Source organism: Lissotriton vulgaris, chromosome 1_1 (genome assembly GCF_964263255.1).
Source record: "Lissotriton vulgaris chromosome 1_1, aLisVul1.2, whole genome shotgun sequence".
NCBI classification, from domain to species: Eukaryota; Metazoa; Chordata; class Amphibia; order Caudata; family Salamandridae; genus Lissotriton; species Lissotriton vulgaris.
Window position 1 is genome coordinate 507,112,455 of NC_141685.1, and position 72,089 is coordinate 507,184,543.

Consider the following 72,089-nt stretch of genomic DNA (forward strand, 5'->3'; position numbering starts at 1 on the left):
GAATTTGGTGGGCGGCAGGTTACTGGCCGTAACTTTCCATGAAAGGACAAGCTTCCATATTAGCGAAAGTGTTAGGCAGTGAGTCAGTCAGTCTGTAGGCGGCAGCTAGCCGTTAGCATCAATGCCACTAATTATTTCCAGGAAGACAGTCGCCATCTTGAAGTCCGAGAAAGATCATGAAGCTGATACTCTCTGAGAAAGATTGAAGGAGAAGGAGAAGTAGGGCAGAGCGATTGGAGACAGAGAGAGACAGCAGCTAATAAAGAGGAAGGTTCCAGTGACTTGGAGGAAAGTAGAGACGACAGAGCATAGCGGTGCAGACGTGTATCGTGACTGCTGAGGTGTGATTCCGAGACGAGCCAAGGCACAGATGAGAAGGGAACCTAGATGACTGTTGAACCCCGACTTCGTGCTCACAAGGTGATCTCTGCCCTATAATGTGCACATTCTAACCTTTCACTTTTCTTTGCAGGATATATGTTATAGTATAGTGCTGTGTTTGTAATCATTGTAATAAAATACCCCAGTTCTTAGTGAACCGACATGTGCCTTGTATTCTTGTTCAATCAGGGTAACCTGGTCTTCTAGTCAGACATCGTTTGCATGAACGGATGTAAATCCCGGTCAGGTAAGAGGTGACTGAATAATGAGGGAGAGAGGGACCATTTGATGCTGAGAGCAGAAGGTACATGATTCAATTTGGCAAGTTGTGCTAATTCCTGTTATTGTAGTATCATCCCAAGTAGCCAATGAGAGATTCCTTCCAAAGGTATTCATAGGAGAGTGATCGTCGTTGGTAAGCGGCGTTAATGAGAGCACCAGGGGGGACACTGGTGTGTAGATCCACCGGATTGCGGATCGGGTTGTAAGTAAGAGAGCACTGGGAGGGATACCAGTGTCTAGGTCCGCCGGATTGTGGACCGGATTAGGAGAAAGAGAGCACTGGGGCTGCAGCTCAGTGTGTAAGGCACGCCGGATTGCGTGTCGAGTGAGCACTGATGCTGATCAGTGTGTAATGGTACATAATCAGAACTGCCCCAGGGTAGATTAGTCTGGGCCTAAGTGGCCGTGAGACTAGCTGGTATGAATGGGATATTGTAGAAAACCTATGCATGTGTATTGCTATTTTCCCCATCCTTAGGTACGAGATGTACATACATATATATATACCTATTGTAAATATGTTCTAAGGAGGGAGGTGATTACGTTCCGACTGGGTTGGAGGTGCTCTCAGGAGCTGATCCCATCTGGTTCGAGAATCCGGTCGTTACACATGTGGGATAGGTTTACTATTTGGGGATCTGATTTTGCCGAATTGTTAAAATCAGATTATGGCTTAGAGGTTCAACTTTAGAATATGTTTGAAACCTGAAGAGATCCGAACCAAGGCCTGTAAAGCATAGTTAAACTTGAGTATAACATTCTTGCGTGACACCTGAGCCTGTATTGAGATCTGTGTAACTGGAGACTTTGTCTCTCTGATTAAAGCTAGAATGTATACGATCTGCTTTAGCTGAGCAAAGCTCTGTTTCTTTAATTCTGACTCGGTGACATTTGTGTTGATCTCAACTTACTATATCTCACAAAGGTGCAGAGTGGGTGTTTAAGAAACGTGTACAGTAAGTGTACAATGTTCCTGAAAATACTGCAATACACCCCATATCTGTCTTAAACAAATGACATTATTAAAATTAAAATCCTTAATGCCTCACTTACTTTTAAGCTCATTGATTTTTATAATTGTAGTTCTTGTAAGTCCATGAGTTTAGCAAATTGTAGTCCTTCTTGCTTGACTAGGAATCTGTATGGGTTATTGCATCTTGAAAATTTGCAATTTATACCCCTTATTAGGTATATTGTTTAAAGGGGGTATCCAAAGTAACTTTTTTGCCAAGGGACCCAAATAATTCTTCACATAGCACTACCTGTTATCTGTCCTGAAAGGGAGCGACTGAGCTGAAACGGATGATAAATTTTAATTTGTTCTGAGGAACGGTCCCCAAAATACATACGGCCCAGGCCCCCCAAAATCCTTGGGATGTCCTTGATCGCTTGAAGTTTCATGAAATGTAACTTGTGTAACTGGTTAACTTTAAAAAAAAGGGGGACATTATTTTCGCTTTTATTTGTGGTTATGTCTCCATTAGCACTACAAATTCATCAGAGACGCTATTAGGGTTGAGAATTTAACGCAATGCGAAATTGCAAAGTTCTCTTTTACAACAAAATTAAGTTCCTCATATGAAGATTTTTTCGCTTTGCTCTTTAAACTCTGTAAAAGGCGATCTTCAGAGTAAAAGTCTCAAAAAGTGTTCCCTCTTGCCTAAGATTGGTTGGAATGAAAATAAACTCGCAACATGGTGAAAAGGTTCTTGTAATGCAGCGAAAAACTGTGTACTTGTTACAGAGCAGTTAAGATTCTCATTCATAATTTTGGGGCAGTCCTAGCTAAGGCAAACTGTCTCTCTGTCCATCTTGGCAAGATAACTCATTGTTGTAAACCTGCACTGCTACATTTTGGGTGTCTAAAATTCGTCAATAATTCATAAAATTAAAAAAAAAAAACTCAGTGAGGAGATTGAGAGGTAGGCACAGCGCCAATAAAAACAAACATTGAAAGTGTTGAAGCAGTTATTTCTACTTCACACATTGTCAAAAGAAGCACAATGTCACTACAGGTACGTGCAAAAAATCAGGTTATTGGTTAAGAGGGTGAAAACTTTACTCAGGAAACAACCTCAATCCTTGTCAGGGTTAAACACAAAAGTCAGTAAATTAAACTGTGCTTAACCCTCTGGTAGTTTGGCGCAAATGCAGTCAGGCTTAACTTAGAGGAAATGTGTAAAGTATTTATGCAGCACACACAGTAATAAAGTGAAAATACAACACAGGAAAAATCCCAAACCAATTTATAAATTTGAATACCTAAAAGGATACCAGGATAATACCAGAATTAAAAAAATCAAGTCAGTAGAACTCGAGATACTGAATTTTAAAGTTGTATATAGAAATAGCGTCTAAAAGCACCACTCACTGTCTTATTTATTACAAAAAAATACTACAAATGCAATAAATGAGTTTCATAATATCACATTAAAAAAAGCACACGGAAAACATACCTAAAACTATGTGTACCTCTTCTCCCTTAAAAGACTAATATTCTAAGCAGGCCCTGGTTCTCATCAGTGATTTCAAATACCCTACCATAAAAATTATATAGTCAGATTTCATTAATTGCAAATACAAAAGTGCTGAGCAAACCTGATTAAAATTCAGCCTTTTTAGAAGGGGGAGTAAAAAATGGGTCCAAGGTACTTCATAGAATTTGCAGAGGAACATAAAGTGAAGCAAATCCTGTGGAGACAAGTTGTCGAAGCCACAGGGAGCTAACACCTGACCTCTGCTACACCCTACTGGCACCGCAATTAAAATATGAAAGAAATCAAGATGAAACCTTGTCAACAGAAATCGCTCATAAGTAGTCAATGTTCCCAAAAGATATGGCTCTGTTAGTGGGTGGGTTTTTAGGGTCAGAAATTTACCAACACTTGGTTTGCATAATTCCTGGTCATCTCTTTCCAACTTCCTTCTAGAGATAAATGCTTCTTTGACCAATTCAACATCCTTTTTTGTTATGGTTGAGGGTTTTAAGGGCAACCCAGCTCTGTGAAGCTACCTTTGACATACTTTGGCCAGGGAATTCTAGACATATGATCCTGGGACATACAGTCCATCAGAATCTGCTGAGTTAGTTTTAATTCTTTGTTATGCCAACACTTAAACCAGAACACTAAAGGGCGCAAAGCAAAAATATCACATAGAAAAGGGATCAGCAGTTCTTTATGGGCTAATAAATTTGATAAGCCAATTGGCATTCTCAGCAGGCACTTTAAAAAGTTATTCTCTACCACCTGCAGCGAATCTTCTGTGGTATACCCCCACACTTCACTACCATAACATGCAGTTGACACACCCTTCGCCTGATAAATTTTCAGCATAGCTGCAATCGGGCGCTTGCCCATCTTAGCAGCAAAGCTGAAAATTGTAGCAACTATTCATGTGAGCTCCCCTTCTTCCTTTGAATAAGGGCCCCCCAGTTCAGGCGCTCATCCAATACTACCCCCAGGTATGAAAAGACATGAGTTGTGGGAACCTTCTCGGAACGTACTGAGAAGGAATACTTTTTCGTTGGCCGAGACCCTACCTGCATAATATAGGATTTAGCGTTATTAATCATTAGATCTCTAGACCCCATAAGATTAAAAAAAGCATCTAGTAAACATTGCAGTCCTCTGGCAGTTCTTGCTATCAGGACAGCATTGTCCGCATATAAGAGGACAGGGAGAACCCGACAACCCACACCCGGAAAGTCAGCCCCTGTCGATACCAGGGCTCCCTCGCGGTCATTGATATATAAATTAAACAGGAAGGGGGCCAAAATACAGCCCTGCCTCACCCCTCTTTCAATGTCAAATTCCCTAGAAACCCGGAGATCCTTTGCGTATATAATATTTGCTTTAATGTCCCTGTTCAGATCTATCAGAAAGTCCATGATAGAGGCCACTACCCCCATTGCCCCATATGGACTGCCCAGTTTGACCCAATTGACACTGTCAAACGTGGGCGATAAGCCCATGAAGGCCATGTAGATCATACCCAGGCGGGCCATCGTGTACTTGCCAAGGATCAAATACAAATTTAAACATTGGGCCACCGTTGACCTTCCCGTACAAAACCCGTATTGGGTATCGGCGATAATGTTGCGTTCGTCTGCCCACGAAGATAATCTTTGCAATAAAACCCCTCCCACCACCTTAGCTACAGAATCAATGAGAGAGATAGGCGAGTAACAATGTCTACTATTTCGGTCCCCCTTTTTAAACACTGGCACAATGGTAGAAATTGCCCATGTGGCAGGGCTGCCGTCCCAGGCTGCTGCATTCAATACTGCCGTTAGGATCGGGGCCCAAAATGAGGGGTCCAATTTAAAAAGATACAGCGGAATTCCGTCCTGGCCCGGGGCCTTGTTGTTCGATAAGCCCGCAATTCCCAACTCTCTCTGTCATCTCGAAGACCATATGGTCAGTATTTGTTGACTGGGATGGTTGGCGATAATTGCCCGTAGGGCCCTTGAACATAAGTTGAAAATGTGCCACCCATTCCTCTTCTGTGATGTGGGAGCCAAGGGTGTTACTTGAATCTTCCGAGAACAGGGGTCTGTTAACAATGCCCCAAAACCCTGTACCATTCCTCAGGGTACTAGACTCCAACAGCTCCCTCGATGTCTCCTCCTTCAATGCTCTCTTACATATGGCTAGGGACTGCTTATATCCTGTTCGACAAGCCCGAATATATATCAGGTTCCTCTGCACATCTTTCAGGGCCTCCTTTAGCTTATGTGCTGCCTGCGAGCAAGAGGATTCAAACCATCCGTCCCCAGCTAGTAGGGTTAGAGACCCTACTAGCTGGGGACCTCAAAAGTTCCCCTACTTTGCATGTGATGGAGCTAAAAGCACTGAGAACATTTCTTGGCAGACTCTCTGGGTAAACACAGAAGGCAAGTTCAGTACACATGTGTCCGTCACCTACCTATAAAAAGCATCTGGTTCTATGTGGGACCATTTGAGACAGCGCCCACCATCTGTAGGTCTCATGTTTCCCTTTCCCCTAACCCTAGGCTTGCTAGATAAAAGCACGCCACAAAAATGTACACAAAGGGGATTGTGGTCGCTGTAACCTATTTCTTTAATAGCGAACCTCTGGAAAAGGGACTGAGAGGGTGAGGAGACTAGAATACGGTCTATAAAAGACCTGGTGTCTCTCCCTTTAAAAGTGAGAATCAATATTTTACTATTTGGGGCAAAGAGGGACATTAGTGACAGCAAATCAAATTTGTTGACTAAGTTGTTTAATTTGTCCACCTGTGAAGAGTGTTCATAGTGAAACCACCTCATTCTGTAACATCCCATATCTCCCATGTTCGTAATCTTGGGGTCGCCACAGGGATGGATATTAAAATCTCCCAGCACCATCCAGGGGTGTAAGCTTAGGTTACATAGCTTCCTTAAATAGTGACTCAGCTGTATAATGTTACCTTCCTTTCTACTGTTTGGTGGGTTGTACAAGTTGATCAAGGTCATTGTGTTGTTCCCCTTCTTGAAAGTGATGGCCTTTATACCCTGTGCAATAGAGGGGCAGATTTTTACCAGGCAATCAGTAGCCAGGGAGATATAGATGATCAAACCTCCTTTGGCTCTACCACTGGTTGAAGGTGTAGCAGGAACAAAGTGACCTTTGAAGCCCTCCAGAAACAAATTACAGTCCACTGACCAGGTCTCTCGCTGGCAAATTACTGAAAATTGCATAATGAACTGATGCCACAAAGGGTCCTGGAACTTGTCTGCCAAACATGCTATATTCCAGGATATGACATTACCGTCCACCTCAGGGGGTATCAACTCAATTTGACAAATGGGGGGGGGGGGAATCGGTTGCAATGTCTTTAGCTCGGTCATCGGGATCAAGTTGCCTTCTGTTGGTACTTTGGCTCTACTATAGACACCTCTGAAGTATCCAGTCAATCACATTCCTCCAACCCCGATAACATGGAAAATCTATTGGCTAATATTAGGGGAGGAGGCGCAGCAAAGTTAGAGTGAGAACCCCATGGATGACTTGTACTGTATAGTGGTTGTGAATACCCATAGTTATTACCTGCAGGGGTTATATATGGACATCTAATTTGTAAGGGTTCCCTATCTATATTCCCCATGTTGTACCCCAAGGGTTCCACTCTATAAAAGACACCCAGGGGGAGAGCCTGTGTTAGGGACCCTTAGATTGACCTGCCTACTTGAGCAACACCTGATAAAACATTTTCAGCTACAGCTGCTCTATTAAAATTGACTATAACACAATCACCACCACCTACCTTTTTAGAACTGCCAACCCATGCCACTCAACGTACCATGATAATGCTGCATTCTACACTGGGACCCACAGAGGTATTAGCTGCTAGCTAATGAAGTACCTTATTCTTCAAATTATTATAGTCTTCATTCGTGCCTGGAAGGAGAGGAGAGACATTACCCAAGACCACTACATATGGAGTAGATTCTGGTGGGAGATGAATAGTGGTAAGGCTCTGACAAACCTCCACTGTTGGCACCACAGTGACATCCGACTGACCTACAGTACTTTGAGAAACCCGCTTGTACAAAGGGACTGCCTTAGATCTACTAGGGGTTTGGGCACCCCTTTGACCGTTTATCTCCTCGTTGACCAGCTGTACCGATTGTCGATGTGCAGGCAATGGGTCTGCATGGGTTTTAGTAGAATTTTTAGACGTATCAAGACCCAGATTGGCTGCTGGGTCTTGTTCATTTATAACCCTAGGATTTATACAAATGTCGGTTTGTGCCCCCCCCCCCCCCCCTGCAAGACTTCTCTCGATCGCTGTCATTCTCTCCAGAATAGGACTCAATTTAGTGTCAAGCAGAGTGGTCATTATGTTGTGAAAGGCCTTGGTTGTGTTGTGGTTACTTTCCCTTTAATAGAACCTTACCAGCTTTGCTTTCCCTGACATCATTATCAGAATGTTATGTTTTCTCCAGATGAGTCAGGTGCTGTAATCTCCTGTTGATGGTTGTACCATTAAAGCTCCTTCTACATCTCAATCTGTTTCTGAGCTTTTATCACTGGCGACGAGGGTCAAGGCTTGATTGGGGACAAGCACCTACAACCATCAACTCCCCTACATTTTGGAATTTTCTTTGGACTTGGATTTTTTCCCAAATTTTCGTTTTCCTTCTTATTGGATTATATTGGACTCATTGAACAACTCTCATCTATATTGGATTTGATACCTATCCTCTGGATCACCTTTCTACCAACTTATTTTATTGCTTTCATTTCATTGGACTACATTTTTTCTTGGACTCTATACTTCAGTTTGGCTGACATCGTTTTTACTTGGATTGCTATGGGAACTATGGAAACTACACTACTTGGGGAAGCTTTGTTGTACTATTGAATTATCTCAACGAGGACTATACATTATTTCGAAAACCAGATACTTTTGACTTGTTGCCTTAGCTCACCGTTGCCCCTTGTTGCTGTTTGAATTTGCACCGCGTTCCTGAGCTGCGCGAGTGCCGCCACCTTCTCGTTCTTTTTTATCGCCTTGGCAGCCTGAGACAAGCGTCTGCCACTGCACGAGCACCATCTTCTGCCAAGCGTGTGCCACAGCGCGAGTCACCATCCTCTCGCTCCCACTGCCTGGCCGGTGCTCTGACTTCCGACGCTTCACGTCTGACGTCCTACGTGTAACGTCATTACGCGGCGGCCATTTTGAAATTCCCTAGCAACCACGCCGATGCGCACGGCAGCGCACATTATTTACCTTAACCACGGACTTCATGCCCTAGCAACCACGCCGATGGGCACGGCATTGCACATTATTTATCTCAACTACAGGTTTCATTACGCCGATGCGCACGGCTGCGCATCTTCATCATTATATTTCTGACTACCACGCTGATGCGCACAGCAGAGCCTTACACCAAAACAAAACTTCGTTTTTCCACGCTGATGCGCACAGCAGCGCTACACATCATAACAACTTTTCATTTTGTTTCTTTTCATGTTGATGTGCACTACAGCACATTCTTTTCTTATAAATAGTAACTTTTGAATATAGGTACCCATACAACTGTGCTGTTCTTTTTGGTTTGGACTGCTTATTCTCTTCATAGGTATTGTATTCATTTTCTTTTCATACATTTTCACTGTTATTGCATAAAATTTTCCTGCATTTTGCTCTAATATTTTTTTTATTATGGCTACTACTTCTAGCATGTCGCAGCCACCTCCATTTCTTTCAGAGGAAGGTGAACCTATTCTTCTTTGGAAGAGATGGAGGAATTTGTTTGATTCTTACTTGGTAGCCATTGGAGGGGAAAAGTTTTCGGCTTTCAGAAAACAAGCCATTTTGTTGCACAATTTGGGAGTTGAGGGTAGACATACGTATGATAGTATGGACACTATACCTATGGGTGGAGCAGATGGTGAACCTGCGGATGTTTTTGAGATGTCTATGACTATGTTAGAACAATATTTTGCTGATGATGTCACTTTCCAGTTGCTTAAAGGTGTTGTCAGGGGAGGATGGCCGCATTATGATAGTCTTGAGAACTTGTTGAAGCCTTTTTGGACAGTAAAGGATGATTTAACTTTCGTTCAGGATAACTTGATGAGAGGTGACAGGGTTTTACCTCCGGCTGATTTGAGGGAGAGGGTTGTTAACCTAGCTCATGAAGGGCACTTGGGCAGAAACCTCACCAAAGCCCGCATTAGAGAGAGGTATTGGTGGCCCGGTATGGATCGCATGGTTGAGACTGTTGTCAAAGATTGTCATTTGTGTGCTGTCAATGATAAATCACGCACCACTAGCCAATCCCCGGTGTCTCCTGTTGAGGTTCCTGCTGCTGTGTGGACTAAATTGGGCCTGGACATTGCTGGTCCGTTTGAGCTCATGCCCTCGCATGAAAGATTTGTTGTATTACTTGTTGACTATACTTCTAAATGGGTTGTTTCCAAATGTATGAGTGTAGTTAATTCTAAAACGGTGATTGATTTTTTGAAAGAAGTATTTGTATCTGAGGGTGTTCCAAAGTTCCTGCTCACTGACAATGGGGTGCAATTCACCTCCAGAGAGATGGATGATTTTCTAAAAGATCTGGGGATTATTCATCAGAAAACAGCTCTTTATTCTCCACAAGCGAATGGTCTCACGGAGAGGATGAATAGAGTTGTAAAAAGTTGTGCGCAGAGGGCCCTGGAATCCAAAGTCTCTTTCAGCAGTGTCTTGAGAGAGACGTGGTGGGCACACCGCACGACTCCCAATGCTGTCATGCAGAGATCTCCTTTCGAGGCTTTGAGGGGTAGATTAGCTTGTTCTAAACTCAATCCTGTGTGGCTTCCTGAGAAAAGTCGTAATGACAGTGTGGAGAGAGAAGTGAGGAGGAGGGAAGTGTTGACAAATTATCAGCAGAAATACAAACAACGTTATGATGCTAAGATGGTTGTCAAACATAGGAAGTGGAATGTGGGTGACAATGTTCTGGTGAAAAAACCCAAGTGTGGCCATAAAGGGGTTTCTAACTTCACCGGTCCTTTCACCATTGTTTCTATCAAAAAGAATGTTGTCACTTTAGATAATGGTTGCACTTGGAATATGTCTAGATTAGCCAAGTGTGATGGCGTTAAATATTATTCCAATACCGGTTCCAGTTCCTCCTGCAATCCCGCTCCTACTCCTCCTCCTTGTTTTCAGAGTGTTGTTCCTAGGAGGTCTATACATCTTCCTCGGAAGTTCAATGATTATGTTATGTCTTAAGTATTTCTTATTTTCTGTTCTTGATCTTATGAAATGTTTTCATGTACTTTTCTTTCTTTCTTTTTATTGGTAAGGGGATGTGTTGTGGTTACTTTCCCTTTAATAGAACCTTACCAGCTTTGCTTTCCCTGACATCATTATCAGAATGTTATGTTTTCTCCAGATGAGTCAGTTGCTGTAATCTCCTGCTGATGGTTGTACCATTAAAGCTCCTTCTACATCTCAATCTGTTTCTGAGCTTTTATCACTTGCCTTCGTATCTAAATTTGGGGCTACCGTTTTGGGCACCAAAGGTTTATTTTGAGGCTTAGGGGCCGGGGTCATTTTTGATCTTTTAGTTTTACTCCCAATGGTTCGAAATTTACGCTTTGTACTCCTCTGGGCAGTGATTTGACTGGGCTGGAAGAGCGGAAGAGTTGTTATTGGGCTCAATAGGTTGGTACTATCCTTCCCTTGAGGTAAAGCAATGCTTCCTCTTCTATCAATTATAATTACTGGGGAGAGAGATCTGTGTGGGGTCTGAGGGAGCACTGAGGAGGGGACTTCATTTACAGGCGATAAGCCTTCAGTAACAGCAGAGGCTATGGGCGATCCCTAGCAGCTGTCAGAACAGAGAGATGACAATTCAACCTGGGGCACACTCGATCTAAGTAAAGATGGACACAGACAGTTGGTGGGTGATCTGGAGAGACACCTATTTACAAGATCGATCTCTTTATCAATGACAGCATATGTTCTCTGCAAAAAAGAATCCATTGTGGTAACAGTAGAGGCAGTGGAAGAAGAGCTAGCCAAAGATTTGGCCCAAATGGTCCCCGTCTGAACCTTTCTCCTCCCCACGTTTTTAGGTAACTTTAGTAGTACCACAGCAGAGGCAAGCTCAAATGTATAAATAAGAGGAAAGATAAAAATTAAGCAGTATACATATACAAGAGGAGTACTTCTTGTTTTAATTACAGTCTTAATATGTATCCAACACTTAGTTCAGAATGAGCTTTCCTCACGAGCAGAAGATTTTAATGCCAATGCAGGCATCCCTTGCAGTGTCCAACAGAGTCTGAATGATAGGTGTTAATTCAAGTTCAAGCCTACGTCCGTTTGCAGGTACAAGGTCTCAATGCCCAGCTGTCTGCACTTCGTTTACAAGTCAGCCAACATCTTGAGAGATGGACCAAGAGCGGTGGCCCAAGCCAGCCTCTATCGGTTTCGGACAGGCTCAGACGGGCCCGCCCTTGGCCCGGGCAGTGCCCGCGTGCGTTCCTCAGAGCGGGAGCCGCAGCAGCCTGTTAGCGCCTCCCGGCGCGGGAGAAAGACGGCACCTCCTGGCACGAAGGTGAGAGTGGCAGCCTGGGATCTGTTGTCCCCTGGTGTGTGCAGTTCAAGCGGTTCCCGCGGAGCGGGAGCCGCAACAGCCTTTTAGCGCCTCCGGGCGCAGGGGAATGACGGCGCCTCCTGGTGCGCAGGTGAGAGTGGCAGCCGGGAATCTGTAGTCCCCTGGTGTGTGCAGTTCAAGCGGTTCCCCATGTAGTACCAGATACTAGGGACTTATAAGTAAATTAAATGTGCCCCATGGATGACTTGTTCTGTTTAGTGGTTGTTAATACCCATAGTTATAACCTGCAGGGGTTATATATGGACATCTAACTTGTAAGGGTTCCCTAACTATATTCCCCATTTTTTACCCATGGGGTTCCACTCTATAAAAGAAACCCAGGGGGAGAGCCTGTATTAGGGACCCATAAATTGACTCGCCTACTTGAGCAACACCTAATAAAACATTTTCAGCTACAGCTGCTCTATTAAAATTGACTCTAACACAATCACCACCACCCACCTTTTTAGAACTGCTAACCCATGCCACTCGACGTACCATGATAATGCTGCGTTCTACACTGGGACCCACAGAGGTATTCGTTGTTTGCCAATGAAGTACCTTATTCTTCAAATTATTATAGTCTTCATTTGTGCCTGGGCGGAGAGGAGGGACATTACCCAAGACCACTACATATGGAGTAGATTCTGGTGGGAGATGAATAGTGGTAAGGCTCTGACAAACCTCCACTGTTGGCACCACAGTGCCATCCGACTGGCCTACAGTACTTTGAGAAACCCGCTTAAACAAAGGGACTGCCTGAGATCTACTAGGGGTTTGGGCACCCCTTTGACCGTTTGTCTCCTCGTTGACCAGCTGCACCACTTGTCGCTGTGCAGGCAACGGGTCTGCATGGGTTTTAGTAGAATTTTTAGACGTACCAAGACCCAGATTGGCTGCTGGGTCTTGTTCATTTATAACCCTAGGATTTATACAAATGTCGGTTTGTGCCCCCCCTGCAAGACTTCTCTCGATCGCTGTCAACCTCTCCAGAATAGGACACAATTTAGTGTCCAGCAGAGTGGTCATTATGTTATGAAGGCTACCAAGGCCTTTTACATCTAAATTTGGGGCTACCTTTTTGGGCACCAAAAGGTTTATTTGGAGGCTTAGGGGCCGGGGTCATTTTTTGATCTTTTAGCTTTACTCCCAATGGTTTGAAATTTACGCTTTGTATTCCTCTGGGCAGTGAGTTGACTGGGCTAGAAGAGCGGATGAGTTGTTGTAGGGCTCAATAGGTTGGTACTATCCTTCCCTTGAGGTAAAGCAATGCTTCCTCTTATATCAATTATAATAACTGGGGAGAGAGATCTGTGTGGGGTCTGAGGAAGCACTGAGGAGGGGACTTCGTTTACAGGCGATAAGCCTTCAGTAACAACAGAGGCTATGCGCGATCCTTGGCAGCTGTCAGAACAGATAGATGACAATTTAACCTGGGGCACACTGGATCTAAGTAAAGATGGACACAAACAGTTGGTGGGTGATCTTGAGAGACGCCTATTCACAAGCTCGATCTCTTTATCAATGACAGCGGCTGCTCTCTGCAAAAAAGAATCCATTGTGGTAACAGTAGAGGCAGTGGAAGAAGAGCTAGCCAAAGATTTGGCCCCAATTGTCCCCGTCTGAACCTTTCTCCTCCCCATGTTTTTAAGTAACTTTAGTAGTACCATAGCAGAGCCAAGCTCAAATGTATAAATAAGAGGAAATATAAAAATTAAGCAGTATACATATACAAGAGGGGTACTTCTTGCTTCAATTACAGTCTTAATATGTATCCATCACTTAGTTCAGAATGAGCTTTCCTCGCGAGCAGAAGATCTTAATGCCAATGCCAAATGTAGGCGTCCCTTGCAGTTTCCAACAGAGTCTGAACGATAGGTGTTAATTCAAGTTCAAGCCTACGTCCGTTCGCAGGTACAAGGTCTTACTGCCCAGCTGTCCGCACTTCGTTTACAAGTGAGCCAACATCTTGAGAGATGGACCAAGAGCGGTGGCCCAGTCCAGCCTCTACCGGTCTCGGACGGGCTCAGACGGGCCCACCCTTGGCCCGGGCCGCGCCCGCGCGCGTTTTGCGGAGCAGGAGCCGCAGAAGCCTGTTAGCGCCTCTGGGCGCGGAAGAATAGTGGTGCGTCCTGGAGCGAAGTTGAGAGTGGCAGCCTGGGATCTGCTGTCCCCTGATGTGTGCAGGTCAAGCGGTTCCCATGGAGCGGGAGCCACAACAGCCTTTTAGCGCCTCCAGGCATGGGAGAATGACGGCGCCTCCTGGCGCGAAGGTGAGAGTGGCAGTCTGGGATCTGTAGTCCCCTGGTGTGTGCAGTGCAAGCTGTTCCCGTGGAGCGGGAGCCGCAGCAGCCTTTTAGCGCCTCCGGGCATGGGAGAATGACGGCGCCTCCTGGCGTGAAGGGGAGAGTGGCAGCCTGGGATCTGTAGTTCCCTGGTGTGTGCAGTTCAAGCGGTTCCCCATGTAGTACCAGATACTAGGGACTAATAAGTAAATTACATGTGCCAATCAGGCATAGGCCTATTTTTTTATTTTTTAGAGAGAGAGAGCACAAGCACTCTATCCTGGTTAGCAGTGGTAAAGTACACAGTATCGTAATGGCCACAAAAACAAATTCAGAAAAGGGTACCATTTAAGGAAATTATATTCAATCCCTCAATTAAAGTAAATTAGGTTTAATAGGTGAATATCAAGCTCTGCGAGGTCCAAGATTAAAGGGATAATCTTCCTCAGTCGAGGGAGATATGGCACGAATAATGTATTAAGCCTCATACAAACCCTTGGGAAAGTTCGGTTAGTTCTAAGTGACCAAATTTGTCAGGCCACTCTGTCCCATTGGCCGCCTTCCTTAGGATGAGATGATGTAGTAGGTAAAAAGTATACAGATCTGAAGAATTAAGTAATCCATTACTCATAATTTCTTTGGAATCATTGTAGTTTAGTCATACGATCATTGTAGCATTCTGAAAATAGACGACTTTATGCTATCATCCTTTGTCAGTTCTCAAGCATTTGCTCTAGCATGTAGCACTTTTGTTGCAAGTCTAATCAAGCATGCTGCAAATATCAAAGAAGGCAATTGAAAGTTAGAACACAAGTGCTTAACTTTATGAAAGGTTCCCATCGGCTTCAGACTACTCAGTTCCTAATTTCATATTAGGAAAAGAAGCAAAGTTGAGGCCTTCATGAAATACAGCTCATTCATTGTGCAATTGTGCTATAATATGAATCTCCCAATACATAGAATAATGCATTGATCTTTCAATTAAATGTATTAATTTCATATCAATAAGATTGCAACTAATTCATGTAAGTTAAGGGTACTCCTAAAAAAAAGTATATATTACTATCATTCACATATATTTTATAAGTTTTCTTTTGCACATTATGCTATTAAAGCATACATATTTAAAGGCACGCCAAAGACAAAATTTATGAAATTAAATTTTTTAACTAAACTCGTGTAGCACTTACTTTTCATATGTCATTGTCAGCGCCCATGTTACACATTCCAATATACTAATCATCCTTATGACATTATCTAATCACATGATCACATGTCATTAAAGTAAAAATGTTACATCTACTTACTGAATATTAAATGTAACACAAAACGACTTCTAAAATTCTGCATGCTTTTACGATGCAGCATATAAATCAGAACTACATTTTGTCATTTCTTGAAACATGGAGCCTAACACACATTGTGTCATTTCCATGTAAAGTAGTGTGACAAATCATTTCTGTGTTAATTGCCGTAAATTAATGAGAGGAAATACCTCTGCTCTATCAGTCTGGAGAAGCACAAACCCTGGATTCAAAGCATAGCACAGGGGTTGGGGTTGGCGTTACTAATAAGAATTTATTTCTACCCAAAGTAACCCTTTTTAACAACATTAGAATAATGGAAGACAGGGAAAAACATAAGGTTCCAACCGTATGCCTTGCAGTTTGCATGCAGCTCTTTGAAGACAGTTAATAGGTCACTGTGCTCTATTAGGATTGCAACTGATGAATTGCAAGTGAAAAAAGGATCTAAGTGACAAAAGCAGTAACCCCCTGAGATAACTACATAAAATACAATTCTGTTTTCTGCATGATACATGTTCTTTACAGTGGGCATATTAACCCTCTGCGCGACTTTATGATGAGTCAAAACTGCCACTGGACAAAAATCAATTTCTCTCCAGCAGGAACATTAACCAGCAGAGTTAAGTGTGGAAGCACAAATAACTCTGTGCTTTAATACCCATAAGTTATTTCTAAACACAACACCCTCCTCCCCGAGGTCAGCGAGAGGTGCAGCTGCACCGGTGGCACTCATTACAGGTGCCAAGTGGGAACACAACAGGTTTTTGCCCAAAGTAAATGAGTAGTGAAAATAAGGAACGAAAGTTCAGAAAAGGGTACGTATAAAAAAATAACACCAAGTATAATTTCTCATTAGAATTGCTAAAAGTGATAAAAATACATTATATCTTGCAGGTTTTGCAAACCGCAGTTTTCATCTGAATTCATGTAGAAGGAACTGCTTGATATGAGTACACATATCATCTGGTTGTATTATAAAGTTAAAAACAAAGATAACAATCATATATTTAAAGGACGTAAATACCTTGTGATTCCTGTGTTTTCCTTTTGTGTTTTTCTTGCTTTGTTGGATCTAGAAAGGGTTTCATCTTGCATGCGACTTTGTAATCGCCACCAACCACACGGAAGTGCAAATTACTCTGATGAAATGTGCTAAAAGGAAAAAAGATGGTATCATCGAAGGAAGAGGAAATCACATTCATAACAGTGCCTTGACCCGGAAGTGATGCCCACAACATCTAGTGCACTGGAAGCACACACTTCCTTTTATTTCAAGATTCCGATCCAAATGCCAATTTGGTAGCATATTTAGAAAAGTTAATGGATCCCAGAGAGAAAGGTGTTGAGAAATATGTTCCTCATAAAATGCATTGATGAAAGGGATATTTTAGGGCTCAGCCGAAATCTTACAATACGCCATAAACAATAGAACCACGGTGACAGTTATGTCAAATATGCTTGGGCCTTTAATCTTCTCATAGAACATTATTCATAGGCAGGCTTCATGCCACATGTGGGCCCGGTTTTACAATTGAGCCATTGTTTTGTATTTATTTAAGCTTTAAAAAAAAAGTTTTATTTGTCATGATGTATAGGTTTCCCAGTATTCAATAAGTGTTCCCAAAAAGTGGCGTTTGGTGGACTTTTTGTAAGATTAAAAAAATAAAACATACTGAAAAAGGATAGTTGTACATGGGACAGAACAAAACACTTAGGGCCAGATGTACAAAGCATTTTTGCATGCCCAAATGGGTTTTAGACCCTTTTGCACCCGCTAAAAAACCTGTTGCCCATGTACTAATCCTGTTTTGCGAGTCGCAAATCAATTTATGGCTCGCAAAATAGGATTGGCAACTCTCTGTTAGGAAGGGACGTTCCAAGGGCGTCCCTTCCTAATAGCGACTCCTTAACCCTTTCTACGTTCATGGTGGAGTGGTTCTGTCATGGCACCCACACATAGGGGAAGTGCTGGCGCTCCCCCCATGGGCAGCCCACCTTGCCCCCACAAAGGGGGGTGGCAGTGGAAGAGTTGCTGCTGCCACCCCTGACCTCCCCCCCCCGGGCAAACCCATGATGTCAGCGTGCACACTGACATCATCAGGAAGCTATGGACGCGCTGGAAGCCATTTTTTTCCAGGCATCCACAGGAGTAGGTAGGTGTTCCTGCTCCGGGGTGGGGGGTCTGTGGTCATTGAGGCATCAGGGGAGAGGAAAGAGTTTTTCCTCTCTCCTGATGTCTCTTTAAAGGGCATTTGTGCTGCACAATTGCGCAGAGTGTCACGATTGTGCAGCAGAAATGCTGACACTCAGCACCAAGGAAGTCTGGGGGCAGAAACCCCACTAGGCCCCAGGGACTTTGTATGAAGTTGTGTGGACATGACCCCTTGGGCAAGGGTTGCCTCAAAAAGGGGTAATAAATATTTGATGTTTTTCCTGCGTGGGGCAGACTGGCCCATTTTTTTGGCCTCTCTGCCCCCGGGGGGCAGAAAACCCCACTAGGCTCCATGGATTTTGTTTTTTGAGGTATGAAGAAGACCCCTTGGGCAAGGGTCGCATCGTAGGGCGTCAAATTAACTGGATGATTATTCTGCACGTCCTCCTCGGGCAGATCAATCCTTTTTTTGGCCTTTCTGCCCCCAAGGTGGGCAGAATACCACATTAGGCACCATAGATGTATTTATTGCAGATGGAAGCGACCCCTTGGCCAAGGGTTGCTTCCAAGGGGCTTAGGTTATGTTTATGTATTTTCTGCCCCACCATGGGGACATATCTGCCCGTTTTTTTGGCCTTTTTGCCCCAGGCAGGAGTGGGGCAGAAAATCCTTATAGGCACCAGGGATCTATTTCTTTTGTAAGGGGGCAAATTTCTGCCTGCTGTTTTCTCTCCACCTCGGGACAAATCGGCCTGGCAGAAAACTTCACCAGAGCCCTTGGGCAAGATCACCCCCCATTTTCCTCAACCCTATTTGAAGGCCCATCTGGCAGATTGACCATTTAAGTAGTGACATAGCGTGTTATCATGTTAAATGTTTTATTTCTTCTGAACTACAATTGTAAAAATGTTTTTTCCTTTTTATCCTAGTTCAAGGTTTTTGCTCTTTAGACTGATGTTCCAGGTTGCGGTTTCATTACTGGGGGTTCTTTAGTTTGTGTAGTTGAATGTGTTTGGTAAGAGACTTTTTTTGGTACTATTTATTCTAAATGAGTTTAATTTCCCTGCATGAATGTGTTTTTCGCAAATGGTGTAATAATAGCAGTATGTTTGGCTTCTGTTTTTTGAGTGTCAAAATCTTCTTGTATTTGTGCTGTATGTGTATTTTGTTGTGTTGTGAGTAGTTGGTTTTGTTTCTTCTTTCTAGTGTGATATCATTGGTTTTTGCCGTGTCTCTGCAGAGTAGGTACAGGTGAGTGTAGCTATCTTTGGCAATTGAGTCATATTGTTTTTGAGTATATTGATCTTTATGCTAAAGCCACCCTTTGCTTATTACTTATCTGGCACAGTGTTGTAGTTGAAATGTTTGTGAAGTCTCCTTTCTTATTAAGGATTATGGCTAGCCGCAGGATTACTGCTCAGCAGGTTGATGGTATGCTTTTTAAGTCTTCCTCTGACTCTGGTTCAGAGACTGATTGTGCATCTGAGGCATAGGAGAGAGTGGAAGATTCAGACAGGGAGATTTCTGTCCACGAGGAATCATCACATGATGAAGCTACTCTCAGTGCAGATGAAGCTACTCTTAGTGCGGATAAAGTGCCTGTATTAGAGGAGGACATTGATGTGCCAATAGTGCAGCAAGAGGCCTCTGGGCTTCAGCCTGGGGTTGCCAGGCTTCCAGTTGGAAGTGCTGACCTCTGGGTTGGCCCAGGCATTGTGCAGCCAGCATTGCCAGACTTTACTGGTGTTCCAGGGTGTAGAGTGGATACTGACTTTTTTTGCAAATACATTTTTTCAGTTGTTCATGGACAATGTATTTTTGGCTGAGATTGTTGAGCAGACTAATTTGTATGCTGAACAATATTTGAGAGAATGCAGTGCCAGCCTTAGGCCCCACTCTAGAACTACCCGGTGGACTCCCACAAATCTGGATAAGCTGAAGAAGTTCTTGGGGTTAACTTTTTTAATGGGCTTGCTAAGGAAGCCTTCAATGTCTTCATATTGGTCTACTAGTCCCTTGACGGCAAAAGCCGTCGCCCCAATAAACTTGTGCCGGCTCTGGCGGACTGCCCAACCGCCCCGCCCTTGCTACGCCACTGCTTGTCCTCAGCCTCTGGCCTCCACTGAGCTAACCCATTAACTCTGTCCTGCACATCTTAGTTTGTTTCTAATCTCACCCCATTCCTGTCTCATTTTTAAGTACCTGATTTTTTCCCTTCTCACCAGTCTGTTTCCTCCATCAGGTTTATCTCCCCTTCATTTTTTATACACTTGTCTCTGGGTCACCTAGCTCCCACTTTTTAACTCAACTGCCTCTTTCTCAGTGGGCACGTCTTTTCATCACGTCTATCTCACCTTTCCAGGATCCAGCTGCAGTTCTTTTACTGTCTTTCTTGCATCTTTCTCACCAGCCACCTCTTTAACACTATCTGTTGTTTCTCTCTTTAAGGTGTCTGTTTCTCAACTGTTTTGTTATCATTTCATTCTCTCAGCTGTCTCTTTCTCGCTCACCTGTGTCCTTCTCAGCTATCTGTGTGTAGCCTCTCTCACCAACCTGCTTGGCTCTCTCATTTGTATCTTTTTCACATGCCTGTCTAAGTAGCACCTTTTCTCTCTCAGCTCTTTTTCTTACTTGTCTCTGTCATCTTTCTGTTATGTTATGTGTACGTGAGGATCGCACAACTCATCCTTAAATGCTTGCAACAGATGTAATTTGTAACTGATGTATCTACGTAACAATGTGGAACCTCATGTAAAGCACCTCCGGGTCTAGCCAGAGCTATATAAAACTCAAATAAATAAAAAAATAAAAAAGCTATATTTCCGGCAGTCATGAGTCGAGATAGGTATTTACTTCTGCTTCGGATGCTGCATTTAGTCGATAATGGTTTAGCGTTGCCACTAGATCACCCTGATTGTGACCGCCTTTTTAAGATTCGGCCTGTCATTGATCACTTTGTAGATCGATTTTCTGAGATCTATGCTCCACGGAAAGAAATAGCAGTGCATGAGTCTTTGGTCTTGTTCAAGGGCCGCTTGGTTTTTAGGCAATATATTCCTAGCAAGAGGGTATGCTATAGAATTAAGATGCATATGCTGTGTGATAGTAGGACAGGATATGTCTCTAACGGATGTATGACGTTACAACGCATAATTTTACAACACATACCTTTACAACGCATTTTTAAAAACTACCTTTACAACGCATTCCATTACAACGCATACTACCTTTACAATGCATACCATTACAACGCATACCATTACATTGCATGTATGGTAAGTATTGATTAGTGTAGGGGTAAAAAATACTATTCTAACTCCAGGGGGTGCAACAGTAAGGTAAGTGTTGGATAGTGTAGGGGTAAAAATTACTATTCGAACTCCAGGGGGTGCAACAGTAGGATAAGTGTTGGATAGTGACCTGTGACCTGACCTGGTCAGAGCCGGTCGCTCCATCCGCCGTGTGGCCCATCCCTGGCGTGCCCGGTCTCCGCCGCTGCCCGTTGTGCCTCTGCTGTGCCCTGATCTCGCCTGCCTACAGTATAGTATCTGCCCTGTTGTCGTTTTTCATTTTGTGCCAGTAATCTGTTTTTCTCCCCGCATTGTTTCTGCCCAGTTGTGCTCTGATCTCGTTTTGCCCATTTCTGTTTCTGTGCCAGTAATTAATTTTGTGTCCTCGCCATCTTGTTGCCCTCCACCCCGCTCCCTGCCGCTGCTCCCCCGCATCCCCACCCCCTTTCCCTCCAGCATCAGCTCTTCGCTCCCCTCCCCACTCGCCACCCCGCTCCCGCCTCCCAGCTGCTCCTCCCTCGCTCCGCCCCTCCCACGACGCCATTTATGGCGGAGTCCACGCGTACGCGCAGCGTTCACGTGCAGCGGGTCCGCCAATGGTGCGCCGAAAGCGCGCCAAAGGCAAGCCCGTATACGCCCGTCCGCGCCTGGACCGCGCCCAGCGCCATACCCCCTGGCCCCTGCCGATGCCATCCCACCCGCCGGACGTACGACGCAGCCACCCTCAGCGCACTCAACACTGCCCGCCTCCCCGGCTGCCACCGAGCCACTCCAGGACGCACCCACGGACCCTTCACCTGCCAAACCTGCAAGTTCTCCTGCATCCGGACCTGCAACTCACCTGCACCCGCCAAGCCGAGCGCCAACAGCAACCACCTGAAGTGCATCCTGCTCAACACCCGCTTCGTCCACAGGCACGCCGTGGAACTATGGAACCTGCTCGACACTACTTCTCCGGACAGCGCCTTCCTCACGGAGACCTGGATGAACGCCTCCTCAGCACCCGACATCGCCATAGCCATCCCGGATGGCTACAAGATCATCTGGAGGGACCGCGTCAACCAGACTGGAAGAGGCATGGCCATCGTCCACAAGAACACCATCCGCAGCAAGACCAACTCCGACGACACCCTCACAACGGCCGAACACCTTCACTTCCAGATACACACCGACCCCAAAACCACACTCAGAGGCACCCTCGTCTACAGACCCCCAGGACCCCGCACAGAATTCAGCGAAGACATCGAAGACTTCATCAGCCCACACGCCCTCCCCTCCGCTGACTACATCCTCCTAGGGGACCTCAACTTCCACCTGGAGAACAACAACAACAACAACACCACCAACCTGCTGGACAACCTCGTCAACCTCGGACTCAAGCAACTGGTGAACACCCCCACCCACTACGCCAGACACACGCTTGACCCAATCTTCTCCTCCAGCAAGCACATCTCCTTCAGCCACTCCACCGGACTCCACTGGACAGACCACAGCTGCATCCACTTCAGCTTCAGAAAGACCACGACTCACCACCTCCCACAACAGGTTCCCCGCAGGAACTGGAACAAGATCACCACCGACCAGCTTACCACATCACTAAACCAGAACCCTCCCACCAGATCAACGAACCCCAACCAAGCAGCCCTCAACCTCGCACAGTGGATCACCAACTGCGCCGACGACCTCGCACCCCTGAAAATCCATCCCAGCAGGACCGGAAGCAAAAATGCCCCATGGTTCAACGACGAACTCAAGAACTCCAAGGAGAACTGCCGCACCCTCGAGAAAGCCTGGCGAAAGAACCCAACCGCAGACAAAATGACCGCCCTCAAGCACGCCACCCGCAAACACCACCAGCTGATCCACACCAACAAGAAGTCAGCATTCAAGGAACGACTAGACAACAGCGCACACAACAGCAAGGAGCTCTTCAGCATCGTCAAAGAGCTCTCCAACCCCAGCGCCGGAAACAACAACATCACTCCCACACAAGACCTCTGCGACTCACTCGCCTCGTTCTTCCACAGCAAGATCGCAGACATACACAACAGCTTCGGCGAACAGTCCACGCACCCAACCATACAACCAACGCCCCCCACCACCACCCTCTGCCACTTGACCCCAGTCAGCACAGAAGACACTATCCACACGATAAACACCATCCACTCCAGATCGCCAACCGACCCATGCCCCCACCACGTCTTCAACAAGGCTGACTCCATCATCGACCCCCAGCTCCGGGACATCATCAACTGCTCCTTCAACACCGCCACCTTCCCAGTGAGCTTGAAGCATGCCGAGCTCAGCGCCCTCCTAAAGAAACCATCGGCAGACCCCACCGACCTCAAGAATTACCGCCACACCTCGCTCCTCCCCTTTCCAGCCAAAGTCATCGAGAAGACCGTCAACAGACAGTTTGCCGCATTCCTCGAGACGAACGGATCCCTTGACCACTCGCAGTCCGGCTTCCGAGCCAACCACAGCACCGAAACCGCCCTCATCGCAGCCACTGACGACATCCGAACCCTGCTCGACAATGGGGAAACAGCAGCCCTCATCCTCCTGGACCTCTCCGCAGCGTTCGATACTGTCTGCCACCGCACCCTAGTACAACGCCTCAGCAACGTCGGAATCCAAGAGAAGGCACTGGAGTGGATCATCTCGTTCCTCGCCGGAAGAAACCAGAGAGTCCGTCTCCCCCCGTTCAGATCCGAGGCCACCGAAGTCATCTGCGGCGTACCACAAGGATCATCACTCAGCCCCACCCTCTTCAACGTGTACATGAGACCCCTAGCAGCCATCGGACGCCATTACAGCCTCAACATCATCTCCTACGCCGATGACACCCAGATGATCCTCTCCCTCACCAACGACCCCGACACCACCAGAACCAACCTACACGAAGGGATGAAAGAAGTAGCCGAGTGGATGAAGAACAGCCGCTTGAAACTGAACTCAGACAAGACGGAAGTACTCATCCTTGGATCATAACCGTCCGCCTGGGACGACTCCTGGTGGCCCCCGGCCCTAGGCAGCGCACCCAAACCAACGGACCACGCTCGCAACCTGGGCTTCATCCTGGACTCCTCCCTATCGATGACCAGACAAGTCAACGCCGTCTAGTCATCGTGTTTCAACATCCTACGCATGCTCCGTAAGATCTTCCGATGGATCCCCACCGAAACCAGGAAGACGGTCACCCAGGCACTTGTCACCAGCAGACTGGATTACGGAAACACCCTCTACACCGGAACCACAGCCAAACTGCAGAAAATACTCCAACATATCCAGAACGCCTCCGCATGACTCATACCGGACATCCCCCGTCACCACCACTTCTCCGGACACCTTAAAGACCTGCACTGGCTCCCCATCGGCAAAAGAATCACGTTCCGCCTCCTCACCCACGCACACAAAGCCCTCCACGACCTAGGCCCTAGGTACCTCAACAGCCGCCTGACCTTCTACACTCCCACCCGCCATCTACGATCGACCAGCCACGCCCTCGCCGCCGTTCCACGCATTCGAAGAGCCACCATGGGAGGAAGATCCTTCTCTTACCTGGCAGCCAAGACCTGGAATTCCCTCCCCATCCACCTCCTTCTTACCCAAGACCACCTCTCCTTCAGGAAGTAACTCAAGACCTCAAGACCTGGCTGTTCGAGCAGTAGCGGACCCCCCCCTCAAAGCGCCTCGAGACCCTCCGGGTGAGTAGCGCGCTATACAAATGTTTTGATTGATTGATTGATTGATAGAGTAAGGGTACTATGCGTTGTGATGGTATTCGTTGTAATGGTATGCGTTATAATGACTGCGTTGTAATGACATGCGTTGTAGTGGTATGCGTTGTAGTGTCATGCCTTGTAATGGTTGCGTTGTAATGGCATGCGTTGTAATGGTAGTGCGTTGTAAAAGTTGCGTTGTAAAGGTTGTTTCCCGTCTCTAATTTCAGGGTGTACACTGGTAGGGATTCCAGGATTGCCCCCCTGGTTGTCCGTCCACTTTTGGATTGACTGAGAAAATTGTGTGAGATCTTGGTAGAGGACTTTTTAACAAAGGTCACCATTTATATGTAGATAATTTCAACACCGGTGTGCAGTTGTTCAGGGAATTGGCCAAAGTGGATACTTTTGCTTGTGGCACAATCCGCTCTAACGGTAAAGGTTTCCCAAAAGAACTAGTTTGTCAAAATCTTGTGCGGGGACAGTGCAGTGTAGTGCGTTGAGTAGCGAGGAACTTCTAGCTGTGAAGTTTTCAGACAGGAGAGATGTCTACATACTGACTACCAGCCATGATGAAAGCACTTCACCTGTAACTGTTTGAGGTCAGGTTGCTGATGTGCGCAAACTTGTGTGCATTTTAGAATATAATAGGCCCATGGGTGATTTTGACAGAGTAGATCAGAGGTTGGAACCTTACACTGCTTCTCGCATGGCTTACATTTGATATAAGAAGTTCGCTTTCCATCTTTTCCACTTGGCAACCTTTAATGCTATTGTTGTATTCAATGGTTGTTGTCCTGAGTCAAAGATGACTTTTGCTAAGTTTCAGGAGTCTGTAATAGATAGCCTTGTTGTAGTGGAACAGGCAAGTGTTCCTAGAGTTGGAGTGGTGGAGGATGTGACTAGATTGAAAGATATATATATCAACAAGAGAGTAAGGATCATTATAGGTCACTCCTATATCCCTGATAAGTATACAACAACAACTGAAGAGTGACTCTAGGGTGCTGTAATCATATTACTCCACCACGCGAAACTTAACCCAAAAGTGAAAAGACGTTTGCCAAGGAACCTAAAAGGTGCTACACACACAACGAAAAAATATACTTTACTGATAAGAAGAACCCTCACTCACCCTAATGGTGACATGCTTCATCATTGGGTTCCCACTGGAGGAACCGAATGTTCCTCCAGTGTGCTACGATGCCTGAATTACAGCGGAGCTGGTTGTTGTTAGTGGGGGTTTTTTGGTGTGTGTTTAGTGTATAGTGAATAGTGAATTTAAAAAATACTAACTGTACCCAAAACAGTTTTATTCATAGGTCAGGTAGTATTGATAAAAAGGTGTATTGGATATCTTAGGGGCTATGTCAATGACCTCTTGTATCTCAAAAAGTAAAGATCGACATGTTTCAGCTGTCTAATCAATTTTATGCAGCTTTCTTCAGGACCAAAAAGTGAATATTCCCGGTGGTCCACATATGAAAGGTGTATGAATGGCCTCAAAAAAGGTTGGTGCTTTGTCGTGGCTTTACAGCTCACGAGCTATGAGTCAATGGTTTAGTTTCTCATCCTTTCAACTATTAACAGTGCATTTCAATTTTGTGAAATCTCTTCTTAATGCAGTTGTATATACTGACCCTCGTGCCAAATCCAACCAATATGTATGTGTGCTTGAGGAATAGATGGTTGTGCAGTAATATTTGTATTTTTGTCTTTCTCACGCATGGTGTCCCTTGTTAATTTTGTTAATGTTGCAATGTAATGGTTCCGTGCCTGGTCATGTGAATGGTCTTATGTGTATCACGTATGAAAGGTGTGTGAATGGCCTGTAAAGCTGTTGGGGCCTTGACGCAGCTTTACGGCTCAGGAGCTGGGAGTTACTGGTACAGTTTTTTGTCCTTTCAATAATTGACAGTGCATTCCATTTTTGTGAAATCTCTTGTTAATAAAATTTTATATACTGAACCATCACTCGCCCTCATGCCAAATCCAACCAGTATGTGTGTGTGTTTTAGAAATAGATGGTTGTGCAGTAATATTTGTCACGTTTGTCTCTCTGCCAAGGTGTACATTCCATCTAAGAAAAACCTACCAACTCTAGATATTCTCATAAACTAAACACCTATGGGAGCTCATGGTGATGTCTCTCTTGTGGATCCCAAGTTATCTTACCCACAATGTCCTGCAAACCTCAAAATGGGACTGTCACATTTTCCTGCATTACTATGCCAAACATTTCACGCTTCAGAAAGAAACAACACATTTCCTACCACCCAGCATTTCCCCAAGTCTCCCAATACAAATGGTACCTCACTTGTGTGGGTAGGCCAAGTATCTGCCGCAGGGAAGGGCCCAAACCGTATTGTGGGGACATCAAAATTACCTATTTTGAAAGGACCTGGTTTTGCAAGGGGGGGTCACCCGAGTTTTTGGTCCGGGCTCAGCGGCTATCTTGGGAAACCTATCAAACCCACACATTTTTCTGAAAATTAGACAAGTGGGGGAGTCCAGCGAGGTATGGCTTGTGTGGACCCGCCAACATTTTCCTGCGCAAAATTCCCTGCAAACCTAAAATGTAGCTGAACAAATCACTTTTTAAATCACATTTCTGTGTTGGAAAGCTGTGTGATCACTAGGCTGACACAAATTTCTTCCCACCCAGCGTTCCCCCAGGTATTCCGATAAAAATGGTACTGCCCTCGAATGGGTGGGTCAAGTATCCGCAACAGGCAGTACTATCTACACAAATGACCCCTTGCAGAATTTAGAATTTTGTTTACTTTGCAGAAATGTAAAGCTTTTCAGGATCCAATTTTTCCATTAACTGGAAGAAGGTTGAAAGCAATGCAAAAACTGTGTAAACATTTTTGGTTTTCTGACAAAAGTCTGCTTGACCCTGAAAGCTGGGAAGATGGTGATTTTAGCACCACAAACCCTTTGTTGATACAATTTGCAGGGAAAAGACCAAACACTTTCATCTCTAGCCCATTTTCCCAATTTTTCCCAACCAAAAAAAGAATTTAGCTGTATTTTGGCTAATATCTGGGTCCCCTCCAGGAGAGTCAACGAACCCTGGGTACCTTTAAAATCCACATGCCATTGGGAGAAAAGGACACAAATCTGGTGTTGATACCTTATATGGTCAAAATGTTACAGGGGCCTAATCGCGAACTATCCAAAATAGCCCAAAAAGGGCTTAACTCGGGGGGGGGGGGAGGCCTAGAAGCGAATGGGTTAAGCTATGTAAGAATGTTTTGCGACCACACTCGCAGTTACCACTCTTCTCAGAAGGTTGGTAAAGCACTCACAACAGGGACCACTACCTGCTCTTAAAAAATGAAACTGAACATTTAAATTTTTATATTTTTAAATGCATACCGTTTTCCTTTAAGGAAAACGGGTTGCATTTAAACAAAACCTGCCGGACATGGAGGTCTGCTGACCCCAGCAGGCCAGCATCCCTGATAGTGCCAGCCATTCCCAATGGGGTCGCAAAGTGCGACAGCCTATTAATATTCATGAGGCGTGCAATTTGCGACCCCATTGGGAATCGCAAACAGTGTCTCAAAAACTGTTGTGCATCCCAATTAGCGGGTCACAAATGCGACGCAATTTGCAATACGCTGATTGGCGGGTCAAACATCTGACCCTAAATGCAATCCACCAGTGGCAAGAGATACATCCCTCAGGGTCCTGGGTATGTTGGGTGGCGGACCGGCCCTATTTGAGTATCTAAATTACAATAATTTGCATCCATACTTTTGCAGGCCAAATATCTTTTTAATTTTGAGGCGTACATATTATAGTTTAAGTAAACTTTGCTCAACTGAATCCTTTTTTTGTTTGGATCTGCCACCCCTGGTAGAAATTCCAGTTGTCACTGGATACTGTTCCTGGCATTGGATATTTGAACAGATGCTGAAATTACATGGATAAAATTACCTCTTATTCTAGTGGATCTTGAATCAAGTTATTTGGTGTTCAATGGTGTCTACTCTTTCCAATTGTTGTATTTTACCATGGAAATTCCCTTGTTGGTTTTCTTCTGCATTTGTAGTACAGTATCCTAAACCACACATGATAATTATTGATAAATGTATTGCTCACAACTTGTTAATATTAACCCATAGGGGCAAAATAGAATTGTCAGCCATACAGTGTTGCATTTATTCAATTGCCGAATGTTATAATTGGGCACACATGAATGGAATCGAAGATTGGAATTTTCAACATGGACTTGGTGACGGTACTCAATTCGTAATCATGGAATAGATGCTATTAATATATACATGATGAACCCCAACGGGAAAATAGTAGTGAAACATGTTTATATTTAGGGGATTTATAGAGCTCAACAGCTACTCATAGAGTGTCCTGGTGGTATAGTAGGCACAGATCCTTGAACTAGTGGAGTTAAAATACAGAACTAAGGGGCATAAGTATCAAGCTATTTTGAGGTTGCATACCCTGCGATTCGCAAAGAAACAGTGTTTGCGATCGCGAAATAGCTATTTCCTTCGTATAACAGAAATTCGCAATGCAAAATAGGTATTCTCAAAAATAGCGAACTCTTATTTTGCGACTAGAGAAATCTGCGAAAAGAGTTGTGAATTTGCTATTATGGACACGCAATTTGCGATTATCGCAAATTGCGGTCTCGCAAATTGCAAATACCCAAAATATATGTAAGAAAAAATCGCAAATTGCAAATTACTGGAATTTGCAATTTTGCACATGCAGTTTACCACCAACTCAAAGCAGGTGGTAACCAGGTGCAAAGTATTTAAACAGGCCCAGAATTCAACATGAGTTTTCATAATGGCAGGGCTGTATGTGATAGCCAGGAGGATGCAAATTCAAGCTGCAGCACGGAGAAGGAAGTGACAGGAATGTATATTCAGAGTGTGAATCACTCTGTTCCCGCAGACTGAGGAGGAGATCCATGAGAAGTATAGGCTGGACTCAGCCACCAATATGGATTTGATTGCTGAGCTCAAACCCATGCTTCAACACCCAACCCACAGGACGCAGATCATTCCAACCCATGTGCAGGTCTTGCTGGCATCAGGGAGTTTCCAGAGGGTAATAGCAGCAGGAGGAGGGGTGTCCCAGAGTTGCCTGCAGCTCTTCTTCCATGCATTTTTGGATGCAATGGTACAGAGGCTATCACATCATATCCAATTCCCCACCACACCACAGGCATTACAGCAAACAAAACTGGATTTCTATCAGATTGCACAATTCCCACATGTCATTGGCTGTATAGATTGAATCCATGTAGCCCTCTCACCCCATCAAACAATGAGTATGTATTCAGGAACCGCAAATCTTATCATCCCCTCAACAAACAGGTCATCTGCAATGCCAAATATACAATCAACAACATTGTTGCAAAATACCTTGACAGTACACATAACTCCTTTATATTTAAACACAGTGAAATATACAGACGACTCACTGGTGGCGAATGTGGCGAGGGCTACCTTCTCGGTAAGTGAAAGTCTAACACTCTAACATACAGTTAAGGTCTGAAGTGAGAGGACAGTGATTAACCTTATGTCTTTCATCCTGTAGGAGACAGTGCATATGCTGTGTGGGACTTCATCTTAACATCTTACCTCAATCCAGCCAATCCAAGGGAGCAGAGATATAATCACGCACACAAAGCTACGCGCTGTGTAATAGAGCGGACATTTGGGATACTAAAGAGCGGTTCCAAACCCAGAGACATGCTGCAAGATGTTGGCTACATGTGCCATGCTCCACAACATAGCAACTAAAAAAGGCACTTAAGTTGAACTGACTGATACTGATTCATCTGATGATGAGGGCCCAGGTCCTCGTTGCTGACCAACAGGTGGTGTTGGGGCAGCTGCGTGCCGACGCAGATGTGATGAGATAACACAAAACTATTTTAGGTGAGTAATGATGACACAATGCAAAAGATAATTTGTGCATGACTGTGTTTTATTTATCCTTTAGCTGCCGTAAATATCAAGCACACAGCCTAAAATAATAACTTTATGGCTGGCACAATCTGTTGCACATGTTATGGCCACAGTGCATGTATGAGGGTAAAGAAAAGTCAACATGACCTGGGTTATTTCATCCATTGCCATTATGATGTTGGGACAGTTTATTTTTTTCTGGCACGTCCTGCTGTCACACGCTCATGGTGCTGACTGCTCTTCCTTGAGGCATCGGTGTTGTTCCCTGGCTTACACTGCGTCGTCTGTGTTCGGCAATTGGTGGGGTGATGCTGCTTCTGCTTGAGAGCTCCTCACTATCCCCTGAGCCAAGGAGTCCTGTGCCACCTATGGTAGCAGTCTACCGCTGTTCTACAGCATTAGTCCCCTGCACCAGTCCTTTGGCCACATCCTGGCTGCAGTGTGTTATTTCAACCTGCGTGCTTACTGAGCGGTGTGAGAGCAGGGATGTTGCATTACACAGGTGGTACACCACCTTGCTATATGTGTCCAGATGGCTGTAGAGACATTGTCTCCCCCTGCGTCAGTCTGCCTGGTCTGTTTTCATGATGGAACAAAGTTCTTTAATTGCGTCTGTCATTTCTCTCATGCCCTCCTTCATGTCACAAAGGTTATTGTTAACAGACACCAGCTGCCGGTGTAATGACTGCATTGATTTTGTTTGCAGGCGCTGGACCTTTACCATGGTGCCTTCCAGTCCCGCAAAGACTGTGTGATCCTCAACAGCAGCTGAACTGGTGGTTGCCCTTGGCCTGCGTCTCCTGCAAGATTTTTCCCTACGGTGCACAGGGGGCTGTTCTTGGACCTGTTCTGCACGCTGTCCCTGGTCTGTCTGGGTCTCATCCACTATGGATTCTGGTTCTCCCTCTAACAGCGGACGTTGAGGCACAATATCACACTGTCTCCGTGGGACAGGTGTTGTCAGTGTGGTTTGCTCAGTGTCCTCTTGCCCTGCCTGGTCCTCTGTACGTGCAGCCTCCCCAGCTCCTGAACTGTCATCATGTGTTTCAGGTAGAACTGTAAATGAAAAGGTACATTTTAATTGTGTGTTCTGCTTCACATTGTTCACTTAATAAGGTTTTCTGATTTTGAGTTAGCTAAGTACTGTCTAGCGCAGAGGTATTCAAACTTTTGTAGGTTGAGCCCCCCCAGCTCAATTTTTTTAGCTGTTGCCCCTCCCCCCCCCCAACACCTGAAAGGAATTTGTGGAATCTGGTACACTACATAATTGACCGCAGCGCGCATATCATGGGCCATATCCAGCATATAATGTTCAACATAATAAGAGTGTTTAGTTAGGTGCAGGTTTGTGAGTGGGTGTGCTGAAATGACAGATTATTACATAGCTCAAACCACTATTTTCCTAGATAAATTGTGCGCAAATTGGTTTTACTTGGATGGTTTGTTTTACACATGACATTGATTGATAACACCACCAACATAAATGTGACGGGTGTGCCTGGTTTTTGCCACAGACGGTCAATCTGTGGATGGATTTTTGTTACTGCCATCCTCAGGGTGTGCTCTGATCCAGGGGCAGATTTACAAGGAAGTGCCGCGGTGTGGCACTGCAAGCCCTTTGGCTGCGCCACGCTGCAGAACTTCGGAAGCACAGGGATGCGACATATTTACAAGAATATGACGCATTTCTTGCTTCCCCCTGCCCTGGCGCACAAACTGCAGCCATGCACTGGCGTAGGCATCCTTGCACCATGGTGCAAGGATGCCTGCGTCGTGGGGAGATTGTTTTTGTGCAGCAAGGGACCAAACTTCGGGTGGGGGCTCACACTCCCAGCCAGGGCTGGTCCAAGCACTTGTTGCACACAGTGCAACAGTCTTTTTTTGGTACCCCATTCCACATTTCCTCCTTCTTCATGAATTCCCTCACTACCACTCACCAACGGTGCACCTCATCTCTTTGTTACTGTTTACTCACACTCAGTTCTGTGATCTGCATGGTACACATTCTGTGGAGCAGGCACATTAACCCTCTGTGCTGTGTGGGTGGCTGGAGTGCTCATGTGAGTGCACAGTGAGCCACGCTGTTAAAACTTAGGCTGCAGCGTCAACATTATCGGCGCCATCTTGCCCCCTTTTCGAGCCCGTTCGTGCGCGTAAGCGGCAGCCATTTTGAGTACCATGGCCTCTCTGCCCATCGCTGATAGCCAGCGCGTCTCTCTCTCTCTCTCCTGACCTCGCAAGCATCCCCCACACGCTGACAGCCCCCGCTCTCACATGCCTTGGGTCATAAACCCCTCTTCAGCGCAGCTCTGCCTCGGAACCCCATCCTGTTCCCAGCGCGACACCTCCCTTCATTCCTTTCATGGTCCCGGGTCCTTTGATAAAACCCCCTTTTCCTGTGTGCCCGTTTGTCTTACTCGTTCCCAGGCCACCACCTGGCCCTGCGGATACTATTTATTAGCCCCCCCTGTACAGTAGGAAGCTTCCCCCATCAAAGGATCCTTGAGTTGATCAAAGCCCCCCACCCTATGAGATCCGATCAACCTCATACATTCCGTGAATCGGCGGAATGTCCAGCTGTGCGACAATCATCACCTGTTGTGACCGGGGTGGGGACTTCAACTGTAAATGTGTGTGGGAACGGGCCTGAAGCTGGGATTCCGAGGATGTCCTTTCATACTTCAAAGCATTACAAGAATGTGTGACATGCAATAAAGATCGTAAACCTGTGTATAAGAGGCCAGGCCTCAGAGATGCGGTTAGAGCACTTCGAGAAGATACCCTGTTGTCTGATTTGATGTGTTCTGCTCCGTCGGAATAAAACTTCCGTTTCCTGCCTTCCAGTCTCCAGCGCCTGCCTCTTTGTTTGGTAACTTGAGTGGGTATAGAGGCGGTTAACGCCGGGCAACTCTGAAAAAGGTCATACGGCCCTACCTTTTTCCACAATTGGCGTCCCAAACGTGGGGCCCATCAGCGACTCGTGGATCCAGTGGGAGAGGTCCCGACGACAGAGTGAACGACTGCAACGATCGGGAGAGCTCCTGTCCGAAAGACCCTCGTCTGACAGCCGATCATCCGAACTTCACTGATTCCGAACAGACCTCTCTCGAGTGATCTACGGTCCTGACTGGGAACCATCAGGAGTGCCGCGAAGATCACGAAGAATAGAGGACGATCGGGCGCTGGATTCGGAAGACAAGAAACTGTCCATGCGGTCCGGGTAAGGTCGTGTAAACACGACGAATTGCGAAATGATTGTTTGATTGTTTGAAAAATACTAGTATTACTCTTTTGTTGATTTGTTTGGAGATTCGCTGTCTGCAAACGGAGAAACAACAGGCTCTCTCTTTGCAAGCAGTGAAGGATAGGTAACGCAGACTTTTGTCCCCGTTGTAATCCGTCGTGCCTATCTTCCTCCCCCACTGATTGATTGTTTGGCCCGAACTATTGTTCGTGGATTGTTTTCTGGAGATTCTCTGTCTGCAAACAGGGAAGAACAGGTTCTCTCTTTGCAGGTAGTGAAAGGGTAGGTAACGCAGACTTTTGTCCCCGTTGTAACCCGTCGTGCCTACTTATTCTCCCCATTGATTGTTTGATTGACCGAACATTGACTGTTCGATATTGGTTCTTTTGAGGTATTCACCGCCTGCAAACAACGAAGAATAGAAATATTCTGTCTAGTCTTTGCACGCAGTGATAAGATAGGTAGTGCAGACCTTTGTCCCCGTTGTAATCCGTCATGCCTGTCTTCTCCCCACTGATTGGTAGCCTGTTTAGCCCGGGCCGCTTATTAGAGATGAACCATCCGGCTCCACTGGAAGGCACCCCTAATAAGGACATGTTCATGAAGCATGGATTAATCGCTATAGCTTATAGCAAGCTGTGGCATAAATATACGAAAAAGGATCGAGAAAGTCAGTGGCCACTGATAGGATCCTTCGATGAGGATAAAATAAGCGCGCTAGAAACAGCCCTTGGTAAACACAAGACAACGCCCACTATGCTTGATAGTCTCGGCATGTGGCGCAAAGAAACCGAACAGCGTAAAAAGAGAAATGAGAGTAGGTTGGGAAAAGAGCTGCGAAAGGCAGCCCACCTAGCTGCTAAGAAACTAGAAGAAGAGATTAAGGAAAGAGAGGAAGCCAAACAGAAACTAGAGGTAGAAACATCAAGCCAGTGTCCAGTTAGAACGCCCTCTACGCTCTATCCTGAATTGCCCTTGAAACAGCGAGCCAACGATGATCTTTTGTTAGGTCCTCCGATCATCTACATGCCCCCTCCATATGCCCCTTCCCAACCTTTAGCACAGCACCCACCACCCCCAAGCACAGACGAGAGTAGTACCTGAGCTTCGGCCCCCGTGGCCTCTGTGCCGGCCGAACCCCTTGTATTAGATACAGCACAAGCGGCAGCGCGAGATGACCCTGAGACCCGAAAGGCTGATTCCGCAAGAACGAACAGATTAAGCAAGGATGAGCGAGCAGGGATTGATAAGGTAGTGAGGACATTGGTAGAAAGAAAGGAAAGTGAAGAGCATGTCACGGACATGTTCAACACGTATACAGGGAGCCACAGACGACATTTTGCCGTACGACTGTGTTACCATGTCTTGAATGCGTACGAGGACCGATATCGAGACAAAGGTCCCGAGAGCCTAACGACTCTGTATAGGAAGGTCGATATCGGGGACGAGGGCGAGTGTGACGTGACGGACCTCCTTACGCGTACGCTTGAGTTTTTCCGCCACCTCACTGAACAGGAATCGGAAGCTAAACCCACGACACCTGTAGCAACCGAACCACAAACTGAGCGAGCTAGCACCATGATGCCAATAAGAGAGGCTGCCCCTTACTGGGTTCCTCCACGAGGTCTAGGAACTCACGATGACGTCAACCACCAAGATGCAAGAGGGAGGGTTGTGTACAACTGGGTTTACCAGCCATGGGATCGGCAAGATATTCTGACATTTCGGAAATCTCTGCCTGATTTACGTAAAAACCCCACTGCCTTCTATACTGAATTAGGTACAGCCCTAGGTTCAACGATTATGACCCTGGCTGACATCGACTTGTTTTTCGGGTTATGTCTGCCAGCTGATGTGTGGAAGCAAATCCGGAAAGTCGACCACCTTGAGCTGTTCGGACATAACTGGTCACAACTCGATGACATAGATAAACAACGAGAACCTGGACAGAAGCCTTTGAAATCCATTTTAGACCTCCCAGATAAAATCGTACAGAAACTGAAAACCCTGATTCCAGAAAAGAAAGTGGACTGGTCGATAGTAACGGCTTGCCGTCAGAAACCCCAGGAGGACGTATCGGACTACTTCTCCCGGTTTGAAACGGTGTTCTCCGATTACAGCGGCCAGGACATGACCACTGCGACCGGACACCATCTGTTTGTCCAGAATTATGTTAAGGGTTTGTCGCCGGAGGTCTCCCAGAAACTACAGGCCAGCGAGAGTAGTTGGGCGGCCTCCAAACCTGCGGCTATCCTTCAGATGGCCCAATATTACGAACACCAGAAAAATGAAAATGACAGGGCAACAGAGAAAAAGAAGAAAGACTTAAAAGAAAGGGTGATGATTGCACAATTGCAAGGGGTGACTTTAGGGCGAGAGCAATACAAAGGAAACTACCAGACGAATGTCCCTAAGAACGCACCTCCTAAAGACCGCACCTCGACACCCCACATTGGACGTACAGACATTAGAGAGGACCAGTGCGCCTTCTGTAAAGGATTCGGCCATTGGAAATCCCAGTGCCCGGTTCTTTTGGAGATGAACAGAAATAGGGACCCCAAGGACGTAGCGGGTGGACCGAGAAATAGAGGACAGCAACGGGGGCCCACAAATGACACGACTAACGATAGATCAAACAGACCAAATACATTTGACCGACCCAAACAGAACCAATACCAGCAGTCTGACTGCGACGATGCCCACAACTTCGCATAGGACTGCCAAGGGCAAGGGAGGGATCCAGTCGAGCTCTATGTTGACCAGCAAGGTCCTTATGTCACTGCTAAGGTCCTCGGTACAAAGTCTCCATTTCTGGTAGACACTGGCGCAACACGTAGTGCGTTATCTAAACGACTGATTCCAAGAGCACCCTTGTCTGGCTCACTTGTGACATCGATAGGTTTCGATGGAACGCCCTCCACTAACCCTTTGTCCACTCCGATCCCCTTCGACTTAGAGAACAATACCACTGACACAACGTTTTTGCTTTCTGCCAATACTCCTGACGCCATTATGGGACTTGACTTACTGAAGCATTTCCGAGCGACTATTAGATGTTCCCAAGACGGAGTTCGAGTTTTCCTGTACGACAACCCCATTCTGCTTAGACATTGCCCTTCCCGACGCATGTTTTCTATCAATGACGCTGACACGTCCCTGCTTGACACTCTGCCTCCGTATCTGTGGGCCAAGACAGATTCGGACGTAGGGCGCATGATGATTGACCCAGTGCACATTACTGTCCGACCGGATGCAATACTCCCAAAACTTCCACAATATCGGATATCGCCCGAGGGCGAGAAGGCATTGGTAAAGATTATTCAGTCACTGATAGACGCAGGAGTGGTAGAGGAAGTGGTTAGCAACGTTTGCAACAGTCCTATCTTGCCCATCATCAAGAAACAAGGAGAGGGGGATGAGAAAGCATACCGCTTCATCATTGACCTTCGAGAAATCAACAAAGTGGTTGTACCCCAGTACCCCGTGGTCTCAGACATCACCACTATCCTGACTTTGATTCCTTCTACTGCCACCACCTTCACTGTCATTGACCTCAAAAACGCATTTTTCTCTATCCCCATCCACCCAGACAGCCGATATCTCTTCGGCTTCACTCTAAAGGCCCGCTCATATAGGTTCTGCCGAGCACCCCAAGGCTACACAGAAAGCCCCAGTATCTACAGTCAGGCCCTCAAGAGACAGCTGGATCAGGTCCAGTTACCCGATGGAGTGGTGTTAGTACAATACGTCGATGACATCCTTTTGGCGGCCGACACCACTCCACTAGCAGTCACAGCCACCATTCAACTCCTGCACTTCCTTGCGGAAAATGGCCACAAGGTCTCCAAAAAGAAGTTGCAATTCTGCCAACCCCAGGTCACTTACTTAGGCCACCTCCTGTCCAAAGACGGAAGGAAACTTACTCCCGACCGGATCCAAACCATTCTTGACACCCCTGTCCCTAAGACTCAGAAACAGGTCCGCTCCCTACTAGGCCTCACCTCCTTCTGCCGACAGTGGTTACCAAACTTCAGCCTCATTGTGAAGCCACTGCTTTCTCTGCTAGCTAAAGATGTCCCCTTCCCACTCCCTTGGACCACTGAATGCCAATCCTCCTTCATAGAGCTACGAGATGCCCTCTGTTCGGCCCCTGTCCTAGGCACCCCCGACTACACAAAGCCCTTCTCTCTCTACACTCACGAAAGGGAGGGGTGTGCTTTATCTGTCCTGACCCAGTCCATTGGCCCAAAGCAACGACCATGTGCTTACTTCTCTGCCACTCTTGACCCCGTAGCCAGAGCCTTGCCTGCCTGCCTTCGAGCTGTAGCTGCCGCTGCTATCTCTATCCGACAGAGTGAGGGGATCGTGCTCTCGAATTCCCTCACGGTACTAGTACCCCATGCAGTTGACACCCTCCTGAACCAAACCAAGACGCAACACCTGACGAGTGCCCGACTGACTGGATACGAACTGACTCTGCTCGCACCCCATATCACCCTGAAAAGATGCACCACACTGAACCCGGCAACTTTGTTACCCCTACCAGAGAACGATCCCAATGTGCCCCCTGTACACGACTGTGTGACCCACACGGACGAACAGACTAGAAGTAGGGTTGACCTCAGAGACAGGGCTTTTCCTGACCCTGACGGAGAGCTATGGGTGGACGGCTCTTGCATCAAACTCCCCGATGGCACCACTTCAGCTGCCTATGCAGTCACCACGGCCCGAACTGTAGTAGAGACAGCCCGCATTACACAACGATCTGCACAGGCAGCGGAACTGATTGCCCTGACACGAGCATGCATCCTAGCAGCAGGAACCACAGCGAACATATACACCGATAGCCAGTATGCCTTCGGGGTGGTTCACCATTTTGGGCTCCTTTGGAAGGAAAGAGGATTCTTGACCTCACACGGCACTCCCATCTTACATGGAGATTTAGTCTCCGCCCTGATTGAAGCTGTCCTTCTCCCCAAAAGACTTGCTGTTATCAAATGCCAGGCACACAAGAAAGTGACAGACATTATTGGACAGGGAAATGCACTAGCCGACATCACTGCTCGAACCACAGCTGAAAATAGGACGACGACACGCATGTACGTGACCAGGTCACAAGCAGAAAAATGGACCGACGCTAGGGACACTATTAGGGACATTCAAATGGCTAGCACACAACACGAATTGACTGAATGGGCACGGTGGGATTAAAAGACGATGAAGGCTGCTGGCGGACAAAAGACACGAACAAATGGTTGCTACCTGACTCATACCTGATTCCCATACTGACTATGGCACACTCCCCTGCTCACATAGGATCAGCCCCCATGATTGAACTTGTCTCCAGAGTTTGGCACAATGACAAAATCACAGACTCCGCCAAACGTCTGGTTCAACAATGCTTGATATGCCTGCAACATAACCCTGGGAAAGGAACTGTGGCCCCCCGGGGAGGGTTTGGGGTTCCCAATCACCCATTTGAGGTCCTACAGATGGACTACATCCAACTAGACAGATGCCAAGGCCTGAAATATGTGCTTGTAGTGGTGTGTGCATTTAGCAAGTGGGTGGAAGCATACCCAACCCATGATAACACTGCTCTGGCCACTGCAAAAGTACTGTTAAAAGAATTCTTCCCTCGCTACGGCCTTTGTCGAATTTTATGGAGCGACAATGGCCCCCACTTCATAGCCGAAGTCATCCAGCTCATCTTAAAGGGGCTGGGTATCAAGCAAAAGTTCCACGCAGTCTTCCACCCGCAGTCTGCTGGACTTGTCGAGCGACACAATGCCACACTAAAGCTAAAACTTGCCAAGGTAGTGGCTACCACAGGACTGAAATGGCCAGACGCTCTCCCACTGGCATTGCTATCGATGCGTTCCACCCCCACCAAATACCACTCGACACCTTACGAGGTCGTTTTCGGCCGACCCATGAGCGTCTGGTCTGCACCAAAACCGACCTCCATTCATGACGTCCCGGACGTCTTAATGTCTGATTATTTGTATAAGTTGACTGAAACTCTGTCTGTCATTCATCAGCAGGTGCAGCAGGCCATCCCCGATGCTTCCAGGGGTCCGGGCCACGACATCCAACCGGGGGACTATGTGTTAGTCCGGAATTTTCAACGGGCGAAGAGTTTGGAACCCCGGTGGACGGGCCCCTGGCAAGTACTGATCACCACCCGGACGGCGCTTCGAGTGGAGGGGAAACGGCACTGGCTGCACGTGCACCACTGCAAGAAGGTCTCCTCGACCATGGCCACAACAGAAAACATCAACAACCAGGAAGAGCTCCTGAACAAGGATCGACCATCACTGAACTGCTATCCTGATACCGAGGCACTTGAACTTGCAAAATTCTCTGATCCCACTGTGCCATCCAGAGAAGGGTATTTCCTGCGTCGAAAGGAGGGAGCTTCGGCTAAGTAGACCACGGACTAAGTTAAATCTCAGAACGGTGACCTAAAGCCCACCAAGGGTTACCCGGAGAGAAGCTAAACAAAGTCTGTGGTTCTGCCCGCTACCGAGCACCTTGAAGATGATGGAAGCGCCAGATAAGAAGATGATGGAAGCGCCAAATAAGAAGATGATGGAAGCAACTGGAAATACCCACTACAGGAACCCAAAGACTGACAATATGCACAAATCAAAGGCAATCGCCTTCTTTATTGTCTTCCTCTTTTGCCTCCTCCTCATGACTTCCTTCTGGATCTTGGAGGAAAGCACACCTGCTCATCAGATATTGCTAACCACTGCGCAGCCTACTACCATGAAGGAACATTATTTGATCTCGCTCTCTCCTCAACTCAGAGAAAGGCGAAAGGAGTTCTGGAACAACTCCTTTGTGCAGCTACTGCACCAGCACAATCTCGCCACCAATGCCACCAACTGCTGGATCTGTGGGTTGCTACCCCACGCCACTGGACATTCGATACCTTTCATCCCTTCACCCTTCTCAATCCACGGCTCCTGCCTTGCTTGGCTGATCCTCTTGCAAGAGAGCTATAAGGACAATGCCACCTCCAGCAAAACCATGACTCATTTCTTTCATGAGGTCTGGCAAAACAAAACAAAGACGCACTTCTGCCCGCAGACCTCCAACGACTCTATCCACATGGACATCTCTGCTAAAGAACGAATTGAGATGCAGGTGTTCAACAATCCAACCAGACCCACCTTCTCCTACCTCCGGAAACGAACAGCTGCCACTCTGACTGTGGCTCTATCTGTCATCAACGTCACAGGCCACATGTGCATAGAAGGGCTTGGGACACAGCTGGTAGGCCGCAGTGCTTGCTGTTTCACCAGAACTTTGGACTCCACCGATCCACCTTCCTTTGTATCCTCTCCAAACATGTACTTCGTCTGCGGCACAAAGGCTTACACCTGGCTCCCCAAAGGCTGGGGGGGCACTTGTTTTATCTCTTTCATCCTTCCTCCGACCTACGTAGCTCCAGCGAATCACCATAGACAAAAACGAGCCAAGGATATTGAACAAGCCGACTCAACAGGAGCACAGTTCCGCGATGCTATGAAGGGACTTGTTCCACTCTGGGGCCCGATGGCAAACAGCCGTGCCATCCGACATCTGACTCAGGCAGTCGAGACAACAATGAACATCACAGCTGGTATCCTTGCAAACAACACAGCCGAGCTTCAAGCGGTCCGCCTGGTGGGTCTCCAGAACCGCCTTGTTCTAGATGTGGTTCTTGCGGACCGTGGTGGAGCATGCCGCATTATTGGGTCCAGCTGCTGTACATATATTCCGGACAATTCACCCTCAGTGTACAAGGCCATCGAACACCTCCACAGACTCTCTTCAGAAGTCCATCAGGAGCAGGAAGAATGGTCGCTTGGTGGATGGTTCTGGAGTACTGTTAAGAACTGGGGCTGGAGACTGTTTACCATTATCCTGATTCCTGTAGTTGTAATATGTGGATTATGCTTAGGAATTCAATGCCTGCCGCCTCTGTGTTCATTATGTACGAATTGTATTTGCCCTAAGACTGTGGACTTTGGAAATGAACGCATGGGAGCATTATATGATGTCGAGGTTAGGAATTTAATGAAGATCGACATTGAGTAGACAAGCTGGCTAGATATGTTGAAAAGGGAGGACTGTTAAAACTTAGGCTGCAGCGTCAACATTATCGGCGCCATCTTGCCCCCTTTTCGAGCCCGTTCGTGCGCGTAAGCGGCAGCCATTTTGAGTACCATGGCCTCTCTGCCCATCGCTGATAGCCAGCGCGTCTCTCTCTCTCTCTCTCCTGACCTCGCAAGCATCCCCCACACGCTGACAGCCCCCGCTCTCACATGCCTTGGGTCATAAACCCCTCTTCAGCGCAGCTCTGCCTCGGAACCCCATCCTGTTCCCAGCGCGACACCTCCCTTCATTCCTTTCATGGTCCCGGGTCCTTTGATAAAACCCCCTTTTCCTGTGTGCCCGTTTGTCTTACTCGTTCCCAGGCCACCACCTGGCCCTGCGGATACTATTTATTACCCCCCCCCTGTACAGTAGGAAGCTTCCCCCATCAAAGGATCCTCGAGTTGATCAAAGCCCCCCACCCTATGAGATCCGATCAACCTCATACATTCCGTGAATCGACGGAATGTCCAGCTGTGCGACAATCATCACCTGTTGTGACCGGGGTGGGGACTTCAACTGTAAATGTGTGTGGGAACGGGCCTGAAGCTGGGATTCCGAGGATGTCCTTTCATACTTCAAAGCATTACAAGAATGTGTGACATGCAATAAAGATCGTAAACCTGTGTATAAGAGGCCAGGCCACAGAGATGCGGTTAGAGCACTTCGAGAAGATACCCTGTTGTCTGATTTGATGTGTTCTGCTCCGTCGGAATAAAACTTCCGTTTCCTGCCTTCCAGTCTCCAGCGCCTGCCTCTTTGTTTGGTAACTTGAGTGGGTATAGAGGCGGTTAACGCCAGGCAACTCTGAAAAAGGTCATACGGCCCTACCTTTTTCCACAACGCGACAGTTTGCGAGTAGGGTAAGAGGAGTGACTGCAGGGTGAGTGAGGTGACCATATGAATTTGGGTGCAGATATAAGTGCAGAGTGGGACGAATGAATGTATGGTTAGAGGTGGGCTTACTTGAGTGAGATTACAGATTGAGCAGTGAGGGGGACAGGTGAGTGAAATGTCACATGAGTGCAGGGCGCGTAGTGTGCTCCTGTAACTGCAGGGTGAGGTACAGGGTGAACAGTGCAAGTGCATTGTGAGTGCAGAGTTATCACTGTGAGTGCAGGGTAAGTGCTTGAATGGTGTGAATGCATGGGGATCAGTATGAGTGCAGGGTGAGCGTGAAAGTGAAGGCCGAGAATGAGAAGCGAGTTGTCTGAATGCAAGGTGTTTTCCCAGACACTTGAAGTAACTCAGAATGTTATTGAGGGCAGCGTAGTGTTTAAAATGTGTTAAACTATTGCTAATATGGCAGTAGCCAGGGATCAGGGTGTGGGAAATAAATAATGTGGTGATCCTGCAACAAACTCCCAGTCTTGTGATTAGGGTTGCCAGCTCATTATTTTGATGTCCCAGGCGGTACAAAAATAAGCAATCACCTAAAGCTGTTTTGTTAGTACTTGTCCATGCATACTTTGAACAGCAAGTATAAGTTGAAATTACTTTTACTTGTGTTCTAGGGCTGCCTGAATAATCTATGGCTGATAATAAATGGGAACATGCTTCTTTATTTATAGACAAGCAATTTGCAGTCTGTTTAAAAGAACACATGGCTGGTTGGCTGGCATTTTGCGCGCCTGCCTGTGTAGTTTTTTTCCCCACCCAGGAGGGGGTTAATTCATAGAGCTGAAATGCTTCAGCTGCACTGAGAGGCAGGATGTCTCCACTGCTTAAACTGCAAGCAAACGAACAAACAGGCATTTGGCTAGGAGTCTCCTCCAGGGCGGCTTTAACACTGGTGGCGCCCTGTGCGACAATGTTTGTTGGCGCAACAATCCCCACCTCTGCCACAGATTCCCTCACTAGCACCCTTTAACAGTGCCCCTCAAGTTTCCATAACCTTCTCTGAAATTCATTTAGCTTTATAGCACCACTCATACCAGTGTAAAGTGTCAGAGCACTTTATATCACAAACACATTGCATAGAGACAATCATAGATGTGTAAATCAGTGTATAGGAAATGTTAAATCAGACAGTACTACAAGGTGTAGTGTAGGAATGACATGTCCACGATACTGGTAGGCGATATAGTGCAAGTCCTTTTTCTGGAAAAGCCCAATTCAGGATATAAAACATTACACCATTGTCAGAAGTTCTTTCTTCAATAATAATAGTTTTCTACCTAAATGAACCCTTTATGGCGAGATTAGAATAGTGAAAGACTGTGAAAAAAACCATGTAGCTCTAACATATGCAGATTACATGCAGCTATTTGATGACAGTTAATAAATAGCTCAATGTTCTATATGAGGATTTGGACTTATAAACTGTAGTAACAAAAGGATCTCTCTTGCAAAATCAGTAACTCACTGACCTATTTACTTTATGTGCACTTTGCGATCAGCATGGTACACGTTCTTAGCAGCAGACATTTTTACCCTGTACACTACCTTAAAATGAGTCAAAGCTTATTGTAGTTGATCACATTAGGTCAACCAACAGCTGCTCTGGCAAGCCAGATGTAGAAAGAGGGACTGGTTCAGTCACCCAATGCTTCATAGAAATCGGGGTTCCGGAAGTGGTGCTAGTTCAAAGGAAGCCTCCATTTGCTCTGTGGGGCACTTACAGCCCCTGTTGCCACCCCTGTCAACATGTGGCCTTTGCTTTACCAAGGCTGATGTCCCTTAGCACCCTGGAAATGATGTCACCAGCCCGGCTTGAACTAACCAGCCTTCTATGCAACACAGATCAGTCAAAAGCGGATGCGGGACTATTCCATCCACCCCACTGTGCTGCCTACTGTGTGATGTTTCAAATGTGGGGAGCGTTCTTTCCCATTCACAATCACATATTTAAAGACTTGTTCAGAATCTCCTCCTTTTAGAACAAAGCATTTGCAATTCTGATTAGTCCCAATATCACTGGATATCCATATATCTGATGTTGATAAAAACCAATGCTAACTAGCACTTTCAAAGCCTATAGGTCAGCTTTAAGTGCATGTGCTCACTGTGTAATATGGTTGGATGAAAACACATATAAAAACATCCAAATGCTTGTTACACACCATGCCGTGCCTAGCTCAGTATGCTGCTAATTTGTTTTAAGCCACACCCTTAATTACACGTCAAGTCACTTGTCAAGACTTCTTACTCCTATCAGCCACACCCCTGTTAGAGACCATCCAATTTTTTATCCCATTTGAGGGGATCTAAGATGCGCAGGGTGGAAGCAAAACAAAAACAGTAAATTATCAATTGCACTTAGAAGACCAAGGCAAACAAACACATTCCCAATATTAATAAACAACGTGTTTCAACATAGCGCTCCATACAGCACGAGTGCCGTTTTCTAAGCGCTGTAACATCTGTTAATATTACCCAATGTATAGCACTTGAGCCTGCATAAACATAAATTCTTATTGTGGAGAAATGGCCGTCTTCTTGCTTCTTTCTTGTGAAGAATGTGCACATCTGCGACAATAGCGTAAAAAATACAACAAATAATAATGCGCTTTTTCAGAACTTCCACTTGACAAACCTCAGGTCTCTTTCAAGGAAGATTATTAATCAGCTGAGTTATCTTGACATTTTAATTGATGCCAGGAACGTGCAGCAGGTGTTTTAAAAATGATGATATACTGGCAAAAATGACGCCCCCACCCATATTCAGCACCCGGTGCGGTGGCACCGATTGCACTGCCCTAGAGCCGGCCCTGGTCTCCTCTACTATATTATCGAATGCAAAGGAACAGGCCTGTCTGTTCGTTTACCTTCAAATTTAGCAGAGGAGACTTCCTGCCTCCTCACTGCAGCTGAAGCTGAGTGAATTAACCCCCTCCTGGGACGGTGAACATAATAAAAGCAGAGCACTTTGTGCCCCGTCGATTTTCTCTCCCTCCTCCCTCGACTTGTCACAGGGAACAAACGTACAATTAGAGCGGAGTGCGCACCCCCCCTAGGATGGTGTTGCGCCCCCCCAGGGGGGAACGCCCCACAGTTTGAAGAACTGTGGTGTAGCGTTTTTTGCCTCTACTGATTTACTTCTACTGATTCTACATTGCTGTGTGCCATTGCTCCACTGTAAGATGCGTGTGACTAAATCTCCCATGATGCATTGCTGGGTGTGCTGGAAAAAGTATAATGGAGTAGCATTTTTACTCTGTAGTTGGTGCATTCCTGAGTGTATGATTGAGATGGTAATGTGACAGGGATATTTTGGCATGCATCTTACCTTGTCTGGTGTTGCGAGGGACGGCGATGTCAGCCACACCACTGACACTCTCTGGCTGTAAGGTGGACTCCACCAACTCCTCAAGGGGTATAGATTCAGTTGCAGTGGAGGTTCCCCCGCCAGTCTTCTTTGCCTCTGCCAGCCTGGTTGCCACTTTTTCTTTGGACCTGGAGCGCAGATCGTACCAGCACTTGCGCAGGTCAGCAACAGAGTGCTGAGTCACACAGATGGCATTGACTTTTGCCTGGATGTCCAGCCATAATTTTCTTTTTTGTGATTTTGGCACATGGAGGCTTACTGCCATTTCTTCTATGAATACCTCCTGCTCCCTCTCACTGAACCTATGCTTTCTTTTCCTCCCAGCCTCCTCCTTATGTTTCTCTTTCTCCTGGGATCCATTGGAAGTTGTTGGAGTTGCAGTACAAAGTGATTTGCTTCTCCTCCCAGCCTCTCACACAGCCTCAGGCAATCAGGAACAACATAGGGTGTCACACTTCCTGGGTGTGATGTCATCAAGCTGTACCTGAATTACAGATTCTCTAAAATTGCGATTCCTTATTTGCGATTTCTCAAATAAGGAATCGCAAAATGCAGGTTGGAAAACGTATTCAGCGAATTTTTGGGAATCAGTAAATTTTAGCGATTTTTTTATTCACATCGTATTTTGCGATTCTCAAAATGTGATTCACAAAAAAATCGCATTTTGAGAATCACAAAATCAGTTTTTCATACATATGCCCCATAAAAGCCAAGTTTTAAGCAATTGTCTGAAAACAGAAATATCCCTTACAGCCCACATCTGCTGTGGAAGAGCATTCCAATCTTTGGCTGCCAGGTGCGAGCAGGAGCTGCCAACCCAGCGTTTCCTTCTGAACTTGGGAATCACCACCGAAAGAGAGTTCGAAGAATGGAGGGATCTGGAAGGAAGTTAGGGAATCATCCTCTTGGCAACATATTGGGGACCAGACTTGTAAAAAGCCATATGAGTCATGATGAGTCCTTTGAACCTCACCCGTTCTTTGATGGAGAGCCAGTGCAGTACTCTTAAGTGTGGTTGGACGTGCGCACTGCTGGGCAAGTTTAACAGAAGACATGCTGTAGCATTTTTCACCAGTTGCAATCTTCTCAGGAATAACTCTGGTAACCCTAAGTAAAGGGAGTTAGCGTAATCCAGTCTAGTAGTGATCACAACCTGGATCACCCTTTTCTGATGAAAAGAGGAAAGAAGATGAAGGAACTTCTTAAGGCTCTTTAGAAGTTCAAAAAAGACGCCAACAACACTTGCCATCTGGGTAGCAAATGTGGCAGACCTGTCAAACTTCACTCTCAGGTTACAAGCCAAGGATGCAGGGGCCGGTGGAGTGGGAACAATTATAGGCCACATTTAATGTCCGAGCATGGTGGGGGAACCTTGAAAAGCAATATTTCAGTCTTGCTGGTATAGCACTGTAAGTTGCTGTTGCGCATCCAGTGAAACACGGCTGCTATGCAATCCTAAAACTTGTTCAAAGCGTGTGTAGCATTTTTATCAAGAGTAAGGAGCAGTTCAGTATCGTCTGTGTAGGACTCTATCTGTATGCCGAACGATTCAACAAGGGATTCCAGAGGAGCCATATAAACATTAAAGAGTGTGTGGCTCAACACTGACCCATGAGGCACTCCAAAGCCCAGCGGCTTAAGTTCAGAGGAGAACGGAGACATTCCCATTGGTTGCAACTTGTTTGTAGGAAAGGAGCTCAGCCAGGTTAATTCTAGGCCACTCACACCTAAGTCCTCAAGATGCTGTAGTAGTAATGGGTGTGAGACGGTATCAAATTCTGTGGGTAGATCCAGAAAGATCAGGGCTACCTGACTCCCCTGGTCCATTGCCAGCGTGATAGTGTCAGCGACCTCCAGTAGCGTAGTTTCAGTGCTAAATACAGGATGGAAACCCAACTGGGAAGGATGTAAAAGCAAAATAGTAGCTGTTGGGAGCAGTAGCAATCTCACAATTTCCTTTCTAGGTTAAAGTGACCTTATAGCTAGGTGCTCAAATGAAAACTATTTATATAAATTAATATATGGTTTCTTTAGACTTTGTAAATGGGATATGCTTGTGGTCCACTGAGAATAGTGGGGCATGTCGGGGACAGTGCCAGAAAGGACTCAGTACTAGAGGTCTGGGAGTAGAAATCAAATAAGTCTTACTGCCCTAAATTGGGATTCTGTCTCACCAGAAGAAAAGGTATGCCTACACTTAGACTGATGGTCCGGAAGTGAAGATAGTCAGATTGCCAGAGTGGTGGAGCTTCTTTGACTCACTTATGCCACTGCACAATGTTTATTACTATAAGGTGCAGTGCAAGATTGTTGAATTTCGCATAGCTTTATTGTGACATTACTGAAAATGTATGTAAATAAAAGTAGGAGCAACACTACTTTCATTTAATCCTTTTTAGGACAAGAAACTATTTTTAGGATGGAGGCTAAATGGGTAAGTAGGAAGGTTTTACTTAAGCAGTAGATGTTTTTCCTTTCATTAAATGTGCTTTAAATAATATTTCAGACTCATCAGTATGCTCTTTTTCTTTCCTCCATTTAGCAATACTAAAAGAGTGCCAGGAAGACCAAGGTCACCGCCCCAGCAATTCACAAGGTAGTTGATCTAGTGATGGTAAAATAAATGTTTTTCTTTTTAATCTTTTTGGATTTAGTAATTACTCTCACCTAGGCTAACACAGATTTGGCCTTTTATATTTTCATTTTATATTATTTTCACTAATTTTCCCATATCTGCTTTAGTCTCTGTTAACTCCTCACACTTCTTTGTGTTTCCTTTTATATTCCCTTCTGTTTCAGCAGCCTTGTTGGTCCTGCTTCTTTGTTTTTCCCTTCCTTCACCTTTTTGCCTCTTACTGTGGCATTAACCTCTTTTACATTTCTCCTCTTCATTCTCTTCTACTTCTTTTAATCGCGGGTTTATTCGCCCTTTTCTAGCTATCTAGCATTCATTAAAACCTTTATATTGTTGAATTTTTGACCATTTGATTTTTAAAATGTAGAAGTAAAAGTAATACTTGGATAGAAATAATTTCAGATTTGATAACTTGCGCAAAAACTGTAATTGGTAGTGATCTTACTAAATAAGTGCTTTTTGTTTTTGTCCAGTCCTACCCTGACAGACGCGGAAGTGAGCCAGGAGGTGGACCAACCTGTGGATGTCGAGGAAAAGGGGTTGAAGCAGCTGGGACGAGTGGTAAGTCAATTTCCCTTTTCAATGACAACTGCTGCTTTTGTGAAGGTATTCCATCCTTCCTTACTTCTAAGTTCAGTACATAATCTATTTTAAATTAACCACCTTCCATCCTTGGTTTCTGTAACTGACTGCCTGCCATTTACCTTAATGGCTGAAAGACTTGGGGCCAGATGTACAAACATTGATGTTTGCAACTCGCAAATTGCATTAAATTGCAAGTCGCAATTTGCAAGTAGCAAACATCAATGTACAAGATTGTCAGAGACACTTTTTGCGATTCCCAATGGGGTTACAAACTGCATGCCTCATGCATATTAATGATACTGTCGCAATTTGCGACCCCATTGGGAATGGCTGGCACTCCCAGGTATGGTGGCCTGCTAAGGTCAGCAGACCACCATGTCTGGGACGGCTTTATCAATAAGGCAGTTTTTTTTATGCAGCCCGTTTTCCTTCCATCCCATTCCCATCCCATCGTGTGCCACACTCCTCCTAGAACGTTTTCCTAATTTCTTTTTCTCTTATGCTATCTCCTTCACTCGTCTGACTTCGACCCTCCAGTAACAACATGCTATGTGAATCACATAGCCCAACCTGTCCATAGCCAAACCTAGCCCTAGCCTATACTCTGATGTTTAGACCTTACGTAACACTAACTTGCTTCCTAACCCAGAAATGATATGCCTGTCGAACTCAGAAGTACGGATAGAACAGGGACCCTGCAATTGTTGTTGTTATATAACATATGAACACATAGTTGTCTGAAACTCATGTCGTCCCACCAAGTTTGCTGAGTTAAGGTTGCATATGTATAGTCAAAAAATTGTGCAGCAAAAATGTTTTTCTGAAATATTTTTACACTGCAATATAAGGTTGCTCTTTAGTGATTCTTTTAAACACGTTAAGTATTGGTAAAAGTGTCACCCCATGAATTCATTTAATTGACACTTTTCACCCATTTTAGTAAACAACCTTTTTTTAATTAAGTGTGTGGATTAATTACTGCCATATAATAGAAATAGTAGTATGTGAATTATGAGTAAAAATAAACAGAGACACAGTATAACATAAATATATGAATGGCCGTGGAGAACCAGCAGCAACATGTGGCTCTACGACTATACCACCCTGCTCCCAGTGAGCACTACAATTCATGTTCTTTTCTTCTTCCCTCAGACGATCTGGATGTCACCACCAGAGGCCCAGCCCTGGAGTTTTACCAGGGTAAGGACTCAGATGATCACCAGCTCAAGCTAGCGGCTCGGCTGCCCTCCAAACGATGATTGCCATAGTGGTAGCCACCCGCCAGCTAGTTGTCCTGGAGGCTAAAGATGAGGCTCTGAAGGCAAGGGGCCTCCCTCATAGCAGCGCACCCCCTAACACGTTCCACTACAGTGGTTCTTCCCCACTAAGTCATGAAGGACCTGGGGGAGATGAAAAAATAAACAGAAAGAAATGTTAAAAACTCAAGAAGACATCAAAGGGCACTTTTATTAGGGAGCAGGGGTTGACCTATTTTGGATGAGGGTGATACAGTTGTGCATGAGATAGTTTTATTAGGACTGTTTTTGTAATTAGGGTGGGGCTGGGCCTGTTGTGGGTGGTGAGTGTAGAGCACTTTGAAAGGCATAGTTAGTTCTATAAGCATAGGGCTTAGGTAGGGGTGGTCCGATAAAATGTGACGAGGATGGTATAGTTGGGAAAGGGGTCGTTTTATTAGGATACGTTTTGAGGGTTTAGGGAGGGTGTGGGTCTTTTGTAGGAGGTGATGTGTGGTTACATTTTGTTAAACTAAATACTTAATTTTTTTAATTTATAGGTTTCTTGTTTCTCTCTCTATACCCTATCTTGTAAGACACCCCTAAAGGTGTTTAAGGGCTCACCCCCTGGAGTTTAAAGTGGCATGCTTCATGATATAGAAACATATTGTCTCTGGACAGGCTCTACTTTGAAACTCTAGGGAATTATTTGATATTTATTTTCTTGGAAGGATCCTGAGGTTAAAATTGTGTACAGTACCCTTACATCTATTCATTTGCAGGGTAAATTGACAGGTACGGACGCTCCTTGAGAGTGCTAGTATCTCAGGCATCCAGACTCTTTCCTCTTCACTAGGGGCCAGATGCATCAAGCGAAATGCGCTCGCAAAAGGGCCAGATTCTCAGAATCTGGCCCTTTGCGAGTGCAATTTTTGCATTTGGGATGCATCATCCCAAATGCAAAAATCGCAAATAGAGAATTCACTAAAATGCGATTGTTTGCATTTAAGGAATCTCAAATTGAGATTCCTTAAATGCAATGCATGAAAGTATCAAAAATAGCGAATTCGCTAATAGGGCACGCAAATTACCACGAAGTACAACTTCATGGTAATTACCACGAAGTACAACTTCATGGTAGTTTCATGTTGCGCACACACATGCCCTAAGGGCATGTGTGTGCGCAACATATGTGCACAGATCACATTCAGGGGTGTAACAGGGTGTCCTTTGGACACCCCTGCACCCTTAAACTCGCAATCTGAATTTGCGAATCGCTAATTGCGATTCGCAAATTGAGATTGTCTTCCCATTCATTCCTATGGGCCTCTAGGCCCATAGGAATTAATGGGGAGGTATTCATTAATTGCAACTCGCAATTTGCGAGTCGCAATTAAGGAATTCTAAGGAATCGCTATTTTTATAGTGATTGCTTGATGCATTCCATTTTGCTATTCCTTATTAGCGATTCCTTATTTTTCGCTAATAAGGAATCGCAAAATGGATGCTTGATGCATCTGGCCCTAGGTCCTTTATTGCTGACATCATGTTTCTTCATTGAAGGTGGCCCCGTGTAGGTCTCTCCTAGAAGCTTTTTTTATTCGGTTTCTTTCGTTTTAGAGGGTGACCCAAAAATATTGTAGCGGTCAGAAGTTAATAAGGGGAGTGGAATACTGACGAGAAATAGTGTATCCAGCTTGCCTCTGAGATATTAGCTTGTAGGAGATTTCTTTTTGCACCTAGGCCTTCTCCAATTTTGCACCATAATATCCACAGATCTTTTTCTAGTGCAACTATTTCCAGCATTAGACACTTATTCTGAAGAACTTTCATTTTCTTGTTGCTTTTAACTACTTTTAGCTTTCTTATCTGAAGCTCTGTGTATGCAGACAGGTGCTTCCAGTCCGTCTTTCATGGTTTTATATTCTTCAAATCACTCTGTATTCACAGTTTTTTGTGAATTACTTTGTTTGTGGAACAGCTTTTTGACACCAGTAGTACTAGGAATCACTTGATAACTAGACAGTCTTTTTGAATGTTTATTTCATGCCAAACATTGTCAGTACAACTTTGCCATTCTTCAGTTTTGTACTGCATTGCTAGATTCCATCTTACTCATTACTCACAACTAATTTCCCAGGTACTGCATGTGTTTTGTGTATTATAGGGTTTGGGGGATGTTTCCTTTTACGGCCAGTAATAAGGTGTAATGGTTACTTTCAGCTATCCATGAGACCATAAGATTTTCAGCCCTGGACCAGTCCTCACACCTAGGGAGGATATAATCAATTAGGGTTTATGGCTCACGGACCTTAAATATTTGGATCTGAGCATCATCATTTTCGTACGTGTTTCAAGCTGAAATCATGCTTTCACTAGTATAGAAGCGCATAGACATTTACCTCTTGCATCCTTTTTTTGGAAATTGGTGTTGGACTGACGGAATACCAAGTACTGATTTTGGTGCAAATGTTTCAACAGAGTAATTTACCAATTATCTGATTTTGCATTTAAAGTCGCCAGATATGAGCACAATAGATTTAGACTCAGCAGTTTTGAACATGATTTCTGTTAGATCTGTCAGCTTTAGGGGATTCGCCCCCCACAACTTTTGCCTTCCTTCTCCATTTTTGATGATCTAATTTTTGCTGGCATTAGGACTCTGCATCCTTAATCACTGCTAACCAGTGCTAAGGTGCTTACGCTCTTGCCCTAAAACATGGTAACTTTGGATCATACCCAATTTGCATATTTACTTTACCAGCTAGTCCCATCTTGATCACTAACTTTGGACTTCCCCCTGAAAAGTACCACCAGAGGGTCAGGGATAGCCAGTCCTAGATGGATATTGAGGACTACTCTAGAAAGGCGCTATATAGTTGGGGCGGGGCATCAAAGTTAATGACTTCAGTGAGTTCCACAATCTAATTTTTAGAGAGCACCTGCCCAGCATTTGTTTTCCAGAGCTGCTCCAGAAGCTAGTATACAGTAAGTTAACTGACCCCATGAAGCTTGCTGAGGAGCTGTTCCTCCCAGAACCAGAGTGTCCAAAAAGGTATCTGGGGAGAGATTCCCACAAGGGTGGTCAGGGGTCTCACCAGAAGAAAGAGGGAGGAGTAAAACGTAAAAGTAAGAAGTTCTCATAAGGCCACCAAAACAATTCCCTAGGTAAAAGTGATAACTAGTCCCAGTCTGAACCCAACAAGAAGGAATTATTTGACAAGCAGACATGGAAGTTTGTCCCCCGCTACACAGAGTGTTCCATGTATGGATGCAAAACAAAGAAACAGCGAGCCAAAACCAAATCGCACCTCCCTCCCTATCATCAGTTCATTTAAAGTCCAATTTCAAAAGGCAAAGGTGTTGTTTGCACAATCACTGCACCCGCTGTTTCACAAGGTGTGAACCCTCAAAGGTGAATATTGATCCAGTTCAGTTCTGTTTTATTCGGAGTACTCTTACATGTTCTTGCAAAAGGGTTTGGATGTTATCCTTCAAGGTGTATGTAAAAAATAAGAATAGAATTCGAATATTATGCAGATAGTTTAATTCAAATGAGACCCCAAAGAAAGGGTGGGCATTCGCTTTTATCTACTAAAGTGATGTTGGATATCTGAATATATTTGTAGATATTAACCCATGCTTTGATTGCCACATAGCTTTCAGTTCTGTAATCTGTCTGTAAGCTCCTGTAATTTTTGTGTGCAATTTAGCTGTTTTTTGCATTTTATTTGTGAGATGCAATTCTGGGTTTCCCATGCTATTGATAATCATGATTCTTACAATACTACGATTTCATGATTTATCAGAATGCCATTAGAGCTGTATGCCCTAATTTTTATGGGATGCTGGGCGCATTCCATGATAAGAATGAGATTTTCTTCCCCAAGTCTGCTTGAGATCGTCTAGTCTTTGCATAATTAGTTTCTAGTAAGTAATTTTTTGTTTGAATTTCTTTCTCAGGTTTTTAACCTTTGCATGAGGTCTTGGTGTATTTGAGCATTTTTGGTTTTTTAAACAATAGTTCTTGTCTGTGACAAAGATGAGCTGACAGAACAGGAGAGTGAAACAGACAGAGATTTACCTGACATTATACGGTTGTCTGCGCCAGGCCCAAAAGTTACAATAGAGGAACAAAAACTGTTGAAATATAAAAATTGCTTAGGCAGGAGATGATAGTCAAGACAGAAATAAAGGAAGGACTTTAATCTTCACAGGTGAAAGGAAAAAGCACTGAAAGCGAAGAAGGACTACAAAAGGCGGAGGACACCAAAAACACACATGGGCAGGGCTGGACTTGGAACCACAACCGGCCCAGGCAAAGTGCTTGACCGCCCCCTCTCCCCACTCGGGGGGGGGGGAGGGGTGGAGGTGCTGCCGAGCTCTTTGCGGGGGCGGTTTTTGGCCGATTTCTGCAAAAAAGGCCATGTAACCAAAACGGCCCCCAGGGGCCCAAAACCAGACCCCACCCGTTCGGTGCACCGGTGGATTGCCCGGGAGGCAAGACAGCAGAGCAGGAGCTGCTCTGTGCACAGAAGGGTCTCTTGATGACGGAAAACCTCTGGAGTGGCTTGGTCCCACCATGCTCCTGAAGGAGTGCTGCATGAATTGCACAAGCCCTTTATTTCCTCTTCCATGTATCACGGTAGAAATAACGGTACAGCAGGATCCAGGAGTTAAAAAAAAAAAGCATTTGCTATGAAGGGGTCCTTTTTTTCAAGATTCAGCCTAGATATCACTTGGTTCAAACCTTGGGGACTTCATCTTTTTTTTGGTTAGTGAACAAAGCATGGGGCATCTTTATGATGACAGATGGTCAGAGCACTGACCGCTATTGCAGCAGTCTGGAGACTGCCGGCATGCATGTGGGCGGTTTGATTGCCGCATTATGATGCGACTGCTGGGTTGGCAGTCGGAAAAGCTGCGGTGGCATGCGGCAGCCATGTAAAAGGGCCGCAGTACATGCCTCCACTGGGCAACACCTCCTGCACGCCCGTGCAAAGTGTGCCCTGCACATGGCACACGGTGCAAGGTGTGTGGGGGAACTACACTTGACCCCAGGGACAGTACTCAGTGGCCCATGATGGATGGGGGACCTGTTTGGGACCCCCATATCAGTTTTATGGCAGTGATCCCACCATGAACAGGCTGTCAGAAAGGGATAATGTAATCCTGATGGTTATGCCTGCATCAGCACCTCCGTCATTCTGGGGCACAGCTTCAACTGCGGCCCTGTCGGGATCTCCTATCCTGGTGGGGGCAGAAGTCTTGTGTCTTACAGAAGTGGATTCAGACCGAGCCACTGTATATTTATTAATTTTTAGATGGAGGTTTAGGCATTGATCTGAAGTGGACTTCGCAGCTCTAAAACCATACTCAACATCCCTCAAAATGTTGTTCCCTTCTGTCCAATCACTCAGCCTATTAAAATCACTGTTCTCATAATCTTAACTGTTGAATCCAGCAGCGATATAGGACCACAACACTGTGGATTGTCTTTGCCCTCCTTCTTAAAGATGGGAAGAACAACAGCAGGAGACCAAGAGGGCAACATCTACACTTGAAATGCCGCATTCAACACTTGTGTTAAGAGTGGAGCCCAGACATCAATGTTTGATCTAACCAAATCTTGCGGAATGCAATCAGAACCTGGAGTATATTTACTAGACAAAGCGAGAATACCCTATGCAACTACATCTAGGGTCCATAACATTGGTACACAGGCTGTGATTGATCCAGCGGGAGATGTCTCACTCCCACATACCCCCTGGTTATACACGCACATGAAATGAGCCACCCACTCGTGCTCTGAAATATGATGACATAAAAGTGACTGAGACCACTGCAAAACAGGGTTTGTTTACCACACTCCAAAAGAGAGAGCTGTCCTTCATCTCACATGCTTGACAGATATCATCCCATGCCACTTCCTGTAAATTATATTTATAGGTACTTAAGCCTACTTGTAAACCCACCTACAATCCTTAACCAATTGATCGTCCCTCTGTGACTGCTTCAGAGCCACCTTAAGAAAATGCAGGGTTCTCAAGCAATCCTTGTCAAACCATTTGGGGACATGCAACTACTTACTGCTAAAATCTGTAACCATCTTCACTTTAAGAACCCCAGCAGCAATAGCTTTAAAAGCCTCCAGGACCTACCTGTTAGACCTGGCGTCATTGACGTAGGTCTCCCTTCTCCACCTACTCTTCTTGTCCTATATGTTGGCTGGATGTAAATGTTCTGGGCTCCATGACACTGCTACTCAGTGCCACAGCGTGAATGCTCCACGTATATAAATGACTGTGTGAATGAGAATAACTGTGACGCTTATATTAGCATAGCCTGTTTTGTTAAGGATTACTTTATATCACCCTATATGGGCCTAGGAACTATGAGTTTAATATATTTTTAATCAGGCCGGCTAGGGCCACATTTTAGTGAGGACCGTTTAGGTATTATATGTTGTGAAATGCCTTTCCTGAAAACATGGTAGTTTCTTGTTTAAAGCTTTACTGCGGGCTGTTGCGAGTATGCTATTGGCCGTGTGGTTTTGGAGCAGCAGGGCCAACTTGGTCAGACCTGGCTGGAGAGAAGAATCGGTATTCCAAGCGTGGGGAGAGGTGACTCTGTGATCCAAGCAGGGTCATGCCTGGCAAGGTGAATGATGGCTCCACCTCCGACTGGGTGTCTGATAGCCGACCCCCTCATTCTGAAAGGGCAGGATATCACCTTGTAAACCAAGTGCTCCCGATCCCACCAATCTGGTTCTGACTGAAGTCAGTGATTTGCAACCTTAGAGAACAAAGACTTGTTAGGTATAATCTGCTGTGCTGGAACTTTGGCCAAGTGTGTTCCTTCAGGATGTCAAGACGAGACTCTGTCTGAGTGAACAGAGAAAATGACTTTGCAACTTTAACCCATCTTGCCGAAGAAACTACCCAAGGGCCCAAATCGAGGGAGCCTCCTGCCGAAGTCTCTGGGACATTAGACTTCACCCAGTCGGCCTTTGAAATTCCCATGCGGGGAGTTCCGCTTGCAGGTGAGGCCTCTGTCGAGTAATCCGGAGCCTCTAGTTCTACTGTAAGGGCAGCGGACTGGACATCTTCTGACACATTTGCTGAACCTGTGTGGGCAGCTGCAGCTCAGAGGGAACTGCCGCCGCTGAGCACCCGCCTAACTCCGAACCTTTGAACTTTCCTTTGCTAAACCTGTGCAGGACGCAGCAGCTAAGATGAGAGCCGCCGCCGCTGAGAGCCCGCCTAAATCTGCACCCTCCATCCTTCTGCAGGATCTGTGTGGGCCGTTGCAGCTGAGGGAGAGCTGTCGCCACTGAGAGCCATGGGAACCTGCACCATCATGATTTGCCCTGTGGGCAGCCTCAGCTGAGAGAGAGCTGTAGCGGCTAAATACCAAAACTCTTTTGCTACTGTGCACCATCGTGATTTGTCCCGTGGGCCATCGCAGCTGGGAGAGAGCTGTAGCACCTTAGTGCCCACACCTTTGGCTATTGTGCACCATCGCGATTTGTCCCGTGGCCCGCTGCAGCCAAGAGAGAGCTGTAGCCGCTGAGTGCCAACACCTTTTGCTACTGTGCACCATCATGATTTGTCTCATGGGCCGCCGCAGCCGAGAGAGAGTGGTAGCCGCTGAGTGCCCACACCTTCTGCTACTGTGCACCATTGTGATTGGTCCCGTGGGTCGCTGCAGCCGGAGGAGTGCTTTAGCCACTGACTGCCTACACCCCTGCCACTGTGCACCTACCTGAGCTTTCCTGTGGGCCACCGCAGCCAGGGGAGAGCTTTAGCCGCTGAGCACCTACACCCTTGACACCATTGACTACTTTGCATTCCCCTTTGGAATTGTCCCGTGGGCCACTGCAGCTGAGAGAGAGCTGTAGCCGCTGAGCGCCCGCACACTTGACACCTTTGACTACTTTGTATCCCCCTTTGGAATTGTCCCACAGACCACCGCAGCTGAGCGAGGGTTGTAGCACAGGTTGTGCCAGTGTTTTATTGTTTTTTCTCTAAAATTTCTTTAGTATTGTTCTTGTGTTTAGTACCTGGGGTGATAGCAGGATGCTTTCTACTAGATGAGAGAACAAGCCACCTTCCAGCTTTAACAGTTCCTGTCTCCTGTCAATGCTATTTTAAATTGCGTTTGAAGTGTTAAATTTCGCAGCATAACAGATTGTGCCCATTTGAAACTGTTCTGTATTAAGTTTTTCTGCTTTTACTATGCTTCAGTATGCAAACCAAAAGCTCCAATATTATACATGCAAATTCATAAGTGTATAATTCTTCATAACACGTTTATTCTGGACAATGGTTCTTTAATAAACTTTACTCAATAAAAAATCAGTCTTTATCATGTTTAATTTGCAGCACTTGTAAGACATTTTAAATTTACTTCTTCCTTCCTTTGTTTTTTCTTTATTTATTTTTCATCCTTCCTTTATTTCTTTCTCTCTTTCTTTCTATTCTTCTGTCCTCCTTTCTTTTCTTCTTTCTTGCTTTTTTCCTTTTTGCTTTTTTGCTTTCCTTCTTCCCTTCATTCTTTGTTTCCTTCTTACTGTCTTTCAATTTATTCTTTCTTACCTTTTTTGTTTCAATCTTTCCTTCCTTCCAGCTTTACTGCCTTCTTTCTTTCTTGCCTTCATTCTTTCCAGTCTTCATTCTTTCTTTCCTTCCTTCCTTCTTTATTTCCTTCTTTCCTTCTTGACTTCTTTCCTTTCTTCTTTCCCTCCTTCCTTCTTTCCTTCTTGCCTTCTTTATTTCCTTCGGTCTTTCTTGCATTTTCTTGCTTTCTTTCTTGCTTTCTTTCCTTCTTTCCCAAAGACTAGAGGCTGGCTGTCAATGGCAGAACGATTGGCTTATTTCGGTCTGCATTAGCCAAGACCTTGTGATGTACTAAAAATATGTGCATGACATAGTTACTTGTATGGGTTTTCAGCCGCACATCTTTCTCCCTTGTGTTATTTTCATTTTCCTTCCTGCCTTCTTTACTTTCTTCTTGCCTTCTGTCATTCCGTCTTGCCTTCTTTTTTCCTTGCCCTCTTTTTCTTGGTTGCTTTCTTTCCTTCTTTCTCAAAGGCAAAAGGCTGGCTGCCAATAGAAAAACGATTGGCTTTTTTCGGTCTGTGTTAGCCAAACCCTTTTGATTTTAGTAAATTTATGTGTATGACATAGCTGTTATAGGGATTTTCAGCCACATTTCATCCATTTGTCTGTGGTGATGTCATTCACATTCTTTTCAAACCCACTCAAGCATGAAAGGCAATGCACTCGCCAACTTCAGCCATTGGCTGACTTCACTATGAGTTATGGCATGCAGTCCTTTCACAATGAGCACACCAAAGTAGCTCCCTTCGGTGCCTGAGAGTACTATGCTAATGTGCGCTTAATTGAGAACCAAAAATATTATTGCCTTTAGTCCATGTGTTTTTTAGATTGACGAACACCCAGTAGCTTCCCGAACAAAAAGGTTTTGCAAAAACAATAACAAAACAAGAATCGCCAAAAAGGCTGGTGGATGATTCCAGATCCATTGTCTTTGTTGTAGGTGCATGTGTTATGGGTGATTTCCCATCTAGGACTGCTGATTTTAACCTGTTCACCATCTAGTGTATCAGAACCCACAATATCATTGTTCTTCATCAATGGTCTGGTGACCCCCAAAAAGTATGAATTGAAAATAGCTGGTTATATTTTGGGTGCCTAAGACATACTATTCCAGAAAGTGGACAACAGATGGTGTCTCTGCTGAATGTACCCTACACTGTCTAAGGGCACCCCCTCCCAGTGAAAGAAATAATGATAGGGTCTACTTCTCTTTTCAGTATTCACCTTAATGCGCTAAATTGCTCTGCTTTCTTAGGTCATTGATCCAGAAGCCGCTAGCCTTTGCCAGGCTGAACATGTGCAGGGGCCTGTGTAATGCTTTAAGCAATGTCCACTCTGGGATATTCAGATTAGGAAGGTTTCTTGAGAAATACTAACAGGACTAGAGTACTTAGCAATCTAAAGCTTCTTTCAATAGTGCCCCTAGTTTTTAACTGCCATACATTCAACCAATTAACTGCCTCACCAACTCCATGTCAAATCACAGGAACTGGCCTGCTTGCTGAGGTCACATGGGCACTGCAATTATAGAAGCAGCATGCTAGCTGCTGAAGAAATAGCACATTCAATCTCACACCTACGACAAATGCCCAGCAATTTATATCAAAATTGCCCCACGAGCCACACTCAGACCATGCACAAGAAGGTTTGCCAGCATCCTTTTAGCTGCATACATTAGTTGATCCTCAGTACAAAATGACTGTATGGACATAGTGCTATGCACTAAAATGAATCAATATTAATAGTCAAAAATGCAACATAATAGGGCAAGAATGGAAAAAACGTTTGCAAATTAGGCATTAAACAGTTACCTGAATGCACATTTTATTTGTTGTAAAAGTGACAAACACAAATTGTTGAAGGGACTTCAGACACTATGTAATAAGTTGCAAACAACGTCAAAGTAGATAAAAAGGCTTTATTTAAGTAGGCTCAAAGTGCCCTTGACCGCTCCAGGCCGGGAAGTCGAAACCAACCGTCACTCTCTAGAACTCTGTCATTATTGTGTTCCAGAGCAGAATGCACGGGTTATAAACAATACACAGAAACAGTGCATAACTAATAGAAGACAATACTACATTGAGTTTTCCCTTTTTTCTTTTAACATTTTTTCTTTTGCATAAATGTTTGTTTTTATATCTAAACCGCTGAATAATATCATCATGACATTGATATGACATTTCTCTTTTTAAAAATGTACTCATTCATGCCAGCCTAAACTGTTGCACAGTTTTCTTTCCTTTAAGAGACTCAAACGGGGAAATACCCGTAGTGGAATGTGGCGTGGTTCTGAAAAACCACAACATGGATTGAACAGCACCGTTATCATCACACTTATTAGCCAACGCCCACCTTACACACTCACCAAGCACCCTGTTAAAGCGTTCTGCTAGACCATTTGTTTGACGTTGGTAAAGTGAACTCTTAAGTCTTAAGATGCCTAATGGAACCTTTAGCCAAAAATGTCTCCACATCACCTGATTCAAACTGTACCCCATTGTCTAAGATGATGTCCTCAGGAAACCCTCCCTCATGAAAATGTCTTTGAGGAAAAGAATCACAGCCTTGGAGTTCAGCTCACTGATAAACTTGACATAGGGATATTTTGAATAGTAATCCATGAGGACTAGTGCAAAACAGAAACTATGTGACAAAACATTGAACAGCCCAACTAAATCAAACCCCAGTTTCTTCCATGGTCCAGAGGGACATTCAATAGGTTACAACGTGGTGAGGTTGTTTTAAATGATTTCTCAGAACCGGACCACACAACACAACTCTTGACTAAGAGATCAATTTCACCATTCATTTGTGGCCCCAAAATGATTCATGGACCCTCCATTTCGTCAACGTAGCCCCTAAATGTCCTTCATGAGCTTTTGCCAGTATAATGAGCCTCAACTCCATTTGAGGTATCAATCTGTCACCTCTAAAAAGCAATCCATCCTTAATGCTTAACTCATCCGGCACTTTAAAAAACGGTTGTAGATTCAAATCCAGTGACGTCTCTCTAGGCATCCCTGCTGTAAGATGTTCCATTACCTCTTTCATTACCCAGTCATTTGTCATATTTCTTTCCACGCCTCCTCAGTGAACTGACTGACACTTTCCACTTTCATGGCTGCAATCAAACAACACTCATCTTCACTCTCGCCTGTCACTTCTTCTTTCCCAAAGTTGAATTTCTTGACAAATAATCAGCCCTCACATTTCTCCCTTCAGAAATGTGTACTAATTTGAAATTGAATTGTAGTAATCTAGCTGCAAATCTTGCAATCCTGGGAGTGCTACTTTTACAATTGGTGCCTTTCAAATAGAAACTAACGGTTGTGATCCATTTGCAAGACAAAATTTCTACCCCAGAGATAGCACTTTAAATTTTTCTATGGCCCACAAGTAAGTCAAGAGTTCTTTTTCTACCACAGAATAGTGCAACTCAGCTTCTCTGCGAACTCTAAAGCAAACCCAATAGTGTTTTACTATGTTACCAGCTCTCTGTGTCAACACAGCACCAACACCAAAGTTGCTTGCATTCACAGTCAACCAACATTTAGGTTAAAATCTTAAGGTTTGAGTGCACTCACAATATTCAACCGCTGTTTGATGTCAGCAGTTGAAAAGCAGTCATGCGGTCATCATTCCACTGAAATTCTGTCCTGTCTTTCAACAAATTTGAAATAACCTTAACCCTGGAGGCACAATCTGGTATAATCCATAAGTAAAATTTGCAACAACCTAAAAAGGATTTCACCCCTGCTTTATTCACTGGGAAAGGTGCTTCCAGAATGGCTTCAACCAATACCGGTTTTGGATGTACATCATCCTCAGAAACAATGTGCCCTCGGTAGTCCACTGAAGGCTTTACAAATTGACATTTTCCCTCTTAGGCACTGGACATGCTTTATCAAAAGCGATAAGCACTTGCCTTAAAATGTGGTCATGCTCCATGAGAGAACTTACATGGATCAATGCATCATCCTGAAAAACAAAGACATTGCAAATTTCCTTTAGTAATTCAGACATCAGCCTCTGGAAGATGGAAGATGCCGACGCCAAGTTGAATGGCATGCATTAGTACTGGAACGTCTCCAAAGGGGAAACAAACGCTGTCAAATGGTGTGATTCATGGGCCAATTCTACTTTTTGATAGGCAGATGCTAAATCCAATATGGTGAAAAACGTAGCCCCGGAGAATGTTGGCAACGTCTCACTGATCTTGGGAAGAGGATGTGAATCTACCCAGATCTATTTGTTAAGAGTTCTAAGATCCACACAAACTTCCAACTCACCATTCCTCTTCTTGGTGACTACCAGAGGTGAAAGCCACAAAGAGGACTCAACAGACTCAATTATTCCTTTCATCAGTAAGCCCTCCAATTCCTTTTCCAACTCACTATGACCACTGTAAGGGACACCCCTCAAATTATGCTTCACAGGTACAGCATTGGCCTTTAACTTTATTTTGTGTTGAAATCCTAAAATGTTCCCAAGTTCGCCAGAAAACACTCTAGGAAATGTATTCAACAAATCTTCAAAGTCATTAGAATCTTTAACCACAGTGACCACTAAAGGGCTAAACACGTGTCTGCTGCTGCAACACCAAAAAAACGATCTCTGTAACACTCTGGGGAATCATGGCAATTTATGAATCATGACATGAAGATGAAGAATGTAAGCAGGAAAATAAATAAAGAAAAAAGAAAAAGCACCTAGGGACCTATTAGTATGGCAGGCAGTGGCACCTCGGCGTAGCATGCAGTGGTGGAAAATACCTTTTACTGCACGCCAGCAGTGGTCCTCATGTCTGCCATATGAGTATGGCCAAACATAGCCCATTCCCCGTCCGCTGCGGTGCGACGGGAACCGCCATCAAAGTGCGCCCCCAACCGCGGTGGTGTGAGCCAATGGAGACTCTCTAGCATGTGGAATGACGACCGCTCCGCTCCACAAATCAGGATGCCCCAAACAACCAGTTGCATTGCAGTCCCGGTCCTTTCCACCCGGTCACGACGGCAATACACATCTTTACGGTGCTGTACCTGATACATCACCAGCAACTCATGGACCGTCGTGGACGCTGCAACAGGTACGCAATAACACAACCCCACACACAACAGACAACTCATGGGCTGATACAGGGTCCCTATCCACATCAGACACCCTGGTGGGGACAAAAACACATCCACAAGTGTACCCACACATGACCTACCTGCCACCAAGTCACCCCTTCATATCCAGGTCTCCCATTTTCTGCAATCTTGCGGTAATATCCTGGTCACGTCACCGCAGCGGTGAAGACAAGGGAATACATGCACACAATGCAGAAGGCAGGGCCAGCGCCAGGCATGGGCAGGGCACAAACACCACAAGGACACACCTCCACCCTCCACACACTAGCCCCCCACCCCTGAAGGGACCTGCCATGCACAACAACAAGCCAGGTGAATCCCCACCCTACACCACACAACAAACAACTAGGGAGACAGCCACAGCGGCAGTGGCTGCAGAGGAACACACAGCACAGAAGCACAGGGCCAGGGCAACACACACACCACAACACCACACTCATGGCAAGAAAACTGAGTACAAGCACTAAATGAACACACACACTTACAAGGAACAAATATCCTACTGGACACACAGCCTGCCAAGTCACACAGACATACCCACACCGACACACAGGCACATACACAGACCCCATGCCACCAGCAATGGAGCATAACAAATAGGAAAGCCAAGGTGAGGTGCACCCACATAGAAGGCCAAGGAGATAACCACCAAGCATGTGTATATCACATGCAAGACAAGGAACATAGAACATCACCCTCAACCCATCAAAGCACACATGGCTGGCACAGTGAGTGAAGTCAACCCACAGTCATCTCAGTGCAACAACCCAGGGAGACAGCAAGGCAACCCATGTATAGGCACAGGGATAAAAGGAAGGCCCTTAAGTCAAACTGTGAACAGCCACACATATGCATACAACTACTTCACAGGAGTATGCCAGCAGCACAACACACAGGGCCCATTGACACAATCCGTGACTGTCAAACACGAGTAGGACTCTACACACATACTCCACCTCACACCTGCGGCACACAACACCAGTGTCAAACACACAGAAGGGTGTCAATAATATCGAGTCAATACACAGACAAACAATCACACTCCCTGGGGGTAGCCACAAACATCACACATACACAGGGAGGCCAGAACCAATGTCTGCACAAAAACAACAGACAACACATAACTCAACAGAAACACACACAGAACCACAAGAAGAACATGCATGCCCTGGGCAGCAAAACTGTGGAAAGGCAATGGGAGCACAGACACAACAGGAGTGCACAACCTCATCAGTGATGAACAATGCACATATAACATACCACAACACAGACAAGAAGTGCACCATCACAGAAAAACACAGCCACATCAAACAAACAACAGATGCACCGGCAAAAAAATCACATAGCAAACACAGCAGGACATCAGGGGATGCACACCAGGTAATGGCAAGGTGACATACACCCACAGCACTGCATGCACAACAAGCAGGGTGTGCACACCAAAAATACCAGTCCCACACAGATATGAGTGACACACCATGAACCCACACAACACTAATCAGCACAGCACAAAGACAACATCACACTCAGAAAGTGAAGCAGTACCACAACAAACACACATACACCAAACACAACACCCACAGATGCACAAATCTGGGACAGAAAGGTGGAAACAACTTGACGAGAGGACTGGGCAGCACAAACAGTTGAAATACATATGAGCAACCATGACTGCTAAACAGCACAAGAACATCACATGTAACTAATTGGGGAAATGTCCTGAGTGGTACATTGCTCTTGGGCAAAGAACTGCACCACAAAGCTCAGTGTCATAAATTAAGTGATGACGAGGCACACACACATGCAAACCAAGGGGATAGCTGACATCAAAGTGAAGTGTTGTGCACGTCAGTAGTGGACATGGCAGGAGTGTATCATACACAAATAGAGGGAGATCAGACTCACAATGGGTAGGCATCTGAAGCACATATAGGGAATGGTGTGACACCACACACAACATGCCATAATGGAGGCAATAAATCACAATGTGAGAGCAATGCATGAGAAAACACAATTACAATGGCAGTGCGGATCAGCAGGTCTGCACAGTCTCTACAAACAGTATCAAGACACATGGATGATCAACAAAACACAACACTGACTTGCCAGTCACACACTCTGCATACTCACAATTGACAAAAACAACAAGTAGGAGTCAGCCATAACTGCAAGAACACACCAACACACTACACAGTGCCCAACATACAACTCACACATGTGCATACAACCACATCCACAGGGCTGCACAATCCAAACAACAGGCACTCAACTCCTGGGTGAAACATGTGTGTAGTTGGCAATGCAGGGGCTCCCACACATCAACACTCCCAATAAAGTCACACCCTTCACACTGCACACTTCTTGACCACCCAAGTGCACACATTGAAAGTAACCCATACAACTAAGATGACTGGACATCACAAGATGACCATACACCTACACTGCTGGGCACACATAAAGCAAGAACACACATACATGATAACCCTGGCCAGCCTGCCTGCAATCTTGTGGATAGAATCCCACTCAGTCCTGGCAGTGCCCCCAACCTGATATGCGTGCAATACAGCCAACAAGAACAAATTATGAATATGGTTACTGCATTCCATATACAAATGACATCATTGCCCCCACAAGTATCAAAGTCAGGAAGAACTGAAGTTCCTGTCACCCCTGTAAAAAATTGAATAAGTGAGGCAAGATATTGGCAATGTATAAGTGGCACACAGAGCATGTGGCACAGTAAACCATAAACACACAGAAAAAAACTTTATTCAGTAAGGACGACGACAAAACAGACAACAGGAGCAACTATCTTTATTCACATATTGCACAGATAGGCACCAAGAGTAGAGAAGAGAAAGGCACAAAATGCAGAGTATGTCCATGAGAAGCTGCACAGGCGAGGGGAAAACAGCAAGGCCAGTCCAAGGTGCAGAGTATGTCCATGAGTAGCTGCACAGGCAAGGGAGAAACAGCAAGTCCAGTGGCCAGTCCAAGGTGCAGAGTATGTACATGAGAAGCTGCACAGGGAATAGTTGAACACAGCAAAGAGCAACAAGGCCAGTGGCCAAAACGAAGTGCAGAGCATATCCAGCGACCCTTGACTCTGCTCTCAGGCAGGTCACTCCCCATGCCTCCGCAACAGCTCCACCTGTTGTTACCGCCCCCCAGCTCGCTGCTGCTGCCTGATGTGAGTTTCAGGTTTGCTGTGTATTTGTATTGTATTGTTTTTGATAGTTTCTGCCATCTGTTACTGATGTATTTCCTTTTCTCCCTCCTGTGATTTCTGTGCCCTGTTTTGCCTCCTGTTCCCTCTGTCGTTTCCTCACCCGTTTCTCTTTTTGCCCCTGAGTCCCTGCGGCCCGCCCCTCTGCTCATCCATTCGCCCCCCGCCTCCCAGCTGCTCCTCCCTCCGAACCTCTCCTTATATGGCGGCCGCTGTGCGGTAACGCCACTGGCGCGCCATAGGCAAGCCCGTCTGTACCGGTCCACGCCTGGACCGTGCCCAGCGCCAGAACCCCTGGCCCCCATGAACGCCACAACCCCCGTCTCCACTACGATGCCAGCAACCTCAACATCAGACGAGTACACACATGCTTCCTGGCCGCCCGAAGCGCACCCAAGGACCCTTCTCCTGCCAGAACTGCAGCTTCACCAGCATCTGATCCGCCAATCCACCCACCAGGGCAGGAGGCAATCACCTCAGATGCATACTCCTAAACTCTGCGACCTGCTCGACACATCCTCCCCGGACGTCGCCTTCCTTACAGAGACCTGGATGAATGACTCCTCGGCACCCGACTTCACCACAGCCATCCCAGACGGATAAAAGATCACCAGCAGAGACCGCACCAACGGAGTAGGAGGTCTACCCTCAAGGTCTCGACCAACTCCAACAACACCCTCAACACCACTGAACACCTACACTTCCAGATCCACACTGATCCCAACACCACCCACAGAGGATCTACAGACCCCCCTGGACTCCGGCCACAGTTCAGCTACTCCATCGCCGACTTCGTCAGCACGCATGCCCTCGCCTCCACGGACTACATCCTCCTCGGAGACCTGAACTTCCACCTCGAGAATGACAACGACACCAACTCCACCACCCTGATCGCCAACCTCGCCAACCGCAGAATCAGACTGCTCATCACAACACCCACCCACTCCGCCGGCCAGACACTTGACCCCATCATCTCCGGAAGCTCCCACGTCTCCTTCAGCCACACCACCAAACTCCACTGAACCGACCATCTCAGCATCCACGTCACCTTCCGCAAACCCCCCACGCACCACCGCACCCAACAGATCCCCCGCCGCAGCTTGAGTAAAATCACCAAAAACCAGCTAAACACCGCCCGAAGCCCACCCAAAGACCCCACGGACCCAGACGCCGCCGCCAGCAACCTCAGACGTTGGATCGATGACTGTGCCCTGATCAAGAATCCCTTCAATAGACACACCAACAAGAATGCCAGCTGGTGCACCACAGACCACCAGACCTACAAACAAAACAGCCGAAATCTAGAGAAGAAATGGCTCTATGAACAGACACTGGAGAACAAAGCAGCCCACAAGAACGCCAGGCGCCAACATCATCACCTCATCAGATCTGCCAAAAAGACCTCCTTCAAGGACCGCCTCGACAACAACACATACAACAGCAAAGAGCTCTTCAACATTGTGAAGGAACTCTCCAACCCCAGCTCCAACACCAACGACATCCCACCATCGCAAGACCTGTGCAACTCCCATGTCTCCTTCTTCCACCACAAGATCGCAGACATCCACGACAGCTTCAACAACCAGACCACCACAACAGCCAACAACATCTCAGACCCCACGGCCACCAGCCACAGTGACCCCCTGCTCATCTGGACCAACATCAACGACAACAATACCATCAAAATCATGAGCACCATCCACTCTGGCTCCCGGTCAGACCTGTGCCCTCACCACATCTTCAACAAAGCCAGCACCACCATTGCACCCCATCTCCGCAAGGCCATCAAAAACATCTCCTTCAAGACCGCAACCTTCTCGGAGAGCTGGAAGCATGCTGAGATCAACACCTTGCTCAGGAAACCCAAGGCAGACCCAAGGGACCTCAAGAACTTCTGGCCCATCTCCCTACTCCCGTTCCCGGTGAAGGTCATTGAGAAAACCATCAACAAACAGCTGACCCGCTACCTTGATGAGAACAACCTCCTGGACCCGTCCCAGTCCAGGTTCCGTAGCAACTACAGCACCGAAACGGCCCTCATTGCTGCCACCGATGACATCAGGGCCCTGCTGGACAATGGTGAGACCGCGGCCCTTATCCACCTGGACCTATCAGCCACCTTCGACACGTTCTGCCACCGCACCCTACGTACTCGCCTCCACGATGCAGGAATCCGAGGCAAAGCACTGGACTGGACCACCTCCTTCCTCTCCAGCAGAACACATAGCGTCTGCCTCCCCACTTTCCGATCCGAAGCCTCCAAGATCATCTGCGGCGTACCCCATGGATCATCCCTTAGCCCGACATTGTTCAACATCTACATGGCCCCGCTCGCCCACGTCGCCAGACTGCACCACCTCAAAATCATCTCCTATGCCGACGACACACAGCTGATCCTCTCCATCACAGAGGTTCCCTCTCACTGCCAAAACCAACCTCCCCGAAGGAATGAAAGCCGTCACCGAATGGATGAAGAACAGTTGCCTAAAGATGGTACCTCCTCTGACCTCCAGTTTTGAAGGATTAGAGAACGGGCGACTAAAGTGCAGATTGCAGTGAAAGTTACTTCTGCACTGAGCAAATCCCTTCTCTTTGTTGAAATGTCAAACAAGGCTATTTCGGCTTCGGGTTCAATTACTTTATTTATGGCCCTGCTGATTGAAGAAAAGATCTTACACCAAAAATCGAACAGCTTTGGGCATGTGTAAAAAATGTGCAACCAATCACCCCCCTCATGAAGCTGACATCTAAAGCATTTGTTTTCTACTCCCAAAAAGCGTTTGCTTAATGCTTTAGGAGTGAGGTACGCCAGCCAACAGGATAGGAACGACATTCTTTTAAAATTGGCTGCTCTGAGAGACTTACGACCCACTTCTGAGATCCTTTCCCACTCCTGCCACGAGAAGGAACAGTTGGTTTCCAGGGATATTTTGGCCAGGATTCCGTCGACTAAAGGAGAAGCTTCCCCCTTCCTAAGGAATTTATACCAATTCCCTAATCCTGTTAATTTTACTTTGTATAGGGCAATAGCCAGTGGCATTTCCCCTGCCGGCACATTATATTTATGTATAAAATTTATGATTTGAAAAAATTCCAAAAACCCCGTTTTTAGTTTATTATCGGACCTGGCCAGAACCTCCTGCCAAGTAATGAGCCTCCCTGAAACAAAGAAGGCCCCCAAATCCCCAAAGTCTGTCTCCATCCATTTTTGAATTTTACTTGAGTGGATTTGAAGACCGAGGCTCTTGCACTTTAGTCGCCCGTTCTCTAATCCTTCAAAACTGGAGGTCAGAGGAGGTACCATATTATTTTAAATGGGTAAATAAAATGCGACGGACGAAAAGATTTGAAGAGGCGTATGCTAAAAGAGTAGGGTCCACGAGAAAATTTATGAATATTTGGAAATATTTTCCTATTTGTGCATCTACCACCACCTCATAGCATTTCACACGAGAATATACTAAGAACACACAGGGTCTGAGGTATAGAAACGAATACTATTTACCGAAAAAAAAAAAAATAGCACTTTAATAAAAAATTATACGGCACGATTGCACTTTAAAGATTTTTAGCACTTATGCACTTTAGCACTTGAGCACTTTAGCACTTTAGGTTAAAGGTTCAATTGGAGGAGAGTATTCAGTTTTTTGCACTAGCCGTGTGTCAATTATTGAAGCTGCTAAACTGTTTAAGTGTAACTGAAATTGAATGTTCTTGGTTCTTTGGTTTTAGCTGTGTTTCTTCTCATGTGCTTGATTTTATTCTGATTTTATTCTGATGATGTGTATAATAATCCCTGCTGAAGTATGTTTGTTAAATAGGAACTTTTTTGTATTTCTTGCATTGACCTCTGCTCTGCTCAATAAAAAAAAAAAAAAAAAAAAAAAGAACAGTTGCCTAAAGCTGAACTCAGACGGAGGTCCTCATGCTCTGCTCCACCCCCTCAGCCTCGGACGACTCCTGGTGGCCAACCGCACTTGGAGCAGCACCAACACCCACCGACCACGCACGCAACCTAGGGTTCATCCTCAATTCAATACTCTCCATGACCAAGCAAGTCAATGCCATCTCATCCTCCTGCTTCAACACCCTCCGCATGCTCCGCAAGAACTACAGGTGGATCCCCATCATCACAATAAGAAGGGTCACACAGGCCCTTGTCAGCAGCAGGCTGGACTACGGAAACACCCTCTACGCGGGAGCCCTGGCCAAACTGCTGAAATGACTGCAACACATACAGAACGCCTCTGCACGCCTGAGCCTTGAAATCCCATGCCACAGCCACATCACACCCCACCTTAGAGACCAGCACTGGCTTCCCGTCAACAAGAGGATCACCTTCAAGCTCCTCACCCACGTTCACACACAGACGACTCACCTTCTACCCCCCGAACCGCCAGCTCCGCTCTGCCCACCACGCCCTGGCTACCATCCCTTGCATCCGAAGAGCGACCTCCAGTGGCAGATCGTTCTCCTACCTCACCGCCAAGACCTGGAACAGCCTCCCCATCCTCCTACAGCAGACCA